Consider the following 72,089-nt stretch of genomic DNA (forward strand, 5'->3'; position numbering starts at 1 on the left):
TTTGTATGTGGACAATTGTTACAGCAGTTCCACACTCTTCCAGCATCTGCTCTCCAACATCACTGGGGCCTGTGGCACAGTCAGGTCGAACAGGAAGGGGATGCCAGCATTCGGATGCAGAGATGGGAGGTGGAGTTCAAGGAGAACAGTCAACAGCTGGCAGTAAAGTGGCATGACAAACGAGAAGTCTTTGTCCTCTCCATTGTCTATACAGCAACCATGTCGGCCACAGGGAAGGTGGACCACCTGACGGGAGAGAGAAAAATCAAACCAGACTATGTGCTTGACTATAACCTCAAAATGGGGGCAGTGGATAAGGCGGACATGATAAACAGCTTTGTGGAATGCAYTCGGAAAACGACCAAGTGGTATAAGAAGATATTTTTCCATCTGATCAACACTGCTGCCCTCAATGGCCACATAGTTCACTGCCAAATAACAGGTGAGATGATTACTGAACAAGGTATTTTTTATAACTGTGTCATGACGTTGGGTTGGGGGTAGGTTTACGACAGTCATAAATACCTCTTTCCCCCTTTTTCTCTCTCCCCACTATAACTGATGTGACATAAGGAAACCCATGGGTTAACATAGAGATTCTGGGTAACATCAGAAGTTGGGGGAAATGAACTATATTCTGGTAATCGCAACCACTTTGCGTATCAAATATGCGGTGGTACTTAAGTATGATATTTATGTCAGTTGGGTTGCCCTCTGACACATTCTCATCAATGATAGAATACATAAACGCTACTGTGAAAAGTCTAAACGTCAGAGGTATCGGATTCACATGGAATTGTTGTTTAATTCAAATGTTTGAATATAACATTGTTTGTGAAGAGGTGAAATGTAATTTTACCTTCCAAATGAGAGATCTGTGTTTTCATAAATTTGGCTTCTGCTCAACCAGGGGCCCGCCCTGTGAAGAGACCTGGGTAATAAACCTTTCAGACACACCCCTCTCCTCCACTATAAAAGCCATTTTCCCAGAAGGTAACATCCTGTTCCGGTACATTTTGGATGACGATCCGATGTCAAGATGGTTCAGACAATAACTACAGAACTAGGCCAACATCAGCATGGATTTTGATTGTGAATGGTATGAACTTTGACTCGTGTTCACTACAAGTAATATATCTCCTAGCCGTTGAGTTGGCAACAGCTGCTACAAACGCAGGTTAGGAAGGACAGTCCGAGTATCCCGTCTTCCACACACAACGGTACTACAAAGTATCCCGTGACTACCAGAGACCAGAGACATCTCCCAAAGGACAGAGGACTCGGGTTGGCGATACGGTCTCCATCTACCACCAACCTACTGAAGCGCAGCTCAGAGTAAATATGTATTGCTTTTCTTTCTTAAATGGGCGGTAATTTAGAATGCACCAAATCTGATTTACGAGAGCACAGCTCGCCTATGTTCCGAATCTCCCGCTCTTTCACTAAAATCCCGCCCTTCCCTTTGTGTAACAAGCTGTCAATCTATTCCGCCGCTAGGGACGTTTTCTGTATGACGTAATTTGTGATCAAGTTATGATTTAATTGTATATGTGTGATTCTGTGTGATTAGTTAGGTATTTAGTAAATAAATAATTAAACCCATTTTTGTATTGCTGATTCAACTTGTTAGCCAGGATTCTTGCAGACAATCAAGGACTTACAACTTTCAGATGAGACTGAATAAATGACGATTAATGTGACTGTTATTTAAGTAAAATATTACAAAATCTTTACAAAAGTTTATTCAAGATAACAGCTCTATTAAATACTTATGTCGTGGTGTCCCCTCTCTAAGTTTTATTAATATTTACATGGTTAGTTCAATCAGGTAATATTGATCCGGAGAAATTATTTTATAGAATAGCATGTCATAGCAATCAATCTGGCATAGTCAAAGACCGACAACTGGATGTACAGTTCACATACAGAAACTATTATAACGTAATAAGGACTACTTTTTGTAGAAGAATGCAGCCTGGAATTTGAACCAGGGGGTCTGAGGGACACCTCTAGCACTGAGATGCTGTGTCTTAGACCGCTGCGCCATTTGAAGAGTCGTGAATAGGCCCAGGGATTAGCTCTGCAAAAATACAACACCAAGCCTTAATGAACTCTGATCTGGCCGCAAGTAGCACTTGTTTGTAACAGAGCTAAAAGACAGAAATAATAGCCCTAGCTACATAAACACGATTAAATATAACACCATAAAGGTTTAGGAAATGACGTTACCTCACGTGTCCGCAGTTATAAGGAATATACACAAATATATTATGCTCCATACATACAGTGAGCTACAGTAGAAACAACATAACACGACATACAGAAACTATTTTAACGTAATAAGGCACTTACTTTGATAGAAACGTATACATTTCCAAAGTTATTATTGGTAATGTAACGGTTGTCGTCGGTGGAAGGAGAGGACCAAAGCGCAGCGTGGTTAGTGTTCATCTTATTTAATAATAATCCAAAACTGAACACTTCAAATTACAAAACAACAAAGTGAAAACCGAAACAGTTCTGTCTGGTGCAGACACACAAAGACTGAAAACAACCACCCACAAAACCCAACAGAAAACAGGCTACCTAAATATGGTTCCCAATCAGGGACAACGATTGACAGCTGCCTCTGTTTGAGAACCATATCAGGCCAAACACAGAAATAGAAATTCATAGAAAAACTAACATAGACAACGCACCCAACTCACGCCCTGACCATACTAAAACAAAAGACAAAACAAAGGAACTAAGGTCAGAACGTGACAGGTAATGAAAACAAAAATGACTGTGATGCGGGCAACAGACGGAAAATGTGAACACGTGTGTGCAGATACTGTTCTGACGGGAGATGCGAAAATGTCTGCAGACTTGAACTGCACAAACAATTGGGAAGTGCTTGGGGAAGTTTGTCTGGGTCAGAAATGTTTAAAAAATGAATTGTCCGCAAAAGTAAAATATAACTACTTTTATGTGAATGAGGAGGCSGAACACACCTCAATTCAAACTGTTCTTAGAAAATAAAAACTTGTTAGAAAATCATTTGAAATTGACAACTTGAAAACAGACTATAAATAAAAACAGGCTGCGTGCCTTGGTTTGAGGGCAGCRCGGATTAAATGTACTGTTGCGTAACAATCACATTCTGGAATGGAGAGAACATTATAACGTCACGTGCATAAAAAACTCATGCTGGGGACGACCGTTAGAGATACTTGGAACTCACATATGAAAAGGTTAAGGCACATGAAAGTTCACATGTTCCAGAAGGCATTTCTGCCCAAAAAACGCATTTTGATAAATAAAAAAACATTATGTTCAGATGACTCTCGTGTGAGGTAGTGACCCGCGACATAAGCCTAGTTTCCTGAAACGGGTCACCAAATAATTTATTCAAACACACTGTTTTGGAATGAAGGTCTACAGTAGCTTCAACAGCACTCTGCAGGGTAGCACCATGGTGTAGCCGGAGGACAGCTAGTTTCCGTTCTCCTCTGGGTACATTGACTTCAATACAAAACCTAGGAGGCTCGTGGTTCTCACCCCCTTCCATAGACTTACACAGTAATTATGACAACTTCCAGAGGCCTCCTCCAACCTAACTGAACTCTTGCAGCATGAACTGACATGTTGTCTACTCAATCAAAGGATCAGAGAATTAATCTAGTACTGAACTCATAAGCTACAGATAGCTAGCACTGCAGTGCATAAAATGTGGTGAGTAGTTGACWCAAAGAGAGAGAAAGACAATAGTTGAACATGTTTTAACTAAATTAATTTCTTCAAAAATGAAGGAGAAGCAAGTGAGAGAGAGAGCTATCTATATTTTTTTGTATTTGTGTTTCACTTTCACTTACTTAGCTAGCCAATGCAGCTAGCTAGTTTAGCCTACTCAATGACCTGGCTCAAACAGAGAGGGATGCTATGTTAGCTTGCTGGCTATGACTATCCAACACTGGAACTTTTCCTAGTCAAGGTAAGCTTTTGGTTTTATACATTTTTGCGACTGGAGCCCGCTGGTGTAACTGATAAACTGCTTGTTGACTGTACTCTGTACTGCATGATTGTAGCGGGTTTACTAACGCGTTAGTTATAGTAGCTATGTTAATTATGACTTTAGCTAATATGGTAACAATGATGTAGGCTGTGTGTAGCGGTTAGCGGTTATATGAAGTTTTGGCTTCAAAGGTTTTTTCGCCTGGTCACAGACAGCTGAAGTCCCCAAGTAAAGATAAAAGGTGAGAGGAGGAGAGCGGGTAGAGACGATAAGGAATTATACAACGATCAAAGGGACCATGCTGTTTGTATGTGGCTGCTATGAAAGTGAACTGTGCTTACACGTATGATCAGGGGCGTATTCATTCCGCCAATTCTGTTGAAAACAAAACGGGTATAAACAAACCTGAATGTGTCTAATAGAAACTCTCATTTGCAAAGCGGTATTGAATGTGTCAATGTTATTTCTTTACAAATAAAGTGTATTTATAATGTATTTCAAGTATACTTTTACAAATGAACTTGATTGACCAAGGCATCTTCTCAGACAATGTTAACATACTATTTACAAAGCAGTTGTTATCAAGGCACAAGGCGAGACCCAAATGCAGACACAGGAGGCAGATGGTTGGAGTCTTAAAATGTTTATTAATCCAAAGGGGTAGGCAARAGAATTGTCGTGGACAGCAAAAAGGTCAAAACCAGATCAGAGTCCAGGAGGTACAAAGTAGCAGACAGGCTCGTGGTCAAGGCAGGCAGAATGGTCAGTCAGGCGTGTACAAAGTCCAGAAACAGGCAAGGGTCAAAACCGGGAGGACTAGAAAAAGGAGAATACAAAAAGCAGGAGAACGGGAAAAACACTGGTTGACTTGGAAACATACAAGACGAACTGGCACAGAGAGAGAGGAAATACAGGGATAAATACACTGGGGAAAACAAGCGACACCTGGAGGGGGTGGAGACAATAACGAGGACAGATGAAACTGATCAGGGTGCGACAGTTGTGGCTGGGGAGCAATTTACAATGAATGTGTTTGGCAACTGTGCACCAGTKGCATTTCACACTTAAATTGTTCACATTACTATGATAAATTAACATTCAATAATATGTCATATTTAATAAGTACATTATTCGGATTAAAAATTAACATCAAAACATTTGAATAAGCTAAATATGAGGAACAATATATTAGAAATCAAACTTCAGCTGCAGAAAAGGATGCTGGGTAATATGGACACTTTTGGCACACATGTTTTTGAAAGTATACTTTAAATATAATTTCTGGACATTTAAGTTAAATATAGTTTTTGAAAGTATACTTAAGTATGTTTTCTTGAGATATGAAAAAGTATACTCTCAGGAAGCATGTTCCTCAGCTGTGCATGTTTCCTTATGTGGAATAAACAAACGTTATCATTGTCAACTGTCTCTGCACTCTTTTGAACAGGAACTCATTATTGGCACTGAAACTACGGTGCGTTGCAAAAGTATTCATACCCCTTGGATTTATTCACATTTTATTGTTACAAAGTGGGATTAAAATGAATTTAATTGCAATTTTTGATCAAGAATCTACACAAAATACTCTGTAATGTTAAAGTGTAACACTTTTTGGGGGGAGGATTGAGAGAACTTAAATAACTAAAACATAGTCGTTGCGTAATACATGTTGACTCAGGGAGGCACCGAGTACCACAGGGCCCTCAAAACTCATCACTAAGCTAAGTACCCTGGGACTGAACACTTCCCTCTGCAACTGGATCCTGGACTTCCTGATGGGCCGCCCCCAGGTGGTAAGGTTAGCAACACGTCTGCCACGCTGATCCTCAACACGTGGGCCCCTCAGGAGTGCGTGCTCAGTCGCCTCCTGTACTCCCTGTTCACCCATGACTGCATGGCCAAGCATGACTCCAACATCATCATTAAGTTTGCAGACGACACAACAGCGTAGGCCTGATCACAGACAACGATGAGACAGCCTATAGGGAGGAGGTCAGAGACCTGGCAGTGTGGTGCCAGGATAACAACCTCTCCCTCAACGTGATCAAGACAAAGGAGATTATTATTTGCATCACCGCCTGGTATGGCAACTACTCGGCCTCCGACCACAAGGCACTACAAATGAAATGTATTTATATAGCCCTTCTTACATCAGCTGATATCTCAAAGTGCTGTACAGAAACCCAGCCTAAAACCCCAAACAGCAAGCAATGCAGGTGTAGAAGCACGGTGGCTAGGAAAAACTCCCTAGAAAGGCCAAAATCTAGGAAGAAACATAGAGAAGAACCAGGCTATGAGGGGTGGCCAGTCCTCTTCTGGCTGTGTCGGGTGGAGATTATAACAGAACATGGCCAAAGATGTTCAATGTTCATAAATGACCAGGGCATGGTCAAATTATATAATCACAGGTAGTTGTCGAGGGGTGCAGACAAGTCAGCCACCTCAGGAGTAAATGATCAGTTGGCTTTTTCATAGCCGAGCAATCAGAGTATCGTCTAACCCGCTGGCTCTGCTGTCTCTAGAGAGGTTGAAAACAGCAGGTCTGGCACAGGTAGCACGTCCGGTGAACTGGTCCCAGGAGTGTCATAGCCAGCAGGCTTGAAGACGAGTTGAAACTGGAGCTAGTGCAGCACGGCCAGGTGGTCTGGGGACAGCAAGGAGGTTCGATCATGCCAGGTAGTACCTGAGGCATGGTCCTAGGGCTCAGGTCCTCCGAGAGAGAGAAGAAAGAGAGAAAGAGAGGAATTAGAGAGGCATACTTAAATTCACACAGGACACCGGATAAGACAAGAGAAGTACTACCAGATATAACAGACTGACCCTAGCCCCCGACACATAAAGCTACTGCAGGCATAAACACTGAGGCTGAGATAGGAGGGGTCAGGAGACACTGTGGCCCCATCCGATGATACCCCGGACAGGGCCAAACAGGGAGGATATAACCCACCCACTTTGCCAAAGCAACCCCCACACCACTAGAGGGATATTTCAGCCACACTTACCATACTGAGACAAGGCCGAGTATAGCCACAAAGATCTCCGCACGGCACAACAAGGGGGGCGCCAACCCAGACAGGAAGATCACGTCAGTGACTCAACCCACTCAAGTGACGCACCCTCCTAGGGACGGCATGGAAGAGCACCAGTAAGCAGTGACTCAGCCCCTGTAATAGGGTTAGAGGCAGAGAATCCAGTGGAGAGAGGGGAACCGGCAGCAGGACAGCAAGGGCGGTTCGTTGCTCCAGAGGCCTTTCGTTCACCTTCACATCCTGGGCAGACTACATCAATCATATGACCTACTGAAGAGATGAGTCTTCAGTAAAGACGTAAGGTTGAGACCGAGTCTGCGTCTCTCACATGGGGCAGGCAGACCATTCCATAAAAATGGAGCTCGGTAGGAAAAGCCTGCCTCCAGCTGTTTGCTTAGAAATTCTAGGGACAATTAGGAGGCCTGCGGTCTTGTGACCGTACGTACGTGGTAGGTATGTACGGCAGGACTAAATCAGAAAGATAGGTAAGAGCCACGTAATGCTTTGTAGGGTAGCAGTAAAACTTGAATCAGCCCTTGGCTTAACAGGAAGCCAGTTTAGGGAGGGTAGCACTGGAGTAATATGATAAAATGTTTTGGTTCTAGTCAGGATTCTAGCAGCCTATTTAGCACTAACTGAAGTTTATTTAGTGGTTTATCGGGTAGCTGGAAAGTAGAGCATTGCAGTAGTCTACCTTAAGTAACAACGTATGGATTCATTTTTCTGCATCATTTTTGGACAGAAAAGTTTCAGATTTTTGCAATGTTACGTAGATGGAAAAAGCTGTCCTTGAAACAGTCTTGATATGTTCGTCAAAGAGAGATCAGGGTCCAGAGTAACGCTGAGGTCCTTCACAGTTTATTTGCGACGACGGTACAACTCATCAAGATTAATTGTCAGATTCAACAGAAGATTCTTTGTTTCTTGGGACTTAGAACAAGCATCTCTGTTTTGTCTGAGTTTAAAAGTAGAAAGTTTGCAGCCATCCACTTCCTTATGTCTGAAACACAGGCTTCTAGCGGAGGGCAATTTTGGGGCTTCACATTGTTTCATTGAAATGTACAGCTGTGTGTCATCGCATAGCAGTGAAAGTTAACATTATGTTTTCGAATGACATCCCCAAGAGGTAAAATATATAGTGAAAACAATAGTGGTCCTAAACGGAACCTTGAGGAACACCAACATTTACATTGATTTGTCAGAGGCAAACAATTCACAGAACAAAACTGATATCTTCCGACAGATAAGATTAAACCATGCAGAACTTGTCTGTGTAGACCAATTTGGGTTTCCAATCTCTCCAAAAGAATGTGGTGATCGAGTGGTATCAAAAGCAGCACTAAGGTCTATGGAGCACGAGGCAGATGCAGAGCTCAGTCTGACGCATTAAAAGGTAATATATCACCTTCACAAGTGCAGTCTCAGTGCTATGATGGGGTTAAAACCAGACTGAAGCATTTCGTATACTTTGTTTGTCTTCAGGAAGGCAACAATGATAATCTTTTTTTGAGAGGAATGGAGATTCGATATAGGCCATAGTTTTTTATATTTCTATCAAGGTTTGGCTTTTTCAAGAGAGGCTTTATTATGCACTTTTAGTGAGTTTGGTACACATCGGGTGAGAGAGAGCCTTTTTTTATGTTCAACATAGGAGGGCCAAGCACAGGAAGCAGCTCTTTCAGTAGTTTAGTGGAATAGGTCCAGTATGCAGCTTGAAGGTTTAGAGGCATGATTATTTTCATCATTGTGTCAAGAGATAACTCTGGCAGAGTTGTGCAGACTCAGGCCAACTGAGCTTTGGAGGAATACGCAGATTTAAAGAGGAGTCCGTGATGTTGCTTTCTAATGATCATGATCTTTTCCTCAAAGAAGTTCATGAATTTATTACTGCTGTAGTGAAAGCCATCCTCTCTTGGGGAATGCTGCTTTTTAGTTCGCTTTTTTGCGACAGTATCAAAAATACATTTCGGATTGTTCTTATTTTCCTCAATTAAGTTGGAAAAATAGGATGATCGAGCAGCAGTGAGGGCTCTTCGATACTGCACGGTACTGTCTTTCCAAGCTAGTCGGAAGACTTCTAGTTTGGTGTGGCGCCATTTCCGTTCCAATTTTCTGGAAGCTTGCTTCAGAGCTCGGATATTTTCTGTATACCAGGGAGCTAGTTTCTTATGACAAATGTTTTTAGTTTTTAGGGGTGCAACTGCATCTAGGGTATTGTGCAAGGTTAAATTGAGTTCCTCAGTTAGGTGGTTAACACTTATTTTTCTTAAAACTGCGTTGTTGGTTAAAACTTCTTAGGGCTGAGATCCCGCTAATGGGATCGATATGACAACAGCCAGTGAAAGTGCAGGGCGCCAAATTCAAACAACAGAAATCTCATAATTAAAATTCCTCAAACATACAAGTATTTCACACCATTTTAAAGATACACTTCTTGTTAAGTCAGGTCAGAGCCAAGTCACAGTAAAACACAGCCATTTTTCCAGCCAAAGAGAGGAGTCACAAAAATCAGAAATAGAGACAGAAGGAATCACTAACCTATGATGATCTTCATCAGATGACACTCATAAGACTTCATGTTACACAATACATGTATGTTTTGTTCGATAAAGTTCATATTTTATCAAAAAATCTTAGTATACATTGGCGCGTTATGTTCAGTAGTTCCAAAAACATCCGGTGATTTTGCAGAGAGCCACATCAATTTACAGAAATACTCATCATAAATGTTGATGAAAATACAAGTGTTATACATGGAACTTTAGATACACTTCTCCTTAATGCAACCGCTGTGTCAGATTTCAAAAAAGCTTTACGGAAAAAGCAAACCATGCAATAATCTGAGTACGGCGCTCAGAGCCCAAACAAGCCAAAAAGATATTCGCCATATTGTGCAGTCAACAGAAGTCAGAAATAACATTATAAATATTTACTTACCTTTGATAATCTTCATCAGAATGCACTCCCAGGAATCCCAGTTCCACAATAAAYGTTTGTTTTGTTCGATAATGTCAATMATTTATGTCCAAATAGCTCCTTTTGTTAGCGCGTTTGGTAAACAAATCCAAACTCATGAAGAGTGTTCACTAGGAGCAGACGAAAAGTCAAAAAGTTCCGTTACAGTCCGTAGAAACATGTCAAACGAAGTATAGAATCAATCTTTAGGATGTTTTTAACATAAATCTTCAATAATGTTCAAACCGGAGAATTGCTTTGTCTTCAGAATTGCAATGGAACAGAGCTCGCTCTCACGTGAACGAGCGTGGCCAGCTCGTGGCTCTCTGGCAGACCTCTGACTCATTCCCCTCTCATTCGGCCCCCCTTCACAGTAGAAGCATCAAACAAGGTTCTAAAGACTGTTGACATCTAGTGAAAGCCTTAGGAAGTGCAACATGACCAATATCCCACTGTATCTTCACTAGGGAATGAGTTGAATAACGACCAACCTCAGATTTCCCACTTCCTGGTTGGATTTTTTCTCAGGTTTTTGCCTGCCATATGAGTTCTGTTATACTCACAGACATCATTCAAACAGTTTWAGAAACKTCARAGTGTTTTCTATCCAAATATACTAATRMTATGCATATATTAGCAACTGGGACTGAGTAGCAGGCAGTTTACTCTGGGCACCTCTGGGCACCTTATACATCCAAGCTACTCAATACTGCCCCCAGCCATAAGAAGTTAATATCAAATAATATCAAATATCCTCCCCAGACTCTAGTTGTGGTTGTTATTTCATTTTTGATAATGAGGAGGGTTTTTTTCATGCCCATGGATTTCCTTTGTTTATTTCATCTCCGGTAGTATTAACATATTGCAAGGGGCAGAACGGTTTTTCCAAAGCTGCAAGAATACAAGTCTTTCATGCCAAATGAGKCAATGTTTTCATTGCATTATAACTTTAAACCGTCCCCTCGCCCCGACACGGGCGCGAACCAGGGACCCTCTGCACACATCAACAACTGACACCCACAAAGCGTCGTTACCCATCGCTCCACAAAAGCCGCGGCCCTTGCAGAGCAAGGGGCAACCCTACTTCTAGGTTTCAGAGCAAGTGACGTAACTGATTGAAACGCTACTAGCGCGTACCCGCTAACTAGCTAGCCATTTCACATCCGTTACACTCACCCCCCTTTCAACCTCCTCCTTTTCCGCAGCAACCAGTGATCCGGGTCAACAGCATCAATGTAACAGTATAACTTTAAACCGTCCCCTCGCCCCGACACGGGCGCGAACCAGGGACCCTCTGCACACATCAACAACGGTCGCCCACGAAGCATCATTACCCATCGCTCCACAAAGGCCACGGCCCTTGCAGAGCAAGGGGAAACCCTACTTCAGGTCTCAGAGCAAGTGACGTAACCGATTGAAATGCTATTAGCGCGTACCCGCTAACTAGCTAGCCATTTCACATCCGTTACACATTGTGCCATGGCATGCATGATTCTGGACTGAGGTTAAGGCTCTCATCTTGACCTCTTAATTTGATAGTCTGTGGCAAGGTCTGTAGCTTTCCTCTTCTACAAATAACATTTAGTATAATTTAACTTGAAATGCAGACAATTAGATCTGTTCATGTTACCTGTTGAAATTGCTGTACAATATGATCTTGTTGCCATCTGATGCACATTCACATGTCATAAATCAGCACTGCAGAGCTCTCCCTGTACTATGCCGTGCCTTGATTGTATTATTGTCGATGATATCTGGAAATGTGCATGTACACCTTGGCCCATCTACTGTTGCTAGCCCCAATTCTGACTTATGCTATGATTTCTGCTTCACTGTTTTCTGCTCCTGTAAAAGCCTGGGTTTTCTGCACGTTAACACTAGAAGCTTATTACCTAAAATGGATAAATTGGAAGTGTGGGTTCAGAGCTCCAATCCAGATGTGTTTGTTATTACTGAGACGTGGTTAACGAAGAATGTTTTGAATACTGATGTTAAGCTTTCTGGTTATAACCTTTTTCGGCAAGACAGATYTTCCAAAGGTGGGGGAGTGGCAATCTTTACCAAGGATCACCTTCAGTGCTCGGTTGTCTCCATCAAGTCTGTCCCCAAACAATTTGATTTGCTGGTTTTAAGCATTAAACTTTCAAATAGCTCTTTGTTGACTATTGCTGGGTGCTATCGTCCTCCATCAGCACCGGCCTGTACCCTACCCGCCCTAAGCTCTCTCCTGGCCTCTTACACCAAGTCTGAATTTGTCCTGCTTTGTGACCTAAACTGGTACATGCTTAGACCACCTGACCAAGTCCTAACGCAATGGGACTTTGGGACTCCCTAAATCTTTCTCAGATTATTACCAATCCCACAAGGTAGGACTCCAAACACCCAGAAAAGGCTACTCTTCTTGATGTTATCCTCACAAACAATCCTGATAGGTATCAGTCTGGTGTTTTCTGTAATGACCTTAGTGATCACTGCTTTACAGCCTGTGTTCGTAATGGCTGGTCAGGGAAACAACCTGTCCTGATTTGTCATAGATGCTTGCTAAAAAACTTTAATGAGCAAGCCTTCCTTCATGAACTGGCCTCTGTAAAATGGTATAGAATCAGCTTCATCCCCTCTGTCAAAGACGCTTGGACCTTCTTTTTTTATATTTTCAGTGGTATTGTTAACAAACAGGCCCCCATAAAGAAAATGAGCATTAAAACAGGTTCAACCCCTGGTTCGAACGTGATCTTGCAGAGTTATTCCACCTCAAGAATTGCATTTGGCGAAAGGCTCGGCACACGCATACTCAGGCTGACTGGCTATCGTTCAGGAAAATGAGAAATAAGTGCACTCAGGCTATCCGGAAGGCTAAAGTTAGTTACTTTAAGGAGCAGTTCTGTCTCTCTCTCTGTGGGTCTAACCTCAAGAAGTTCTGGAAACCGGTTAAAGACCTGGAAAATAAACCCTCCTCCTCACAGCTGCCCATGTCCCTTAAAGTTGATGATGTGGTTGTTACTGACAAGAAGCACATGGCTGAGCTCTTTAATCACCACTTCATTAAGTCAGGATTCCTATTTGTCTCAGCCATGCCTCCTAGCCCGTCCAACATTTCCTCATCTCCCACCCCATCTAATGCGACTATCCCCCATGCTTCTCTTCTTTTTTCCCTGACCCGCTACAAAGTTTCTCCCTACAGACAGTCACTGACTCCAAGGTGATAGAGGAGCTCCTGAAACTTGACTCCAAAAAAACCTCTGCGTCAGATGGTTAGACCCTTTCTGGGGAGGTTCCCAGTGCTTGGAAGGTAGCCATGGTGTGTCCTTTATTTAAAGGGAGCAATCAAGCTAATCCTAACTGTTATAGGCCTATTTCTATTTTGCCCTGTTTATCAAAAGTGCTGGAAAAACTTGTCAATAATCAACTGACTGGCTTTCTTGATGTCTATAGTATTCTCTCTGGTGTGCAATCTGGTTTGCGCTCAGGTTATGGATGTGTCACTGCAACCTTAAAGGTCCTCAATGATGTCACCATTGCCCTAAATTCTAAGCAATGTTGTGCTGCTATTTTTATTGACTTGGCCAAAGCTTTTGACACGGTAGACCATTCCATTCTTGTGGTCCAGCTAAGGAATATTGGTGTCTCTGAGGGGTCATTGGCCTGGTTCGCTAACTACCTCTCTCAAAGAGTGCAGTGTATGAAGTCAGAAAATCTGCTGTCTCAGCCACTGCCTGTCACCTAGGCAGTACCCCAAGGCTCAATCCTAGGCCCCACGCTCTTCTCAATTTACATCAACAACATAGCTCAGGCAGTAGGAAGCTCTCTCATCCATTTATATGCAGATGATACAGTCTTATACTCAGCTGGCCCCTCCACGGAGTTTGTGTTAAATGCTCTGCAACAAAGCTTTCTTTGTGTCCAACAAGCTTTCCCCACCCTTAACCTTGTTCTGAACACCTCCAAAACAAAGGTCATGTGGTTTGGTAAGAAGAATTCCCCTCTCCCCACAGGTGTGATTACTACCTCTGAGGTAGTCACCTCATACAAGTACTTCGGAGTATTGCTAGACAGTACACGGTCCTTCTCTCAGCACATATCAAAGCTGCAGGCTAAAGTTAAATCTAGACGTGGTTTCCTCTATCGTAATCGCTCCTCTTTCACTCCAGCTGCCAAACTAACCCTGATTCAGATGACCATCCTACCCATGCTAGATTACGGAGACATCATTTATAGATCAGCAGGTAAGGGTGCTTTCGAGCAGCTAGATGTTCTTTACCATTTCAGCAATCAGATTTGCCACAATACTCCTTATAGGACACATCACTGCACTCTAAACTCCTCTGTAAACTGGTCATCTCTGTATACCCGTCGCAAGACGGGTTGATGCTTGTTTATAAAACCCTCTTAGGCCTCACTCCCCCCTATCTGAGATATCTACTGCAGCCCTCATCCCCCACATACAACACCCATTCTGCCAGTCACATTCTGTTAAAGGTCCCCAAAGCACACACATCCCTGGGTCTCTCGTCTTTTCAGTTCGCTGCAGCTAGTGACTGGAACGAGCTGCAACAAACACTCAAACTGCACAGTTTTGTCTCAATCTCTTCATTCAAAGACTCAATCATGGACACTCTTACTGACAGTTGTGGCTGCTTTGCATGATGTATTGTTGCCTCTACCTTCTTGCCCTTTGTGCTGTTGTCTGTGCCCAATAATGTTTGTGCCATGTTTTGTGCTGCTTCCATGTTGTGTTGCTACCATGTTGTTGTCATGTTGTGTTGCTACCATGCTGTGTTGTCATGTGTTGCTGCCTTGCTATGTTGTTGTCTTAGGTCTGTCTTTATGTAGTGTTGTGTTGTCTCTCGTGTCGTGATGTGTTTTTTGTCCTATTTTTATATGTTATTTATTTATGTTTTTTTTTTTATCCCAGCCCAGTCCCCGCAGGGGGTCTTTTGCCTTTTGATAGGCCGTAAATAAGAATTTGTTCTTAACTGACTTGCCTAGTTAAATGAAGGTTAAATACAATTTTAATAAATAAATTATACAGAAGTATTTGAAGATTCATGATGGTCATTGGCAACTGTTATGTAATTTCCTTCACTGCAATCACATTGAAGAGAGGTCTGAAAATCGACTCCTTAAAGAGATTGAACAGAATCTTAAGCACTTACACATTTGTAGGATATTGTATGACTGCTTTTTTCTTTTCTTAAATGTTTTTTTCAAAACAATTGTAGGATGTAACATATCATATAAAACTGATTTCTTTTTACAGAATTGTGCACAATTTTCGGGGACACGTTTTGGCTCATGAGCGCTACTTTCAAAAGTACTGGATGAAATTATACAAAATGTCTGTAACATCACTTTAAAGGATGTGTGTGCCATTGTACATGGGAGTTTTTCGAAGAGAAGAACATACAATGTTATATTTTTAAGCAGATTAAGTTTATTCAACAGTAAGAATGTTTAGAATATCATACACTCCACTTTGGCACCAATAGTTCAATAAATAAACATGTTCCTCTTTTTCGATGATGCTATCTAAATAAATAACCATAACTTAAGCTCCAATAAATATACATTATCTTTAATACAGATGCATTGCATCAACTTTACTGCAGTTGGTCAACATAGTCCAACAATGCCAGAGCTGTAGGTTGTTGTTTGTCATTTCCCAAACATTCTCTTCTTATTTTGAGAGAGCATTCTAGGTAGGCCAAGAGAGGAAACAAAGGAATCCTGAGGGAATTTCAACCCATAGATATATTTTAACGCTGCGTAGTCTTAGTAAATTGTGATGGCAAATATAGGGGTTATGAAAATATATAATGACAAATACATATCATCAACATTAAGACAGCAATTTGTTTTCTAGTTGCTCTTTTCTCTTAAATTGTCAACCATTTGAACAGGCAAAACTAAATTGCATATCTTATTAGTCCTTAAAAAAAAGCCTTATTTGATTGAGATGTCAACAACGTGGAGTATTTGTAACATGCCAGAGATATGTTCATTTCTATACATGCAAGGTGGCTTCAAAAGCCAGTTCATTTTAGTGCACAAACCTAGTAATGGTTCTGACTATATAGCATCATGTCACCTCAAGCTTGAAGAGCTCTAGGCATAATTATCCTCTCACTAGCAGCAGCTACAGCTAACCTGCATAGCGACTGTCTGTGTACTGATTGTTCAGAGAGTGTGGAATCCTTTGGTTTTTAAGCACATTTAGACATGAGGCTATTTTGGTCCCTGGCTGGACAGGCCTGTTTTCTTGGTTTAACGCCAGCATGGGCCTTTAATTACCTGTCTGCTCTAATTATTTGATTGATCGTAACTTAAAGAGCGATTGCCTTTCAAAAGCAACGAATCCCTTTGAAAATGGCCTATGTTGCATCGATATGAGTCAGAAACAGTTATTCTACTGTCGAAATTGACTACAAAGTGTAAATAGGGTAATTTTGGTCATGAAGTCAGTCTCGTCTAAAACGGGTAAATGAAGGTCGGATTTTGATTTGACGATGTCCATTTGCCCACTAACATGGGGTGAACAGCTGCGGGTGATTGCTCTCTATCCAATAGCATAGACAGTGAGACAGACCTGCCCAGCAGCTCCGACTTTGTTTGCATAAGACAACACGTCACACATTTCTTTTACTTGAGAAATACTGCACCAAACACACTTAGTTAAATTGCACAACTAAAATATCCTCGACAAAAACGTCAAAATTAAGTACAGATTTCTTGAGTTATCTTAGATACATCCTGGGGATTTTGAGGAAGTATAATAGGTGTTCCTGTCTACAGTCTCTCATGGGGGACAAACATCATTAAACAAATGCAGAATCCGTCAGAAAACACCAATTCACCACTGAACACCGAGAAAACACAGACTGAAATCTCGTTGAGCAACAGAAAAACACACTTGCCAATCAGCGTGTTCAGTGGCTCTTAAAGAGGTACTCCCACTGGCTTCAGACTATTCCATTTAAACCTAACTGTACCTCACACTACACTGTAGATGCTCAGGTAAAATCTATAATTTCGATATAGCACTCAGTCTATAATAATTTGTTTACAGTTTTCAAGATTGAGAGATTTTTTCTGAACTCATGTCATTCGAGTTCATTTTTTTGAATTGCTCTTGAACTTTTCTAAAGTGTGTTATTTTAATCTTATTATAAATATATTTGGCCACAATTAATCTAATGAATGATTTCTATTTTGTTTTCAGACAATAACTCTGTTTGATGAAACACATATCAACACGTATTGCTGCTCAAACCTGTTCTGGTAACATTTATATTACATGTGTGGTTAAAACCAATGGCTAGTCCTTTACATCTCCAGTGTTCTAGTGACAAAAACAATAGCAATGCTGCATGGTGGCTTGTATTTCTCTCTCTTTCTCAGTGCTTTTGGACAAGTCAGTTATAAAGGAGGTAAGTGGATTAAGCTAGTCTATTGCGGGATTTGCAGAGGCTATTTCATGGTAAAACTGAAGCACAATCCCTCGCAGTCACATCTACAATGCAGCAGTCACCCATTTAATGCACCACTCTGTCTAGATGATCAAACAAGACTGCATTGCTGTATTACCATTCAAGTTATATTTCATGCGCTCATAGTGATCTTGCTGTAGAAGGATAGGGATTTTTGATAGCACATTGTTTTTCTGCTGTATTGTTCTTTCTGGGAACTGGCTTATTTATACAGCTATAGCCATTCCATTTGATTAACAAGCTGCTGTCATTAAGCCTAAATCACCCATAAAGTCTCTATTTAGCATGCATGGAACAGGCATGTGGCTGTGGGCTAGTTCTTTTTGTTTTGTTTTACCCTACAGCTTCATATGCCAATATAGGCCATTATTTATTACGAAAATATCTCCTTTTAGTCTGGTCCTAGTGATGAATACAGAGGAAGCTGTTGAAGAACATGTATGTGTATTTTTATATCGGATGTTGTCCATTATCGTTCAACATAAATGAGGTAGATTTTCATAGTTACTGATGAAGGCTAGAAATGTCATGATTCAGTTCATTACCTGTGATATGAAGGAGTGCCTATACACATAATATAATGGGTGAATCCTGCTATACATGTTTCTCCAAGCCTCTAGTCTTTCCTAGTACTGCTGTTGCTGCTCCATTGGACTTGCCTTAGTGATACCTCATGCGTTATCAATGGTGCAGATCAAGAAGTTGTGGAGAAGCACACTGTGGTAGCTTCATGTTGGTTTCATCCTTTTGTATACTGTACATGTCGTCCTTGGCATTCCCTATATTATTCTACTATTTTCCATGTACACACTTCTACACACTAATTCCTGAAAAAATAAACCAGGCCTCTTACAASTGTAGTATAAGAACAGACTTGCAGTGTACAATGCACTAGTTATACCTTAGTTGGTCTTCTGTATTGGTAGTGGAGGCATTGCTACATAGTCCACAATCAAGCAACAAATCGTTGCTTTAACTGTGATTGCCCCATGATGACAAATGTATAATCCTAGGACATACAATGTATAAACCAACAGTGAAATATCCCATGAAAGGCAAAGAAAGCTAAACAAACAAAATTAATGAACAGATGGTAGAATAGATGGTAGTTTCAAATGTCCGTATTCCCTGGCGTCATACTGTAGGGATCAATTCTTGTGTACTCCTGTTTTTTTTTTTTTTGTAGCAGTAGTTGTTGCGTTTCCCATGTTCAATACAGTATCTGGAAAGTCAAAATGGCCACCATCGAGGTGTTATACACAACCGCACGCTAGAGCAGAAAACTCGTGGAGCGTCTGGTATCTGTTACTGTTGTCCAAGAAGGAAATGTCATCGTACTCCTTGGGCCGGCAACAGGGGCTCCTCTCCCTCTTTGAGATGCCTTTCCTCATCCATTTTTCCAGTATGAGGTCGTAGTTGCGGCGGCTAGCATTACAGTTCCCGCTGCAGTACCTGAAGAGCAGCGTTTCGTCGCTGTAGTAGCCCAGACCCAGCTCACTGACAGTCACTTCCACCTCCCGCAGGGAACATGGCTTTGATGCTTTCTTAGCCCGTTTAGTCCTTTTGCTCTGCCTAGCCTCCTGCCTGGCCTCCTGCTGTGCCTTCTTCTCCACCAGAGTCCCGATCACCTTCTTCAGCTCACCCTCTGTAAAGCTCTGGAACATGTGCATGACTGCAGAGAAGAGATGAAGAGATGGTGTTATGCCAAAGGAATATATAACCATAAGAACCGTACAATACATCTGTCGTAGCTAAAGCATGGCTTGTGGTACAATGAAGACCTTTGAATGTCTGTGAAACCACAGTCTCAACCATTATGTCAGTTTGGAAAACAAAAAGATAAAAGATCCATACGGTTGTTGGTACAAGTTTTCAAATGATAGGAATGTGACAAGCTAACAGCTACATCACCTATACCTGTGAAATTTACTGGARCATACAGTGTAATGCTAGCTTTAGACTTTCCTTGACCCATTTTGTAGAGATTCATTGCAAACAATTGAAACATTTGAATCCTTGATTAGACCTGCATGGATCATTGGCTTGGTAAAGAATAAGTTCTTGGTGGCTTGGTGAACAATAATCATCATCAACGACCGGTGCGTCTAAACTAACAGATTTTCTCTAAGTGATTTTTWAAAAAACTGATAGTTTTAGGACTTTTTCATAGTTGACAAAGTATCTCTCATACTCCTACATCGGCAGTGACATGAGCCTTTTCCAATGTTAACAGTCCGTTGTGCAAATATTGAGCTTGGGTTTATCGCCAGTCCAGCTGCTAGCTTTGTACTTGACAGAGAAAGTAGACAATATTTTCTGCTGAGTCTATAGAAACAGGATGTCTCCTTTCAAACCATGGCAACGAGGTAGAGCAACTTTCCAAATATTGTTCAACATGTTAAACATCAGCACATTTACACATTAAATCAAATCAAATGTTATTAGTCACATGCGCCGAATACAACACCTTACAATGAAATGCTTACTTATAAGCCCCAAACCAATAATGCAGTTTAAAAAATATGAATAAGAATAAGAAGTAAAAGTAACAAGTAGTTAAAGAGCAGCAGTAAAATAACAATAGCAAGACTATATACAGGGGGTACCGGTACAGAGTCAATGTGCGGGGACACCACCGKTTAGTCGAGGTAATTGAGGTAATATGTACATGTGGGTAGAGTTACTAAAGTGACTATGCATAGATAATAACAGAGAGTAGCAGCGGTGTAAAAGAGAGTAGTCTAGGTAGCCTTTTGATTAGATGTTCAGGAGTCTTATGGCTTGGGGGTAGAAGCTGTTTAGAAGCCTCTTGGACCTAGACTTGGCGCTACGGTACCGCTTGCCGTACAATAGCAGAGAGAACAGTCTATGACTTGGGTGGCTGGAGTCTTTGACAATTTTTAGGCCCTCCTCTGACACTGCCTGGTATAGAGGTCCTGGATGGCAGGAAGCTTAGCCCCAGTGATGTACTGGGCTGTACGCACTACCGTCTATAGTGCCTTGCGGTCGGAGGCCGAGCAGTTGCCATACCAGGCAACCAGTCAGGATGCTCTCGATGGTGCAGCTGTAGAACCTTTTGAGGATCTGGGGACCCATGCCAAATCGTTTTAGTCTCCTGAGGGGGAATAGGTTTTATCGTGCCCTCTTCACAACTGTTTTGGTCTGCTTGTTAGTTTGTTGGTGATGAGGACACCAAAGAACTTGAAGCTCTCAACCTGCTCCATTAGGAGTCAATGAACTTCTTTCCCATGCCCAATGCATTTGAACATCTGATCCAGAACCTCATGCCATAGGGATTACCAAATACCAAAACAATTCTGTCAAAACATGAGGTAAAACTTTATAGAACCCTGAGAATTGATTTACGTTTGTGTTCAATGGGCCGGTAGAGATCACATCATGTTTATGTGTTGACAGCATCAACGGTATAGACAAATAACACCTTTTTATTAATTGAAAGGGATTCCATACACATGGTCATACTCAAGGTTTATACAAAGAGGCATATGCATATCAATTAAAGGAGCGTCTACAGTTTAAACAAAAAACGGTCACCTCTCCTCTATTTTGGTTAAGAGCTGAGGGATGGGGCAGGAGAAATGTAACCATTCTCAAATTCATAGACATAACTATGGATGGAAGGACTGACCACCCATGAGATCAAGATTAGATTTAACCATGTTTTGAGGCTATAAAATTACATGATTTACAAACGATGGAGTAAAATATTTGTATATTTGGGGTTATGATGGGATACGACAGTTGAACTAAGATGATGAGGCATTTATAAGTTATATTCTGCAAGAATCAATGGGTATATATAATTAATTTAAAAGTTAAAAAATTGATGAAGCAATCGCAGGTTACCCCTTTAATTATGTTTTCAGGTATTTACTTCACAAGATAATCAAAAATKATGCTCATCTGTCTGACAATTCTGTTCTACCTTAGGGTCACTGTGCTGTTCTAAAGATAGATAGAGCTGTAATTAACAGTTAATTCTATCCCCTCCAGGACACAACCTTTACTTAAAAGGCTTTTGAAACACCAGGGAGCTTGTTAAACATTAAACCCTACAAACTCAGACACTGCTTTAGCTTGCCGCACTGACTGACACTGTAATCAATGGTGGTCTTGAAGCAACAACACTTTGTTGTTCTTTGCATTCACAAATTAAACWGAAAAAGCCTTTCCCAAAGTGATTTTTTCCCAAATGGTTTGCGATTCAGTCGTTTGTTTTGTGTGAAGATCTCCCCATGGCCTGGCAGTAGCATGAAAGATTATGTGATTAGGCTAGGTGATTAGGCTAGCTGATCTTACTCTTGACCTCGCCTAGAAAATCTCTACTGGATGATCTGAATAATGGTCTGAGAGTCATACTCTGAGTCCGGGCCGGAAAAAGGACACCGGATAGACATTTAGGTCTAGTAAAAATGACTTTGGAGAAATTCCCCTCAGTCACGCTCAGTTTTGCAACCTACTTTGTGGTAGTTTGAAAATAGAATGTCCATCAGCGGATGAGAGATAACAAGAACCCTCAGTAATGCCCAGTCCAAAGCCAAAGGGACAGTGTGTAAGGACAGTGTCTTAACACAAGGTCAGGTGGCTCGTTTTTATTTTTATTTATTTTATTTAACTAGGCATGTCAGTTAAGAACAAATTCTTATTTACAATGACAGCCTACCAAATGGTAAAAGGCCTGCAGGAACGGGGGATGGGATAAAWWWWWWTTWATATAGGACAAAACACATATCATGACAAGAGAGACAACACAACACTACATAAAGAGAGACCTAAGACAACATAGCATGGCAGCAACACATGACAACACAGCATGGTAGCAACTAGGGTTGCACATTTTTGGGAATATTCAAAGGTGGAAACTTTCCATGGGAATTAACGGGAATATATGTGAATTAACGGGAATATATGGGAATGAACGGAAATATATGCAAATTAATATAAATACCATTTAAATATAGATGTTTTTTTGCATTGAATATACAGTTGAAGTCGGAAGTTTACATACACCTTAGCCAAATAGATTTAAACTCAGTTTTTCCCTGTCTTAGGTCAGTTAGGATCACCACTTTATTTTAAGAATGTGAAATGTTAGAATAATAGTAGAGAGAATGATTTATTTCAGCTTTTATTTCTTTCATCACATTCCCAGTGGGTCAGAAGTTTACATACACTCAATTCGTATTTGGTCCCATGGTGTTTATACTTGCGTACTATTGTTTGTACAGATGAACATGGTACCTTCAGGTGTTTGGAAATTGCTCCTAAGGATGAACCAGACTTGTGGAGGTCTACAGTTTTTATCTGAGGTTTTGGATGATTTCATTTGATTTTCCCATGATGTCAAGCAAAGAGGCACTGAGTTTGAAGGTAGGCCTTGAAATACACCAGGTACACCTCCAATTGACTCAAATTATGTCAATTAGCCTATCAGAAGCKTATAAAGCCATGAAATCATTTTCTGGAATTTTCCAAGCTGTTTTAAGGCACAGTCAACTTAGTGTATGTAAACTTCTGACCCACTGGAATTGTGATGCAGTGAATTATAAGTGAAATAATCTGTCTGTAAACAACTGTTGGACAAATTACTTGTGTCATGCACAAAGTAGATGTCCTAACCGACTTGCCAAAACTATAGTTTGTTAACAAGAAATTTGTGGAGTGGTTGAAAAATTATTTTTAATGACTCCAACCTAAGTGTATGTAAACTTCCAACTTCAACTGTATTTACCATATCATAGAGACAGAAACATAAACCTTTAAACCTTATCATACGTAGATATAATTGCAAATGATTAAATCCTTCCAATATAAATAAAAATATATATTTAGTTACGAATTGAACTTTAATTAAATGAGTTGACTCTTCACATGGGATGATTTCATTGAACAACAAAAGAAAGGGAATATTGAGTGATCCCAATGACCCATCGCATCTCCCAAAACCGTTTTCAACATATATCTGTAAAATGATATTCCAGAAACTAAAGCTTTGGTTGTCTTCCTCTCAGGCTTCCATGTCTTCTCCCTGGACCTTCTCAATGTCCACCGCTTGAACATCAGACTCTGAAGCCTCATCTTCATTGTCACTTTCCAACCTTGTTGAGGATGGCTCGTTGTCAGGTTCAAAAAGCCTCAAATTTGCCCGGACGGCCACCAATTTTTCAACCCTTGTATTGGTCAGCATGTTGCGTGCTTTGGTGTATGTGTTCCCAAACAAGGACCAGTTGCGCTCTGAGGCGGTTTATGTTGGTGTGATTTGGAGGATGATGGAGGCAACAGGGGAAAGTGCCTCAGATCCACAAAGTCACTTCCACCAGGTGGCTGATGAGATATGTTGGCACGACTGCCATATCGCATCTCCATCCCAAAGCCCTTGCTTGGAAGTGTACTTCGCCAGACTTCCAAGAACCTTGCCCTCATCCAGGCCAAGGTGGCGAGACACGGTAGTGATGACACAATAGGCTTTGTTGATCTCTGCACCAGACAGGATGCTCTTGCCAGCATACTTGGGGTCCAACATGTACGCTGCGGCGTGTATGGGCTTCASGCAGAAGTCTTCACRCTTTTTGATGTATTTCAGAACTGCAGTTTCCTCTGCTTGGAGCAACAGTGAAGTGGGCAGGGCAGTACTGATTTCTTCTCTTACATCTGCAAGCAGAGACTGAACACCAGACAGGATGGCATTGACTCCCTCAATGCGTGCAATGGCTACTGCTATAGGTTTCAGGAGTTTCAGGCTGCTTACCACTCTCTCCCAAAATACATCATCCAGGAGGATCCTCTTGATGGGGGCTGTCCATATCGGCAGACTGTGATAWGGCCATTTCTTGGAGATTCCTTCCCCTCCAGGAGACTGTCAAACATGATGACAACACCACCCCAACGGGTGTTGCTGGGCAGCTTCAATGTGGTGCTCTTATTCTTCTCACTTTGCTTGGTGAGGTAGATTGCTGCTATAACTTGATGACCCTTCACATACTTTACCATTTCCTTGGCTCTCTTGTAGAGTGTATCCATTGTTTTCAGTGCCATGATGTCCTTGCGGAGCGAATGGGTTTGATGTGAGGGTAGGACTCCTCCACTTTAGACCAAGCAGCCTTCATGTTCGCAGCATTGTCTGTCACCAGTGCAAATACCTTCTGTGGTCCATGGTCATGGAGATGATGTCGTTAATTATTCCTTGCCCACGAACATTCGACCACCCATCAGAGATTATTGCAATAGTCTGCTTTCTCTATGATTTGCTTGACCTTCACTTAAATTCTGTTTATTTTCACCTTTATTTAACCAGGTAGGCCAGTTGAGAACAAGTTCTCATTTACAACTACGACCTGGCCAAGATAAAGCAAAGCAGTGCGACACAAACAACAACACAGAGTTACACACGGAATAAACAAACGTACAGTCAATAACACAATAGAAAAGAAACCTCTGTTGAACTCTGCATCCAGCAAATGAGTAGATAAAGCATGTCTGGCGAAGAACATTCAGAAATCGCTTCCAATACACATTGCCTGTGAGCATCAGAGGTGAACCAGTTTCATACACAGCTCGAGCAAGACATTCATCAGCATTTCTCTGACGACGTTCCTCCATTGAGTCAAAAAAAAAATTGATTCCAGGAAGACCATGAGCTGTTGCTATTGATAAGGTGTCTGATTCATCATTTTCACCTCGAATAGATGTAGAGGGACTTTTGTCAGAGGTTGCTTGTGCACTTGGCCAGATGATTCTGCATCTTTGTTGCATTCTTCACATATGATTTGGCACAGTATTTGCAAATGTACACAGCTTTTCCTTCTACATTAGCTGCAGTGAAATGTCTCCACACATCAGATAGTGCCCGTGGCATTTTCCTGTAAAGATGAGGAAAAAATGAGTAAAAAATACTCAAATACAATTCTATGTACAGATAAATAGTTAAGCAGTTAGATTAAACAACTCCTTTGTAAGATAAATGTTTTAAAATTAAACATGTATGGAAACAGGTGAATTAACACTCCTCAGGTAGCAGGCTCAAGCAAGCTAAAACCCACATGRTAGCAAAAACGAACTAGCAGAAATTGTTAACAAGTTAGAAATTATTTAAATACACTTTGCTGTAAGCTACTATTTATTAGTTAACAAAAAAAGAATGCCATGTAAAATATATTCACCCCACCCAGTATTGTAATCAAAACTTACCAGAAAGCATGCAGTCCTTGGCTCAGACAGTGTAGTAGTGTGGGCTCAGGAGCATTTCATTMGTGTGCAAGATCTTGAGAATCAGCTGTACATGTGATGGAAGAATGCACTGTGCATGCAGAGGTTTGCAATTCCATTGAATTGAGGATAGTTTAACCAAAATATGCCACAAGACCTAGAATTGCCTTATGTGTATCCCACAAAAAAAGGTTCACTGTTATAAGCTAAAGTTTTTGATGAATTTAAGCATTATTCCCAAAATTCCCAGGCTTAACTTCCTATGGACTATTTCCGGAACAATTCTGGAAATTTACGGGAAAGTTTCCAACCCTTTGCAACTCTAGTAGCAACACAACATGACAACAACATGGTAGCAACACAACATGGAAGCAGCACAAAACATGGTACAAACATTATTGGGCACAGACAACAGCACAAAGGGAAAAAAGGTAGAGACAACAATACATCACGCATAGCAGCCACAACTGTCAGTAAGAGTGTCAATGATTGAGTCTTTGAATGAAGAGTTTGAGATAAACTGTCCAGTTTGAGTAGCTCGTTCCAGTAGCTAGCAGCAGCGAACTGAAAAGATGAGCGACCAGGGATGTGTGTGCTTTGGGGACCTTTAACAGAATGTGACTGGCAGAATGGGTAAGTGGAGGATGAGGGCTGCAGTTGATATCTCAGATAGGTGGGAGTGAGGCCTAAGAGGGTTTTATAAATAAGCATCAAATCAGTGGGTCTTGCGACGGGTATACAGAAATGACCAGTTTACAGAGGAGTATAGAGTGCAGTGATGTGTCCTATAAGGAGCATTGGTGGCAAATCTGATTGCTGAAATGGTAAAGAACATCTAGCCGCTCGAGAGCACCCTTACCTGCTGATCTATAAATGATGTCTCCGTAATCTAGCATGGGTAGGATGGTCATCTGAATCAGGGTTAGTTTGGCAGCTGGGGTGAAAGAGGAGCGATTACGATAGAGGAAACCAAGTCTAGATTTAACTTTATCCTGCAGATTTGATATGTGCTGAGAGAAGGACACATGGCGAGGCATGTCACATTTCTAGCCTCCACTGACCCACTTAGTGGGACTCTCTCTGAAAATCTTCTTATTCCCATCCTAACGGACATACTCCGAGACCATCACTGACATTTTACATCTCTGAATCTTTTATGTCACATTTTCTTATGAATATTGCATAGCCTCTAAAACCATATCAGGAGGTTACAGGTGTTTTATCACACTCATAGTGCAAATTCTCCTGGGATGATGAGATGAAGCTCCAAACCTTAATGGAGTAATCTGCTCCCCGGATGTCACATCATTTGACTTGATTACCCTGCCTGGGTGTAAGCTGCAGTTGGCCGCTATGCTCCGTCCGGGAAGGTAGCTTTATCTGTACAGGTAAACTAATAATGGCCCTCAAACAAAGACTGGTTGATAATTATCCAATTTACTGTTGACACTTTTTAACACATGAAAAAGTGCACATGAAAAAGTGTACATTCCCTTGACTGCTCTCCACCACAACGTTTTCTTTAGTGACCATTGAAATATGCAATCACATCAGAGCTTTAGCAAGGGCCAATCAGAACATCTAAACCAATCAGAACATCGGGACCAGAATGGTTGGTGACTGAAGATTATGTTTTTTTTGCTTACATTCTGTCAAAATGTTGCTGATGCCGTCTGTCGACCGTGCTTTGCGATGAGGTCCGATCAGGGAGGAAGAAGAGTTGGAGGAGGAGGTGGAGGCGGAGGCGGAGTCTGATGTCCGCGGCGAAGACGAGTCCCAGGAGGGGAAGTGATGCGGCGGCGTGGGAACCATGATTCTAGTGAGGAAGAAGGACAGTGCTGTACCACAAAGAGTCAAGGCGATGGTGGCACACTTCCATAACTTCATCTTAGAATGAGCATTGACACTCTGAAAGACAAGGAAACACAAGGGAAGAGGTTATGGGGGAATGTTTTTACTGGAACACCCACAATGATGAAAGCACAGGAGTGACAGGACAAATACTTCATGCAATAAATGGCAAATACAGCTGGCTTAGTTCCATAGTATCACGCATGTACATTACAGTGGGAATGGCCTCTTGTTGGCACAGGGGCCTCCATTTCAACAGATCTCATTCTCAAAATGTTATCACAAGTGTTATTGCCATCAACAAAATACTTTGTCCCTCTGCTCAGGCCATTCTGCAATGGCTGTTTCACAGGTGTGGATTGTCAGATGTGCTAAGTGTGGCTTTGCCCAGATACTCCATGTCAACACACCTGTGTTAYTCAATTCCGGCAACCCATGCATGAAGTCCCTGAACGCATTTATTTATTGTTTTTATGTTTCAGTATATCAAAAGTGAGCAGAGAATAGCAGTCAGCGTACAGCTTGTGTAAACTCCCTTACAGAGCTTGCCCCTATTGTGAGCATAGATGGGATTCTCCTCTGGCATAGTGTCAAGCCCCAGATGAAAAGTCGATTACTAGCATGGTAGCCCTCAGAGGTCTCTCATTCCGCCACAAGATTGATCTCGTTCCAGTTGTAGTCTCCCATTCGCAGTACAGAGACTTGTCAGGTATGTCTGTGTTTGAAGAGACAGCTTTGAATTTACAGTGGTTCTCACGTAAGCCTGGCATGCTTTAGTTTACAGAAGATACTCATCGCGCAGCGTGGAGCGTCACAAGAACCTAAATCTGTCATCTTAAAACCACGGACAAAGAAAAATTACGCAATTGTTCCTTGAAAGATCTGAGCGATAATAATTTTCCACGATCTTCTAGTTTGCTTTGCTCGAGGGATTGGCTACATAGTAATGGTTTAAACTGAACTATGCAGCAAGAGATTCCGTTGTATTACTTATCTACCCAATAGTGTTTTATCGGCTTCACAGTTTGTTTTAGGCTCCCATTGTTGTGGGATCTCTCAGTGATGCCTCTGTGTGTAATCAATATTGTCTCACCCACAGGAGGTGGGTGCAACCTTAATTGTGGATAACAGGCTCGTAGTAATGACTGGAGTGGAATGATGTAAAAATACATGGTTTCCAGGAATTTGATGCCATTCCATTTGCTCCATTGTTATGAGCAGTTCTCCCCTCAGCAGCCTTCTGTGGACTCTCACCATATTACATATTATGTTCTGCGATATTGTTTCTGAAGTCTCTTTTAAAGGCCCAGTGCAGTCAAAAACATGATTTTCCTGTGTTTTATAAACACTACCGTTCAAAAGTTTGGGGTCACTTAGAAATGTTCTTGTTTCTGAAAGAAAATCAACATTTTTGTCTATTAAAATAACATCAAATTGATCCGAAATACAGTGTAGACATTGTTTATGTTGTAAATGACTATTGTAGCTGGAAATGGCTGATTTCTTATGGAATATCTACATAGGCGTACAGAGGCCCATTATCAGCAACCTTCACTCCTGTGTTCCAATGGCACGATGTGTTAGYTAATCCAAGTTGATCATTTTAACAGACTAATTGATCATGAGAAAACCATTTTGCAATGATGTTAGCACAGCTGAAAACAGTTGTGCTGATTAATGAAGCAATAAAACTGGCCTTTAGACTAGTTGAGTATCTGGAGAGTCAGCATTTGTGGGTTTGATTACAGGCTCAAAATGGCCAGAAACAAAGAACTTCCTTCTGAAACTCGTCAGTCTATTCTTGTTCTGAGAAATGACGGCTATTCCATGCGAGAAATTGCCAAGAAACGGAAAATCTTGTACAACACTGTGTACTACTCCCTTCACAGAACAGCGCAAACTGGCCCTAACCAGAGTAGAAAGAGGAGTGGGAGGTTCCAGTGCACAACTGAGCAAGAGGACAAGTACATTAGAGTGTCTAGTTTGAGAAACAGACGCCTCACAAGTCCTCAACTGACAGCTTCATGAAATAGTACCCGCAAAACACCAGTCTCAACGTCAACAGTGAAGAGTCGACTCAGTTTATGTGACAAAACAAGCAATGTATAGTGTACAGCAGTAGAGGATGCTGAGAGAAGGATGGCTCATAGTAATGACTGGAATGGAGTGGATGGAATGGTATCAAACATGTGGCTTTCATATGTTTGATACCATTCCATTCACTACATTCCAGCCATTACACTCCATTCCAGACATTATTATGATAATGCACCCTCCACTGGTGCAGAGCACATGTCAAACAGAAAGCATTTGAAAACACCACTACTGTTCAGCAAGGTAGATATTTCACCATAGGCCTACTGCTAATCACATGGCCATGAATCTCAGCACTAATTTTCATACCTGGACTTGGACTGTCTAATTGTCAGTGTGGACAGCAGAGGAGGCTGGTGGGAGGAGCCGTAAAAGGATGGGCTCATTGTAATGACTKGAATAGAATAAATGGAACTGAGTCAAACATGTGTTTTCCATATTTTTTATGTGTTTGGTACCGTTCCATTTATTCCATTCCAGCCATTACAATGAGCCCGTCTTCCTATAGCTCTTCCCACCAGCCTCTTCTTGTGGACAGTAAGTGTGAAGCTAAACAGAACAATCCTGTTACAGTGATGTTCTAGACACCAAAGACCCTTGACCTTTTCACTACTTTATGTTTGTCTGCTCACGCACCGGTGTTTGTAATTGTTTTCCCATGCAAATACATGTTATTGTACCACATTTTGCTTTCCACGTTCATTCCCACACTTTACCATTAACAGTATCAGTTGATTCAGATCCCTCCCATGTTTGAAATCTGTTTTTGTTTGTGCGGGGCAGGGAAGATGGTGGGGTGCAAAACATTTCTCCAGATCAGGAAATGGTAAACTGACAGTGGCTGAGGACATATCCAGATCAGCTCTGTCAAAGTGCTTTGCCAGACTGGGGGTGAGTGTGTTGGCCTCTGTAGGGCCTTCATCAGAGCCTGTGTTTCTGTCCCTCTCTGTAGAGTGGCCGACTAGGAGGGAAAATGTGGTTGGAAGTGAAAAGATCTGCGTTACAGTTTTCCTGGCAATACTCACCGGTTGTTTGCCTTTTACTCTGAGACACTACCCACTGGCACCGACAAACGTMTTTTAAAAGTCACTAATAGTCGCTAAAGTCACTATTAAAACATTCCCCAACCAGAAACCGTGGATTAATTTCAGCATTCGCGCAAAACTGAAAGAGCAAACCACTGCTTTTAATCAGGGCAAGGTGACCGGAAACATGACCGAATACAAACAGTGTAGCTATTCCCTTCGCAAGGCAATCTGTCACAACTACCACCGAAGTCAGGTCCTCTCCTTGTTCGGGCGGCACTCGGCGGTCGGCGTCGCCGGTCTTCTAGCCATCGTCGAGCCACTTTTCATTTTCCATTTGTTTTGTCTTGTTTTTCCACACACCTGGTTTCAATTCCCTAATTTACTTGTTGTGTATTTAACCCTCTGTTCCCCCATGTCTTTGTGTGGGATTGTTTATTGTAGTGCTTGTGCACGTTCCCCGTGAGCGCACGACGGGTTATTTTTGTCCCTATTTATGTTGTTGTTCTGGATGCCGTTGGTTTTACTTAATAAATCTCCGGTTATTACCTAGTTCTGCTCTCCTGCGTCTGACTTCTCTGTGTAGCGGGGTGAGTAATAGGCGGCAATCAAACAAGCTAAGCGTCAGTATAGAGACAAAGTAGAGTCGCAATTCAACGGCTCAGACACAAGAGGTATGTGGCAGGGTCTACAGTCAATCATGGACGACAAAAGAAAAACCAGCCCCGTCGCGGACAACGATGTCTTGCTCCCAGACAAACTAAATGACTTCTTTGCTTGCTTTGAGGACAATACAGTGCCACTGACACGGCCCGCTACCAAAACCTGCGGGCTCTCCTTCACTGCAGCCAATGTGAGTAAAACATTTAAACGTGTTAACCCTYGCAAGGCTGCAGGCCCAGACGGCATCCCCAGCCGCGTCCTCAGAGCATTGTCAGCCCTCTCCTGTACTCCCTGTTCACCCATGACTGCGTGGCCATGCACGCCTCCAACTCAATCATCAAGTTTGCAGACGACACTACAGTGGTAGGCTTGATTACCAACAACGACGAGACGGCCTACAGGGAGGAGGTGAGGGCACTCGGAGTGTGGTGTCAGGAAGCAGCGCCTCTTCAACCTCAGGAGGCTGAAGAAATTCGGCTTGTCACCAAAAACACTCACAAACTTTTACAGATGCACAATCGAGAGCATCCTGTCGGGCTGTATCACCGCCTGGTACGGCAACTGCTCCGCCCACAACCGTAAGGCTCTCCAGAGGGTAGTGAGGTCTGCACAACGCATCACCGGGGGCACTACCTGCCCTCCAGGACACCTACACCACCCGATGTCACAGGAAGGCCAAAAAGATCATCAAGGACAACAACCACCCGAACCACTGCCTGTTCACCCCGCGGGGACCTAGAGACTGAAAAACAGCTTCTATCTCAAGGCCATCAGACTGTTAAACAGCCATCACTAACATTGAGTGGCTGCTGACAAAATACTGACTCAACTCTAGCCACTTTAATAACGGAAAAATGTATGTAATAAATGTATCACTAGCCACTTTAAACAATGCCACTTTATATCATGTTTACATTCCCTACATTACTCATCTCATATGTATATATTGTACTCTATACCATCTTGCCTATGCCATTCAGCCATCACTCACTCATATATTTTTATGTACATATTCTTATTCATTCCTTTACACTTGTGTGTATAAGGTAGTTGTTGTGAAATTGTTAGGTTAGATTACTGGTTAGATATTACTGCATGGTCGGAACTAGAAGCACAAGCATTTCGCTACACTCACATTAACATCTGCTAACCATGTGTATGTGACAAATAAAATTTCATTTGATTTGATTTGATTTAATGGTTTACTGTCTTGTAAATAGAAGCATCCTGTTGTTGAGTGTTTTTTGGTAGAGTCAGATACTAACAGTCCCATAGATCATCTCCTGAGGACTTACACAGCACGCTCTAAAGGATTACTCACTAATATGTACAGCACTTGACAATGCTGCATGCATTGTAATTGGCACATAGGGAAAGGTGTGTGCTCATAGAAAACAGGCATTCAAACAATATAAAGTGTTCCTATTCATTTTCATCCATACCACACTACTATATTGTAGGCCTACTATGCTGATTCACAATGCCATGGTCTGACCTCCCTATTTGAGCGGTAGGCATGTCAATTTCTAGCGGAAACATGATTCATTGCGATGGTATTATTTTGTTATTACATTACATTATAGCCACAGCTTTCTTTTGAAGTTGCTCATGGTTTTGTGTCTCTGTACAGCACTGACACACAGGAAATGGTGTGGTAAAGCTAGCTAGACATCATAGCCAGAGTACCAGTCTCTTTAGCTAACATTCCACTTGCCACTCCTTGTCATTGACAAATGTCAATTTGCCATTGCCTTGACTTTGGCAATAACAAGGAGTGTTACCCGGGCTAAACTAGTCATATCCTCTGGTATAACGACACAATAGAGTCATTACCTCCATAGTGGGCATGACCTACAGGTCTCAGTGGGAGAAAGGGTATAAATCCAGATACTGAATCACAGCAGCTTTTGTGCAGCTTAAGTGTAGTGGTGTCGGGTATTCTGTGTGGTGCTAGTAGTTAGGAAGAGAGCTAATGGTGTACTTGCCTAAATCTAAGACACTGATTGTGTCTTCTTTATAAATAATAAGATCCCCCACCCTTGGCAGCCTAAGGGGAGGACGTATATACATACAGTACCAGTCAAATGTTTGGACACACCTACTCATTCAAGGGTTTTTCTTTATTTTTACTATTTTCTACATTGTGGAATAATAGTGAAGACATCAAAACTATGAAATAACACATTTGGAATCAAGTAGTAACCAAAAATTGTCAAACAAATCAAAATATATTTTAGATTTTACATTCTTCAAAGTATGTACATAAATGATAAGACTACATGTCAAAGTGACCTTAAGCCCAAATCACACAGGAAAAGACACCGTCAACCGCTCTTGTGCACGTGACGTTTCCACCATAATTTGCTAATAAATTCATAAAAAATCCTACAATGTGATCTTCTGGATTTTTGTTTCTCATTTYGTCTGTCATAGTTGAAGTGTACCTATGATGAAAATTACAGGCCTCTCTCATCTTCTTAAGTGGGAGAACTTGCACAATTGGTGGCTGACTAAATACTTTTTTGCCCCACTGCACATGTCACAATTCCAGATATAACAATGCACAAACAGTCTATTTTCTGGCAATTTATCCGTTCACTTTACCAGCATTGCTACGCATAGACGTGAGAAAAATTGACTGCTGAAAGTGCCTGATGCTTTTTACGGCATTGAAGCTTGCAGCCCGTCTGTTTTATGTCATTCACTACCATGCATTCTAAATCCAGCAGGTACACGGTCGTTCACGTGCGTTACACCCCATTTTGTTTGATTTGGGCTTTAGCCTAACATGCTGACCACACTGCTCACGTCGCGTGCGTGAGCGTTGGAAAATAAATGTACACATACATGTTATTCAATCATTGCACCCACACTGCTCGCGCGCGACAGCGAGGTTCTGCGTGTCCAGGCGCTAAAATAGAAGTTGGTTCTATTTGTGACACTCAACACACTGCAAGTCCTGCCTCTCCCATCTCCTCATTGGTTTTTAGGAGCATATACCCATGTGCCAACTCCTAATTTGTTTTTAGGAGCATATACCTACGTGGGTGATTGAAAAATTAACTGCGGTCCACACTCAGTTCATCTTTGTGGTTGCCAATCGCCATATAAAGTCCAAAGAAGAAAAAGAAGCTTGAAGGAAGGAGGAGAGATGATGAGAAAGGAATTCGGTTGGCCGTTTTATCTATGGATTAATTGTCGGAGTAGAGGACCTTGTGCATTTCAGGTAAAATAACAACCCAATGTTTATATACCAGAACAAATTAGCTAGCAACAGCAAGCTAGCTAGCTAATTGTCATAAATGTTTAATTATTTCTGACCTGTCCCCAAATTAATATAATTGGTTCAGAGTTTGTTTTGATATTTCAACCTGCATGTCGTGTCTCCTGATCGTGTCTGATGTATGTGAACAAAATCAACTTGCGCACGCATGCGGTTTGGTCAGCATGTGTGCGTCACAAAATAAATGTACACATACATGTTATTCAATCATTGCACCCACACTGCTCACGAGCATCTGCGTAGCCAGGCATTAAAATAGAACTTGGTTCTATTTCTGAAGCTCAACACGTTGCAAGTCCTGCCTCTCCGATCTCCTCATTGGTTTTTAGGAGCATATACCCACATCGATGATTGAAAGTTGAACTGAGGTCCACACTTCAGTACAGTCGGTAGTGGTAATGGACCGTAAAGTTGGTTGCCAACCGCCAAATAAAGTCCAAAGAGGAGGAAGAAGCCTGAAGGAGGAGACATTACTAGAAAACAAACATTTACCCTTTTATCTGTGGATTAATTGTCGGAGTAGAGAAACATGTGCATTTCAGGTAAAATAACAACCCAATGTTAATATCCCAGGACAAATTAGCTAGCAACAGCAAGCTAGCTAGCTAAATTGCCATAAAAGTGTAATGCTTTTTGACCTGTCCCCAAATGAATATAGTTGGTTCAGAGTTTGTTTTGATATTTCAACCTGCATGTTCTGATCACTTCTGGTGTGGGGGGACAAAATCAACGCACGCGCGGTCTGGTCAGCATGTAAGCATATTGGCTACTGTCTGTCATGTCCAGACCGATGCTGACAGAAGGGAGGCGCCAGAAAATGTAGCCAAACTTTAATGAGACTAAACTCCAGTCATGTTTGACACATAATGTAGGATAATTCATATTAATTTCTAAAGGCTTGATTCTGACATAGAAGAGAAAGGTCCGCAACATCACCCACCTTGCAATCTGAGCGGAGGCATTGAATGTTTTGAAACTATTTACCCATAAATGTAATGTCTTACCATGTTCTGACCATAAACATTTTAAGGGGATTATTTTATAAACACTTCCTCATATGCCATTGAAACCAGTAGGCTAATTCTCTCATGTTCTCAACTTTCTTTCATTGTTTAGCAGCCAAAGACACCATCCTAGTCATATTAACAACCCATGCAGTGAGCTTTGGAGAACAGTGTTTTCCTGCTAATTGCATTTTGGAACATTCGCGCTTATAGCCTATAGCATTGTTCCACTTGTGAATAAATAGCCTAATAGTTTATCAACATGTTAAGCTAAATGTTATCTGTTGCATCAGCCTCATTGCTTTAAAAAAAAATGTTGATGTAGAGTGGTTGTAATAATTTGTGATCTATCCTCCCACAACTGTCCCAGAGTCTGTTTGGAAAATGTATTTATTGCACAGAAAGACAAGCTGACAGTCACACCCTGATCTGGTTCACCTGTCCTTGTGATCGTCTCCACCCCCTTTAGGTGTCGCTTATTATCCCCGGTGTATATATTCCTGTGTTTCCTGTCTCTCTGTGCCAGTTCGACTTGTTTGCCAAGTCAACCAGCGGTTTTCCTTGCTCCTATATTTCCCAGTCTCTGTTTGTTTCTAGTCCTCCTGATTTCGACCTTTGCCTGTCCTGACTCCGAACCCGCCTGCCTGACCACTCTGCCTGTTCTGACTACAAACCTGCCTATCCCCTTGTAGTGTTTTGGACTCGGATCTGGTTTCTGACCCCTGCCTGGCCTGTCCTCGAGACTGCCTATCGTCTGGCACTGTTTGGACTCTGACCTGGTTTATGAACTCTCGCCTGTCCCCGACCTGCCTTTGCCTACTCCCTTTGTTATAATAAATATTGGAGCTCTACCATCTGCCTCCTGTGTCTGCATTTGGTTCTCGCCTTGTGCCCTTATACTGACCAATAGAATAGGTCAACTTTTGTAATATAGCTGATGAAAAGTAAATGTGGACAGTTCTAACATCTTCAATATGCGCCTCAATTCTATAAGAAAGACATGCGCCATTGCATCCCAGATGTGTCTGTCTGTCTACACTAGTAGCCTACTTCAGAGCTTGCATGCCTTTGAGAACCCGATCACGTGACGGGCATTGGCTAATAAGAATTTAGATATCTAAGAGAGCAATGTGAGTGAGGTGCTTCAGAGCAGGGCAAATTATTTGTATTTATTTTATTCMATTTTTTACAAAAGTAGTGCACTGGGCCTTTACAACTCCCGTATTAGCGGACCGATATAGCCGTCTGCAGATCAGGAAACTATTTTTTCTCACAAAAGTAGTGCACTGGGCCTTTACTACTCCTGGCCCCAATTTTTTTTATCCGAACCAAACATAGACACCTGTTATTGATTCAGATTTGGTCCGGACATGACCAAAAATCTATGTCCGTGGACGTTGAAATCAAGGCCGATCTGGACCGCACCAAATATGAACCAAACGTCTGTGTTTGGGCCAAATCAAGGATGGTCCACACCGGACCAAAAACCAAAGTCTGTGGACCAGGAAATCAAGGCCAGTCTGGACTGCACCCCAAAAAAAGACTAGTCCAGACAGGACCAAAATAACAACATATAAAAGACGTTGGCGTCCGTCAGTGCTTACTGGGGTGTAGCCTACCTTGTAGGCCTGCAATGGAACTTTATGAATGCCCATCCATATGTTAGGCTCAACATTTGTAAAACAGGCTGTTGCATTGGCTTTATTAGTCCTGATTCCTGTGACTAATCAATTTTAGGTATTTAAGCTCTGATTATCAGCTACCCAACTTTATCAGGAGTTATCCTGAGCCTATTTGCAATGTGTTTACACATCGGGAAATGCACAAGTATTTTATTTTTTCGCTATGATCAGCTCCTCAAAAATGTATGGATACAAACTTCAACCCACTGATCATGGTAAAAATAAGGGTTAAATAAAATAATATATATTTTTAGATTTAGCCCACGGGGTGAAACTACTGGACATCAGTTGTGAGTAGCCGGATCATCCATTCCATATTGTCCATTTTACTTTGACTTATCCTGTTTTAAGGATATGTTACTGTTAAGATGTCAGCACATTTTTCTTTTGATTGGGCACCATTTAGGTGAGGCTATTTGATCGGAGAAACCTGCATGATGTAAAAAAGTGTTTGTCTCATTACATTGTCATACATTTTATCTCCAGCCTGTAGGCTACAGAAAAAGGCCACATACATCTGCTACATGATTTATGTAAAAAAAWTTGACGGAAAGTTGGTGGAGTGTGGCAGCGATGGATCTCTCCAAAAGTACACTGGAGAGGTGCCCTGGGAATGGACAACCTAAATATTTTGCGCCCGCCTTTGAGAAAGTGGGCACTGCTTATCACAGGGCGGCATCAACACTCACCTAAAAAGCCCATTTGCCAACTGGTTGAGAGAAATTGTCATTGTTTTGGCACATAATTATGTGGATTTTTATGTTGTTGGAGGTAAGTCTTGGTCAGTTTCTCAGAAAATGCTACCCTCTTCAGTCTGTCGCTATAGGCGGTTGCCTAATCCTGCTTAATGAGCAGGCCGGCCTTGCCTGTATTAGCGGACCGATATAGCCGTCTGCAGTGCGGGGTACTTTTTTTTGTCACAAAAGTAGTGCAGCCTCAGCTCCAAGTGATTTTAATTTTGGAAAACTGTTCCAAAGTATTCCCACACATAGAGAGATATTTGTGATCTTATACAAATGTAAGCAAAGTTTGAAATTATTATGTTTTAGTCAAATATGATATGTTTAGTCTTCTTGAGGTAAATTTGCAGTCTAAAAATTATTTGTAGTTATGTTCTGGCCCCCTGACCATCCTCTCAAGAAAAAAAGTGTGTGTGTGTGAGAGAAACAGAGCTAGTCCAGCCACTCGTATTTCATTTTTTAAAGTTCATTCTTCTATAATGTATTTTTTAGCTGAGTTCTTCATCAACTACTCCACTGATATCAAGGAGAAGGCATTCTTTTCTCATGGCGACCTTTTGTATATCAAATGAGCAGACTACAGTGAGACAGGAAAACAACTAGGGTTATTATTCATAGACCCCATATCCAAGGACACTACACCCTGTCCACTCACAAGGAGACAATTCAATTCACAAAGGAAGTTTTGGAAAATAAGCTGTAACTTTATATGTCAGGCTTTATACATTTCTATTCCCAACCCAAAGGAAACAACATCAATCAACTTTATGAGTATTTATAGAATAATTCCAAACAAACTAAAATAAGCCAAATTGTTCTTACTCCTATAGTCAAGTAGGTGATTCACATTTGGTACAGATCCACAATGTTCCAAGGCCACTCTTCCTCTATAGACATTCACAGGCCTCAACAACAATAGAGACTAATTCAGCCCATCTGTCTGTCTCATATAGTGTCCGTTGGTGTAATTTACGTGCTGTAATCACTTGAGTAAAAATACATGGAGACGTGATGAAGTGGGCTCTTTCAGTAACTAATAAACAAGTGTACGAAGGGGAAGTAAATCACTATGGGAGTTGTCCATACATGCAACCTTACATCATCAACTCAACTCTACAATGATCTGCTCATGTGCAGTGCAAGTCCCTGACATACAGTACATTAAAGTATTGCAATTCAATGAAATTAAAGCAAAAGTAGGTCTCACAAAAAACTRTTCAGATAAAGATTACCCCATATTTGAATTCTAGGACATTGATGTGCACATGCCATGCTCTTGGTAGAGATAAAAACACACAAGCATTGAGCTTTTGTCACACAATCTGCTGTTTAGTGCTTTACAAATTGGGATTAATTATGTTGAGGTGGATCACTGTGAATGGTGCACAATGTTTGGGCTGACTACTAGGCTCTATTCCATGGATCAATTGCAATATCATAAGAAAACCTCTAAAAAGTAGGAAGATTCCAAGTGCAACAAGAGAATCAAGTGTACATGTACAGTGATGTCCACAAGCTTTGGTCCTTTCAGGGTTAAATGTTTGGAGGAGGTGGAGAAGCATGCATAAGGGGACCCCAGGTTCAGTCCATCACTTGATAGACAAAGTTCAATTACAGTAATGTCAATAGCCACGCCTCTACAGAAGCACGATCATTTAGATCAAAGGTGCGCAAGGTCACCTCTGTAACTCAGCGAAACTCAAGCCAAAAAGACTCAAACTCGACACACTACACCGAGAACATCACAGCAGGAAAAGTGATACGGTACCTACATTTTCTCTTCCCAAGAGGAGAAGGCTTGGGCTGAATTCCTAATAGTTCATGTTATTGTACGATCAGTTGTCTTCAAGGCCTAACGGCAGGGCAACAGGGGAGCAGCCTATAGAGCGGAGCATGGCTCCCAAGATCAGGCCTGGATTAGAACTGCTAATGCCTCCCAGTTTATTTCCATCACGTGGGCTGCAATTTACCCAGCGTGGCTGGAGGGAATCACCGCCTGGAGGTGTGGGGATGGAAGTGGGGGTGATCTGTTAACCACCACCATGAGCCATCCACAGGACTCAGAGAGCACTCCACTACACATGCTCAAGATGTCAGTAACTATAGAGTGGTCCTCCATTGGGATCATCAGACTCAGGATGACACACACACCAATCTCTAAACCCCCACATCATAGCTTTGATATAGGTAAGGATAACTGGCTTCCATTATGTAGCCTACTATTAATGCAATTCATTCACCACATGATGTCTCAGCCAGAGAGAGGGGTAAAGGTACTTTGTCAATATTAGAGCTTTGAGGCATGTTGAAAGAGGACTAGATGGAGGGCATTGACCACAGCTCCCATTATATGTGGTGCAGGTCAGGGGAAATACCAGTAGGCTCCCAAGGGTGGTATGCCTCATCCCAGAAGTCAACTCTGTCTTGTAGGGTGACATGTTCAAGTCTATTTTTCACATGCAAACGTACAGTGAAATGCTTAACTTGCAAGCCCTACCCAGCAGTGCAGTATTCAATATCAAAAAGTATAACTAATTACAAAATAAGAATACAATAAAAAAACACGACAAATAAGAAATAAGAGAGGAAGCTAGATACAGGGTCAGTGGCAGAACCAAATTTACAATGTGCAGGGATACTGGAGTATTGAGATATATATGTACATGTAGGCAGGGATTAGGAGAAAGTGACTGGTAGCAAGATAAATAATAATACATTTAAACTCTTCTCTGTCCTGGCACCCCAATGGTGGAACAAGCTTCCCCTTAAAGTCAGGACAGTGGAGTCCCGGCCCATCTTTCGAAAACGTCTGAAACCCTACTTCTTTTGAAGAGAATCTTAAATAACTCTCACGGCACACCCGACGCCCCCATGCAGTTGCCATACCAGACGGTCATACAAGTCAGGATGCGCTCGATGGTGCAGCTGTAAAAGTTCCTAAGGATCTTAGGGGCCATGCCAAATTGTTTCAGCTTCCTGAGGGAGAAGAGGCACTGCCATGCCTACTTCATGGCTGTGCTGGTGTGAGAGGAACATGATGATAAGTCCTCAATGATGTGGACACCGAAGCTCTCGAGCCCTCTCCACTGTGGCCCGTCGATGTGGATAGGGTATGCACACACCCCTGTTTCCTGTAGACCACAATCAGCTCCTTGGTCTTGCTGACATTAAGGGAGAGGTTGTTGTCCTGGCATCACACTGACAGGTCTTTTACATCCTCCCTATAGGCTTTCTCACCACCGTTGGTGATCAAGCCTACCACCGTCATGTCATCAGGAAACTTAATTATGGAGTTGGAGTTGCGCGTGGCCACACAGTTGTGGGTGAATAAGGAGTACATGAGGGGACTAAGCACACAGCCCTGAGGAGAACCCATTTTGAGGGTCAGCGTGGCGGATGTGTTGTTGCCTACTCTTACCACCTGGGGTCGGCCCGTGAGGAAGTCCAGGATCCCGTTGCAGAGGGAGGTGTTCAGTCAGAAGTTCCCGAGCTTGGTGACGTGCTTGGAGGGCACTATGGTGTTGAACGCTGAGCTGTAGTTGATGAACAGCATCCTCACATAGGTATTCCTCTTTTCTTGGTATTCCTCTTTTCTTGGTGGGAGCGGACAGTGTGGAGTGCAACTGAGATTAAGTTGTCTGTGGATCTGTTGGTGCTATATGCAAATTGGAGTGGGCCAAGGGTGTCTGGGATGATGAAGTTGATGTGTGCCTTGACCAGAGTTTCAAAACACTTAATTATTACAGATGTGAGTGCTACAGGGCGGTAGTCATTGTGGCAGGATGTCTTGGAGTTTTTGGGAACAGGAATGATGGTAGTCAGTTTGAAACATGTGGGGATTATAGGTTGTGGTTATGTGCATGGACACCAGCTAAATAAATGAGCCTCTGGGTGGTCTAGTATACATTAGATAACAACTTGAAGAAACCTCTGTTACTGCTGTATACCGTTGTTGGAAATTGTTATATCAATAACACTTTATCAGTTCAGTTCCTGTTAAGATAAAATGGCATCTAGCAGTTTTAGGATGTTGCAGGTGCTTATAGTGCATGTGGTAATATTTACAAAACTGGTACTGGTTGAGTCCAAAAATGACATTCAGAAGTTGCAGATAAAAATGACAAAAAATGTAAATAAAAAACAATAGCAATGAGGAGCAACCAAAAGGCTACAAAAGACAAAACACCTATAAAGCCCAGTGTTGTGAATCACTCTTCATGTTCAAACCATCCTAAAGTATCTCCAAATGGATTGTATAACTCAATTATTTTACTTGAGATGATTTGGATATGAATGCTAATATTGACTTGCATTGGATTTGTGAGACCAATGCTAAAAAGTTAGAATTTGAAAGTGGCCAGGTAAACTAAACCAAAGCATGGGTTGCTGTCATACCTTGTTCATAGACTGCTACAAGGTAAGGAAACCAATATATAATTTTGGAATTTGGTTGAACTATCCCTTTAACCTTGAGGGGGGGGGGATTACATTTTTTAACACCTAATAGCAAGAACAGCACCATCTAGTGGTCAGGACCTGGTAATATCAGAATGTAGGATGGGACATAAACCTAACAACTTCTATTATCCGTGGGTGGCTTTTGACAATTTCTTTGAAACCCTCATGTCTTACTCATGTAAGTGTTGGTCCAAATCGGATGTTATGTACTATATTTATTGAATATTATATGAATCCTATCATTTAAAATGTCCAATTTGGGTGCAATCAATTAGCTTAATTTCTCAGAGATCAAATTATATTTCAACAAAATAATGTTGCAGGAATGCTAATCTTACCTGTTTCTAACTACAGAAACAATTTCAGAGCAGTCGGAGATGGTGGGTGTCATGGCTTGCTGAAATAACATTGGACGACCCACTACACTCTTAGAAAAAAAGGTTCCAAAAGGGTTCTTTGTCTCTCCACATAGGAGAACCCTTTAGGTTTTAGATAGAACCCTTTTGGGGTCCATGTAGAACCTTCTATGGAAAGTGTTCTAGGATGTCCCTTGTGGGTATCTGTACCTATACAGTGCATTCGGAAAGCATACAGACCCCAATGCAGGAGTGGCTTCGGGACAGTCTCTGAATGTCATTGAGTGGCCCAGCCAGAGCTTGGACTTGAACCCAATTGAACATCTCTGGATAGACATGAAAATAGCTGTGCAGCGACGCTCCCCATCCAACCTGACAGAGCTTGAGAGGATCTGCAGAGAAGAATGGGAGAAACTCCCCAAAAACAGGTGTGCCAAGCTTGTAGCATGATACCCAAGAAGACTCAAGGCTGTAATCGCTGCCAAAGGTGTTTCAACAAAGTATTGAGTATGTAAATGTGATATTAATATTATGTAAATGTGATATTTTAGTTTTTGATTTGTAATACATTTGCTTTGTCATTATGGGATATTGTGTGTAGATTTGATGAGGGAAAAAACGATTGAATACATTTTAGAATAATGCTGTAACGTAACAATGTGGAAAAAATCAAGGGGTCTGTATACTTTCTGAATGCGCTGTGTATGACATGCGCAGACTAGGCTAGTAAACATCCTGACACTAGGGCCTTGTCGTGCCTCCTTATTTTAGATAATACTACATGGTGTCAGAGTGGTTTTAATAATGACAAAAACGTGAAGGACTTACCACGTAAATCATAAATCCATGCTGACAGACTGTTTCATAGCAAGGAGGGCACAGTTTTGGAGATAAACAGCGCAGATCATCATTAGTCTTAGCTAACGAGCGAGGATTAAGTTACTGCTAGCAACATCTTACTGTCGGGATTTCAGGGTTGTCAACTCCAAGTTCAATGGGCACTCTCGCGAACATGAACAGGCCAGTGGCTAGTGCTGACGGATTTCACATTAGCCCCACGAGAATTTTGATTGTATGGACATTCAAAACTGGCCAAAATGGATCAGGCGCTTTGAGTAGTTTCAGACTTAAACATGGCAAATCTGTAATTTCAAGTTAATACACTGATTTACTCTATAGGTGATGAAGCTGGGGATATATTAAATGTTTCATCGTTGACTGAGGAAGAGAAACTTAACTACAGTGCAATTAAAGACTGTTATGAAACGCATTTCGTAGGGAGACACAACATTATGTTTAAGAGAGCTAGGTTTAATATGTGCAGAAGCAGGGTGAAACCGCCGGCAGATTTATCACAGCTGTTCAGAAGCTAGAGGAACATAGTCAGTTTGGCGCACTCAGGGAAGAACTGATCCGAGATCGGATTGTTTATCAGAGAGACTTCAACTTACCAGCACAACTTATCAGCACAACCAGCACTACGACCAGGAATATGACTTTCCCAAAGCGGATCCTTTGTCTGCACCTCCGAAGGCATTTGAACTGATTCCAGAGGCCGACCCAAAACAACGCTGGAGGAGAGGGTGCCGGAGCGGTCTTCTAGTGAGGCTTCGGATGCGCGCACACCAYCCACCGCTTCTGAGTATATTACTCGCTAATGTCCAGTCCCTAGTAAACAAAGTCGACGAAATTAGGGAAAGAGTTGCTTTCCAAATAGATATCCGGGATTGTAACATATTCTGTTTCACAGAGACATGGCTAGCTGGGGACTTGCTGTCGGAGTCCGTACAGCCAACGGGATTTTCCGTGCATCGCGCTGACAGGAACAAACATCTCTCTGGTAAGAAGAAGGGCGGTGTGTACGTTTCAGGATTAACGACTCATAGTGTAATTGTAACAACATACAAGAACTCAAGTCCTTTTGTTCACCTGACCTAGAATTCCTCACAATCAAATGCCAACTGTATTATCTCCCAAGAGAACTCTCCTCGGTTAACATCATAGCCGTGTATATACCCCGCAAGCGGATACCAAGACAGCCATCAAGGAACTTCACTGGACTTTATGCAAACTGGAAACCATATATTCTGAGGCTGCATTTATTGTAGCTGGGGATTTTAACAAAGCTAATCCGAGAACAATGCTACCTAAATACTATCAGTATATCGATTGCAGTAAACGAGTGAGAAACACACTCGACCACTGCTACTCTAACTTCTGCAATGCATACAAGGCCCTCCCCCGCCCTCCTTTTGGCAAATCTGAACATGACTTCATCTTGTTGCTCCCCTCCTATAGGCAGAAACTAAAACAGGAAGCGCCCGTGCTTAGGTCTACCTAACCCTGGTCTGACCAATCGGATTTCATGCTTCAAGATTGCTTCGATCACGTGGACTGGGATATGTTCCGGGTAGCCTCAGACAACAACATTGACGTATACGCTGACTCGGTGAGCAAGTTTATAAGGAAGTGTATAGGAAATGTTGTACCCACTGTGACTATTAAAACCTTCCCTAACCAGAAACCGTGGATTGCTGGCAACATTCGCACAAAACTGAAAGTACGTACCACCACATTTAATCATGGCAAGGCAACTGGAAACATGGCCGAATACAAACAGTGTAGTTATTCCCTCCGTAAAGCAATCAAACAAGCAAAGCGTCAGTATAGAGACAAAGTGGAGTCGCACTTCAACGGCTGAAACACGAGATATATGTGGCAGGGTCTACAGAGAATCACGGATCACAAAAATAAAACCAGCCCCAAAGAAGTTGTTTAATTTGTCTGGGAGCAAGACGTCGATGTCCGCGAGGACATCGACGTCTTGCTCCCAGACAAATTAAACAACTTCTTTGTGCGCTTTGAAGACAATACAGTTCCACCGACATGGCCCGCTACTAAAGACTGTGGTCTCTCCTTCTCTGTGGCCGACATGAGTAAAACATTTAAMCCTCTTAACCCTCGCAAGGCTGCCGGCCCAGACGGCATCCCTAGCCTCAGAGCATGCGCAAACCAGCTGGCTGGTGTGTTTAAGGACATATTCAATCAAACCCTATCCCAACATGCTTCAAGATGGCAACCATTGTTCCTGTTCCCAAGAAAGCTAAGGTAACCGAACTAAATTACTATTGCTCCGTAGCACTCACTTCTGTCATCATGAAGTGCTTTGAGAGACTAGTCAAGGATCATATCACCTCCACTCTACCTGACACCCTAGACCCACTCCAATTTTCTTACCGCCCCAATAGGTCCACAGACGATGCAATCGCCATCAAACTGCACACTGCCCTATMCYATCWGGACAASAGGAATACCTATGTAAKAATGCTGTTCATTGACTACAGCTTGGCATTCAACACCATAGTACCCTCCAAACTCATCATTAAGCTCGAGACCCTGGGTCTCGACCCCGCCCTGTACAACTGGGTCCTGGACTTCTTGACGGTCCGCTCCCAGGTGGTGAAGGTAGGAAACAACATCTCCACTCCGCTGATCCTCAACACTGGGGCCCCACAAGGGTGCATTCTCAGCCCTCTCCTGTACTCCCTGCTCACCCACGACTGTGTGGCCATGCACGCCTCCAACTCAATCATCAAGTTTGCAGACGACACTACAGTTGTAGGCTTGATTACCAACAACGACGAGACAGCCTACAGGGAGGAGGTGAGGGCCCTCGAAGTCTGGAGTCAGGAAAATAACCTCTCACTCAATGTCAGCAAAACAAAAGAGATGATCGTGGACTACCTGTTCACCCCTATCCACATTGACGGGACAGCAATGGAGAAGGTGGAAAGTTTTAAGTTCCTTGGTGTACATATCACCTACAAACTAAAATGGTCCATGCACACAGACAGTGTGGTGAAGAAGGCACAACAGCGCCTCTTCAACCTCAGGAGGCTGAAAAAATGTGGCTTGTCACTGGAAACCCTCACTAACTTTTACAGGTGCACAATTGAGAGCATCCTGTCAGACTGTATCACCGCCTGGTATGGCAACTGCATTTCCCACAACCGCAGGTCCCTCCAGAGGGTGGTGTGGTCTGCACAACGCATCACCGGGGGCAAACTACCTGCCCTCCAGGACACCTACAACACCCGAAGTCACAGGAAGGCAAAAAGGATCATCAAGGACAATAACCGCCCGAGCCACTGCCTGTTCACCCCGATACCATCCAGAAGGCGAGGTCAGTATAGGTGCATCAAAGCTGGGACAGAGAGTTTGAAAAACAGCTTCTATCTCAAGGCCATCAGATTGTTAAACAGCCACCACTAGCATAGAGAGGCGGCTGCCTACYTACAGACTTGATTTCATTGGCCACTTTAATAAATGGAACACTAGTCACTTTAATAATGCCACTTTAAGAATGTTTACATATCTCGCATTACTCATCTCATATGTATATACTGTATACTTCACTATCTATTCTTTGCTATATATTGCATCTTCGCCGCTCTGTCACTGCTCATCCATATATTTTATACTTATATATTTTCATCCCATTTCTTTACTAGATTGTGTGTATTAGGTTTTGTTGTGGAATTGTTAGATATTACCTGTTAGATACTGCTGCACTGTTGGATCTAGAAGCATAAGCATTTCTCTACATTTGCAATAACATCTGCTAACCATGTGWATGTGACAAATAACATTTGATTTGATTTAGTGAGAATAGAAAAATCCCACTTTCTGAACAGTTACAGTTGGATTCACAGTTCACCTTGTCCAAAGCTGTAAACCAGGTTAGGCAGAGTGAGACAGTAAAAAAACAGCAGGCGATGCTGTGCAGTGGCAGCTCTATGTAGAGTGAAGAGAGGGAGGAAATACATGCGTTTTCATACCGTGCTAAAACAACTGAGGGGAACACAGACAGATGTGGAGAAAACAATCACAGACAGGCCCAGTAGCCAGTTCAAGCATTTGTCGCAAATGTGGGAGATCCCCTTTCCACAGCTGGAAAGATTGCCTAGCGAAGGATGAGGAATGCAGGAAATGTCACAAGAGAGGACACTTTTCATCGGTCTGTCAATCAAAGCAAATGCATGAGGTCTCAGAGGAGGAACAGCAGTCTTTCTGGGGGAAGTCGGGGGGGATGCTGGCTGGCACTCCGACATTAAACTCAATGGGGAGGTGTTGTCATTTAAACTAGACACAGGTGTAGCAGTGACATAAATCCCCACTAGGCTGTATAGCTACAGTATAGATGGCTCCCTACAAACAAAAAACTGTACAGTCCCAGTAATAAGATATTACCAGTGGTAGGGCABATTGTGTGTAAACTGGAGAGTAAAGAGAAGTGCCATCCAGCCTGTATTCGTCATTGACTCTCTAGCCAGACCGCTGCCGGGGCTGCCAGCAATTGAAGCATTGCAACTCATTGAGAGAGTGAGTGAACTGGAGGACCCAGGGGAGGTTTTCAAAAATAAATTCCCAAAAGTGATTTCTGGCCTAGGAAGGCTAGAAAGTGACTCCAAAATCCACCTGAAGGAGGATGCAGTCCCCTATGCCCTTATCACCCCCTGCCGTGTGCCTGTCCCTTTGGAAGGATGGAAGAAATTGGGTCTGTGTCTAAAATAGAGAGTCCCACTGATTGGTGTGCAGGGATGGTGGTGGTCCTAAAAGCCAATGGGGACATTACTAACTTGAATTAGGCACTGCAGAGAGAGACACATCTTACCATCAGTGGAGCAGTCACTGGCTTAGTTGGATGGTTCACAGGTCTTCACAAAGCTGGATGCCAGCTCAGGCTTCTGGCAGATACCCCTGTCACCAGAGAGTAGGGCGCTCACACCGTTTGGCCGGTACTGTTTCAACGTTTTGCCATTTGGAATCGCTTCCGGTCCTGAGCATTTCCAAAGACGCATGTCCCAGCTGTTGGATGGGCTGAGGGGCATCATAGTCCACGTGGACGACGTGCTCGTGTGCGGACGGGACAGAGCAGAACATGATGAAAGACTGGCCTGACACTCAATCAAAAATGCCCCTTTGCACAGTCAGACGTCTTGTTCTTGGAACACAAAATCAGTGCAGCTGGAATAGAGCCGGACCCGGAGAAGATCAGTGCTATCACAGACATGCCCACCCCCCAGAACGTGGCTGAAGTCAGGACCTTCTTAGGCATGGCCACATATGTGAGTAAGTTTCAGACACAACCAAACCCTTGAGAGACTGACTAGCCAAAGAGAATGACTGTTCATAGGGTCACATGCAACAGGCGGCATTTGAGAAAATCAGAGGACACATGGCCTCACAGAGAGTGCTGGCCCAGTACCGCCCCCATGCTAAGACAAATGTGTCAGCAGATGCATCATCCTTTGGGCTAGGGGCAGTCCTCACACAGATGCAGGACAACATGGAGTGGTGTCCAATAACGTACATCTCACAAAGCTTATCTGACACAGAGCAAAGGCATGCACAAGTGGAGAAGRAGGCGTTGGCTATCACATGGGCATGTGAAATGCTCAGTCAATAGTTAATTGGCCTTCAGCTTACAGCAGAGACTGACCACAAACCACTGTTGGCTCTGTTAGGGACTAAAGCACTGGACGACTTGCCTCCCAGAGTTCTGCGCTTCCGCCTCAGATTGCTGAGGTTCACCTACAAGATGGTGTATGTGCCAGGGAAGGCACTGATCACAGCAGATGCACTCTCCAGGGCCCCAATTAAAYACCCATTAACAGAGGAGGAGCAATGTCTGGAGGGTGAGGTACAGGTGTCTGTTAATGGAGTAAGAGACAGCGTACCTGTGTCTCAGACCAAACTGCAGCAGATTGCAGAGGAGCAACAGCGAGACCCCATCTGCCGACAGAGTACAGGAGTGCAAAAAAGAATGGCCTACGGCCTAGGCAGTAGGAACTGCCTCAGCTTCTGAAGCCCTATTGGGTGCACCAAAGTGACTTCCACCGTAATGGAGACCTTCTCATGAACAGACAACGGATAGTTATCCCAGAGACTCTACAACCGGAAATGCTAAACTGAGTTTATGAGGGTACATGGGGATATCCAAATGCAGACAGAGCTCTACAGTTGGTGTGGAGGCTTGGTCTGAGTACTCAAATTGCCACGCTGGTGGCCCAGTGTGAGGTGTGTGCAAAATGTCGACCTTATCATCCTGAACCAATGATGGCAACTGAGCTGCCAAAACAGCCATGGCAAAAGGTAGGGGCGGATATGTTCTCTTGGATTAGATTACTATTCAAGACACATTGAAACAGCAAAGACACCCATAACCACATCAGCTGGTGTTATCAATGGATTTAAATCGTTTTTCCAGGCAAGGTGTAGCTGAGGTCCTGGTTGCTTTTTCTGCATAATATGACTTCACACATGTGACCAGTAGCCCCTACCATGCACAGAGAAGCGTCAAGGCAGAGAGGGCTGTGAAAACAGTCAAGGGGCTGCTGAAAAAGAACAAGGATCTGCATAGGGCTCTGTTTGCTTACAGAGTCACACCACTGCATCATGGACAGAAGGCTACGCTCCCCAATGCCTGTCTCACCGGCTCAGGTTAACAAGCTCGCCCAAAAAGTGATGTGAAGCCACCAGAGTGGCTGAAAGACTGTGTTACGTGAATAGAATACATACTGTTGAGGGGAACATACCCAGCAAAAATAGTCAATACATGGTTCAGACTGTGTAATTTCATGCTTTCATGGTGTTTCAGAATGGGAAGTAGCATGTTAAAGAGAATAATACTTGTTTCAAAACTGCATTTCAGTTATACTTCAGTGATTATGCATGTTGAATTCTTGTTCATCGGAGAGGGGAAGATGTAGTAAGATGTCCCTTGTTCGTGTGCGTACCTATGTAAACATGCGCGGACTAGGCTAGTAAACATGCTGAAGCTAGAACCTTGTTGTCGTGCCTCCTTATTTTAGATAATAATACAGAAAGGGTTTTTCATAGAACGCAAAAGAGTTCCACCTGGAACCAAAATTGTTCTACCTGGAACCAAAAAGGTTTCTTCAAAGGGTTCTCCTATGAGTACAGCCGAATAAAGAGTTTAGGTTCTAGATAGCACCTTTTTTTCTAAGAGTGTAGAGTCATGTTTCAAAAAGGGTGATCACCTATTGCATGAGCTTCCACATTCGCTACAGTAGTGGAAAAGATGGAAAAGCGTTTATTTTCTCTGTAAATTATCACAGCTGGAAGATACATTTAAAGAGACGCAAGTGAACAAGCTCAAATCTGCTCCGTCTCCAACAAACAAATCAATAAATCTATAAGGACCACGGGTCTTAAACATGAATGACCCAAGATGCTACCMAACTTTAAGTAAAGTTGACTGCCGACAAACGTATGTAGAATATAATGTTGGCAATGTCTTTTATGTCTGGTAAGCATGAAGCATGAATATTCCCTGTCGGTTTGGCATGGGTGGATTTCAGATATGTTAGCGCACATCCTACACTCTTCCTCTTCTCTCAACATAGTGTTGCAACATGTGTTCGAGACAATGGGGGGCACTAGTGGATTCCCATTTACTTATTATTGGGTAATTCCAATATGACCAGATTTAAGTGGTTCTACCTAGACATTAACTAAAAACATGCTGTTACGTCACATGAAAATCAAAATGTGTCATAATACATTCAGCTTTAGAGTCATGTGTCAATCATAGATCCATCGTCATTGGTCCGACCATGTTGTCCACACAAAGTAGTCTGCTGTGACCCTTTCTAACGCCGGAGAGTGCAGTTAAGGTAAATGACTGGTTTTCCTGAAAGTTAGCAGCCTGCGCTATAAGCCGGATTGTTACAGGTTATGGCAGTTGAACAGCTCAGAGACAACTGGTTTAGCTTCCCATGCCTCAGACTCTCTCAATAGGGAGCTACTAATTTAAGTGAGATTTCAGTTCCTTGCATGTTGAATTTTACAATGCTGGCATAGCCCTTGCCTGTAGTCAATGACCAAAAGCATCCTCTTTGGCGTCATGGGTGGAAAGTTAAAAAAATAAATACAGTTTTTCTATGTCAAACAGTTTTGTTATATTTCAGTCTTCTGAGATGTATATAAAGTGTAATATTAGGATGTAATACATTCAAACTCTATATCTGATATGGTACAGGTTTCATCTTTTTTTAAGCCCATAGACGTGTGTGAGGTGTATACCTTTGTTTCAGAGTAGATTTGTATAAGATTACCAATAATCACTCTGTGTGACCCTGACCCAGTAAAAGGTTAAAGTATCTTTCTGGGGTTTAATTGAGTGTTTATAAGGTTTTCCCTTTCAAATTGTTCTCTGGGACAGAGAATACAGCCAGCAGTGTTGTTTGGGGATTTACCCTATAATAGTATATGATATAGTCAGACTTATACAGGTCTGCTAAGCATGACACTACCAAACCAMATTTTTAACTGTAGCGCAATAACCTCTGGGACAGTGATTTTGACATAGACACTTAGCACCTTACGTAGTGCTGTTGGTCCGCTCATGTTTCATTTAAGACACTAACAGTGATTACCATCCTCCCACATAAGCCCCCAGTTTACACTGACAAAAGAGGATACCACGTGTCCTTACCGTTTGCCCGGCTTATCCAGACTGGTGTCWGTCTGTGTGTCTAACTTTTAGCTTGACTTCCAGGTGAGAACTGCATGGATTCAATATGGCCAATGCTCCTCCGTCTTCCGCTCAAGCGAGGCAGAGTAGAGGAGAGAGGTGTATCAGCTCTCCCTTTAGTCCAGTAATAAAGCAGTCAGAAAGTAGCGGCGTTAGCCTTCAGGACTACCAGGCTGCTGCTGCTGCGTCTGTGCATCTGCTGAAGACCATTGTCACACGTCCAGAGGTTCCGCTGGTGGAGGAAGATGCCCAGAGTCCCCATAGCCTTAACTTCAGGAGTTCAGGGTGACTTATCAAAGCCTAGGTGTTAGGGCAGATACAGGGCTTTTTTAGTAAGGGTATGAAACACAATGTCTGTTACTAGTGTAGTGTTGTTTCCTCCAGATGATCCTATCTCCTTCACACACAGCCAGACTGCCAGGTATGCTGAAGGAGACCTGCCAGACTTTCAGAGAAAGAATCTGCCCTAGAAATCCAGCAACTCTTATGGCAATCAACAATCAGCCCACAGCTTAACAATTTGTAAAACAACATAAATTGTCTAGAAATCTCCTGCAGTGCGTTGTTGAGTAAATGGAATGTTATTTACGCAGTACTGAAATATTTTAAAATCTCATGAGAGTACTTTTTAAACTCCAAGATCCAGATGAGTTSGATCAGTCTGTCCATTTCCCTACGTTTAGAACACAACACTCTCTGAACAAGACGAGACGTTCCAAGACTGAGCTATTCACCTCACAGATTCCTTCAATGCCAGTTAATTACAGCTCTGTCCTCACAGAGTGAGAGAGAGAGAGTGACTCCAGCCTTATTCTAAGTTACACAATAATTTGCAAATCCTGGTGCTTCAGCGATGGAAGTTTCAGAGATACTGAGTGTCCCGGCTAAGTAGGCGCGCCGCTGATTGTAAGCACGGCAGCTGCTACCTGTCATCCACAGAGAAAGAGAAACAGGCAGACACTGAAACAATGTTCCTTCTGCAAATTCAAAGTATCCTCTTCTGTTGGTGTACAGTGTAGTGTAGTAGACTAGTCTGCTTTGCTTAAGCCTGCTTGTGTCAGAGAGCACAGCTTTACACTGCTAAGGTATGGAGGGATGGGAGCGCAGGATGGACAAAGGGGGGAGCTAAGTGGAAGAAGGGGGTGAGGGATTGAATAGCTTCATCACTCTTTCGCCCCCTTTCTCCGCCTCCTCGTTTCCTCCCCTTTAAGACATAAATACATTCAAATACACACACGCATGCACGCACACACACTCAGACACATTCACACACACCATTGGCAGAGTCAAGTCTAATCAAAGGAGGCTGGCTTAAAATATCTCGGGACTGCAGTTGATTCACGTGTGTGTGTGCGTATGCTAGTGTCACAGTCTGCACTGACCTCTGCACAAAGGATAAAGATGCATTATGTATGTACATTTACATTAGCAGAGCCAAAAGAGTAAGTGACATAATGCAATCCTTTATATCCTGTGTGCTTAGGGCTGGTCTGATGATTTATTCGTTAAAAAAACGATCCATCAGTCTTTTCATCTATAGGTTATACAATTTGCCTACGTTTTTCAGCCTAGTTACCGAAGGTCCAATCTGTTACTCAACATCAGGTGGGAAAAAGTGCATTATGCTGAACGTAAATATCCTGACAAGAACAGAGCAAAAGGAGTTGGTTTTGGGAGGCACATTTCTAATGCTTCCAGGGTGGGGTGCTTAACATACATAAACACATACATACACATAGCAAGACCTGACAAATACCTACAGATGTTTAGGGATCTGATTACCTTACCCCCGTTTACCTTCTACCTGCTTTTGACCAGCCCAAAAACTCCAGTACAAAACAAAGAGCCAATAAGCCTACGTATGCAGGCCCCACCTATAGGATAGGAGTGTTGTTTCAGTGATACTCTATTCATTTATATACATTTAATGGCCATTTTAAGCCCAACCCCTAACGACCCATAACTCTAGTTTAATCGCACATTAACACATCAATACCCAGTTGAGATCATGTTGATAAACATCATATTTGACCTTCAACAGTATTTACATAAACACATTCCTGCCGTGGAGCCACACGCGTCTCTAAGGAGAGACATTTTCTTAGTTTATGGACATGTGGATTTGAAAACAATCAATGATAGGGTTTTGTCGAAAGCTTCCCTCCAATGGGAGACATTTGGTAATTTTCCAGGTGCAGCTTTTGGCACGAGTTCAAGGACTTTCACAATACTTCTACTTGTTTGGGATTACAGCGCTTAAAAGGAAAAATCAAAGCACTGTTTTCCTTTTTGGTTTCCAATAGATACAACGATATGTTTAGGAAGGGTGGTGGGTGTGGTCTAAAAGAATGGACAGCAGTAGTGATCACTTTGTTTGCTAAAACAACTCTCCTCTTGGTAAATAATGTTTTCAGTGAGGGCARGAAGTGAAAAGTGAATGTGAGAGAAGGAGTGCTATTCATGTGGTTTCCTGTCCGGTGTGTACACCCATATAGCTGCTTCATGACAACTGCTTTTATATAATCAGTGCATATCTGGGGCAACTGTATGGATTCTAGGGTAGGTCATATTGTCCACTGAAAAGGCATTGAGGTATCAAAATATTCTGAATAGGTCTCAATTCAATGAACAGCAATGGCAATGTTGTATATTGTTATATGTACAATGTATCTAAAAATGCTCTCTCTGTAAGATTATTCTGAGAAGGACCTTTCAGTATTAAGGACACTTTGGCTCACATAAAGTTACATTTTAATTGTGTTAGCATACTAAGTAGTACACTGCATGATGGACACCTGTCTGGGAGGGATGTGGAAGTAAACGTGTTGAAAGAGCAAATGTCAAAAACAGCTCATCTAGCGTGGAAAACCAACAAAGATGATTATTCCAAGCTTTTCCTTATACCAAATGATTGATGACAAAAATATTAAAGTATACAATTGAAAAGGTATTTCTGCAAAGAGACCGACTAAGTCGATCATKTGTTTTGGTACTGTCCATATGTAGCTTGTTTGTGGTCGCTGGTCCAAGAATTTTTGGAGAAGTGCAGCATTTACCTGGAGCTAACTCTGCAGATAGCACTACTGCGGGATTTGAAAAGTCATAGTCAATCGATCAATAATATAATAATACTTTAAGCAAAAATGTTTATCTTTAATTTACAATCTGTAGAAACTATGAAAATAGAAAGGTTCAGAACTTCAGAACAGTTGAAAAATATATGGCAAATATGGCAGAAGCTTTTATTTCCTTTAACGAGTCCGACGAGCCCGACGTGAATGACATACTGCTTTCCCATGAACAGGCCCACATCCCCGTCCTTTGCGTGAAGAGAAGATGGCGAAAAAGAGGACAGAGGTTGGGCTGCCTTCTGAGATTTTGTAGGCGATCGAATAAACCCCCACTGCCTTCCGTTCTACTAGCTAACACGCAATCATTGGAAAATAAAATCGACAACCTACGAGGAAGATTAAACTACCAATTGGACATTAAAAACTGTAATACCTTATGCTTCACAGAGTCGTGGCTGAACGACGACATTGTCAACATACAGTTGGCTGGTTATATGCTGTATCGGCAGGATAGAACAGCGGCATATGGTAAGACAAGGGGGTGGGAGGGGGGCGGACTATGTATATTTGTAAACAACAGCTGGTGCACAATATCTAAGGAAGTCTCTAGGTTTTGCTAGCCTGATGTAGAGTATCTCATGATAAGCTGTAGACCACACTATCTACCTAGAGAGTTTTCATCTCTATTTTTCTTAGCTGTCTATATACCACCACAGACCGATGCTGGCACTAAGACCGCACTCAATGAGCTGTATTCCGCCATAAGCAAACAGGAAAACGCTTATCCAGAGGCGGCACTCCTAGTGGCCGGGGACTTTAATGCAGGGAAACTTAAATCTGTTTTACCAAATTTCTATCAGCAAGATAAATGTGCAACCAGAGGGGGAAAAAAACTCTAGACCACCTTTACTCCACMCACAGAGACGCGTACAAAGCTCTCCCTCGCTCTCCATTTGGCAAATCTGACCATAATTCTATCCTCCTGATTCCCGCTTACAAGAAAAAAACGAAAGCAGGAAGCACAAGTGACTCGGTCAATAAAAAAATTGGTCAAGAGAAAGCAGATGCTAAGCTACAGGACTGTTTTGCTAGCACAGACTGGAATRTGTTCCGGGATTCTTCCGATGGCATTGAGGAGTACACCACATCAGTCATTGGCTTCATCAATAAGTGCATCGATGACGTTGTCCCCACAGTGACCGTACGTACATACCCCAACCAGAAGCCATGGATTACAGGCAACATCTGCACTGAGCTAAAGGCTAGAGTTGCCCCTTTCAAGGAGCGGGACTCTAACCCGGAAGCTTATTAGGAATCCCGCTACGCCTTCCAATGAACGATCAAACAGGCAAAGCGCCAATACAGGACTAAGATCGAATCGTACTACGCCAGCTCCGATGCTCGTCGAATGCATTTGTACTTGAATTTGTATTTATCATGGATCCCCATTTGCTTTGGCAGCATGGATCCCCATTTGCTTTGCTGCTTTGGCAGCAGCTACTCTTCCTGGGGTCCAGCAAAATTAAGGCAGTTTATACAATTTTAAAACACTACAATACATCCACAACACACTGTGTGACATCAGGCCCCTACTCCACCACTACCACATATCTACATTACTAAATCCATGTGTATGTATAGTGCGTATGTTATCTTCTTATGGCTGCAGGGGCAGTATTGAGTAGCGTGGATGAAAGGTGCCCAGAGTAAACGGCCTGCTCCTCAGTCCCAGTTACTAATATATGCATATTATTATTAGTATTGGATATAAAACACTCTAAAGTTTCTAAAACTGTTTGAATTATGTCTGTGAGATTAACAGAACTCATATGGCAGGCAAAAACCTGAGAAGTTCCACTTCCTGTTTGGATTTTTTCTGGGGGTGCCATCTTTTCAACCAAGCTCTCATTGAAAATACAGAGAGATATGGATGGGTTTTCACTTCCTACGGCTTCCACTAGATGTCAACAGTCAATAGAACTAAGTCTGATGACTCTAATGTGAAGGGGGGTCGAAGGAGACAGAAATTAGTAATCACTGCCATGAGGTGACCATGCATTCAACACGCGTGAGAGGCAGCTCCGTTCCATCGTGACATTTTGTCACGTTATAGTGGTCGCGCTTTGAGACTTTGGTTAGGGTGTTTGGTAAACAATTCGAAWGTAGCTAATTTGACATAAATAACGGACATTAACGAACAAATCAAGCATTTATTGTGGACCTGGGATTCCTAGGACTGCATTCTGATGAATTCATCAAAGGTAAGGAAACATTTATCATGTATTTTCTGGTTTCTGTTGAGTCCAACATGGTGGCTAATTTGGCTAATCATCTGAGCTCCGTCTCAGATTATTGCATGGTTTATATTTCCGTAAAGTTTTTTTGAAATCTGACACAGCGGTTGCATTAAGGAGAGGTATATCTATAATTCTATGTGTATTACTTGTATTATCATTTATATTTCTGTTGAGTATTTCTGTTGAAACGATGTGGCTATGCAAAGTCACTTGATGTTTTTGCAACTAGTGAATCTAACGCCTCAATGTAAACTCAGATTTTTTAATATAAATATGAACTTAATCAAACAAAACATGCATGTATTGTGTAACATGAAGTCCTATGAGTGTCATCTGATGAAAATAATCGAAGGTTAGTGATTAATTTGATCTCTTTTCTGGTTTTTGTGAAAGCTATCTTTAGCTGGAAAAATGGCTGTGGTTATTGTGGTTTTGTGGTGACCTAACATAATCGTTTGTAGTGCTTTCGCTGAAAAGCCTATTTGAAATCGGACACTTTGGTGGGATTAACAACAGGATTACCTTTAAAATGATATAAAACACATGAATGTCTGAGGAATTTTAATTATGAGAYTTCTGTTTTTTGAATTTGGCGCCCTGCACTTCGACTGGCTGTTGTCATATCGATCCCGTTAACGGGACTGCAGCCATAAAAGGTTATCATAAGTGTGTGTGTGTGTATTCATGTGTCTGTGCCAATGTTTGTGTTGCTTCACAGTCCCTGCTATTCCATAAGGTGTTTTTTATTCCATCTAATTTTACTGCTTGCGTCAGTTACTTGATGTGGAATAGAGTCCATGTTGTCATGGATCTATGTAGTACTGTGTGCCTCCAATAGTCTGTTCTGGACTTGGGGACTGTGAAGAGACCTCGTGTGGCATGTCTTGTGGGGTATGCATGGATGTCTGAGCTGTGTGCCAGTTATTTAGACAGACAGCTCGGTGCATTCAACCTCTCATAAATAAAAGTAGTGATGAAGTCAATCTCTCCTCCACTTTCAGCCAGGAGAGATTGACATGCATATTATTAATATTAGCTCTCTGTGTAAATCCAAGGGCCAGCCGTGCTGCCCTGTTCTGAGCCAATTGCAATTTTCCTAAGTCCTTTTTTTGTGGCACCTCATCACACGACTGAACAATAGTCAAGGTGCGACAAAACTAGGGCCTGCAGGACCTGCCTTGTTGATAGAGTTGTTAAGAAGGCAGAGCGTCGCTTTATTGTAGACAGACTTCTCCCCATCTTAGCTGCTACTGCATCAATATGTTTTGATCATGATAGTTTACAAATTATTATTATTATATTTTTTATTATTATAATTATTAACATTTATTTAACCAGGTAGGCCAGTTGAGAACAAGTTCTAACTTACAACTGCGACCTGGCCAAGATTAAGCAAAGCAGTGCAACAAAAACAACAACACAGAGTTACACAAGGGATAAACAAACGTACAGTCAATAACACAATAGAAAAATCTGTATACAATGTGTGCAAATGAAGTAAGGGGGTAAGGCAATAAATAGGCCAGAGTGGCAAGTAATTACACTTTAGCAATTAACACTGGAGTGATAGATGTGCAGATGAGGATGTGCAAGTAGAAATACTGGTGTGCAAAAGAGCAGAAAAACAAAAACAAATATGGGATGAGGTTGGTTGGATGGGCTATTTACAGATGGGCTGTGTACAGCTGCAGCGATCGGTAAGCTGCTCTGACAGCTGATGCATAAAGTAAGTGGGGGAGATATAAGTCTCCAACTTCAGTGATTTTTGCAGTTTGTTCCAGTCATTGGCAGCAGATAACTGGAAGGAAAGGGGGCCAAAGCRGGTGTTGGCTTTGGGGATGACCAGTGAAATATACAGTTGAAGTCGGAAGTTAACATACACTTAGGTTGGAGTCATTAAAACTCGTTTTTCAACCACTCCACAAATTTCTTGTAAACAAACTATAGTTTTGGCAAGTCGGTTAGGACATCTACTTTGTGCATGACACAAGTAATTTTTCCAACAATTGTTTACAGACAGATTATTTCACTTATAATTCACTGTATCACAATTCCAGTGGGTCAGAAGTTTACATACACTAAGTTGACTGTGCCTTTAAACAGCTTGGAAAATTCCAGAAAATTATGTCATGGCTTTAGAAGCTTCTGATTTGAGTCAATTGGAGGAGTGCCTGTGGATGTATTTCAAGGCCTACCTTCAAACTCAGTGCCTCTTTGCTTGACATCATGGGAAAATCAAAAGAAATCARCCAAGACCTCCGAAAAAAACTGTAGACCTCCACAAGTCTGGTTCATCATTGGGAGCAATTTCCAAACGCCTGAAGGTACCACGTTCATCTGTACACAAGTATAAACACAATGGGACCATGCCGCTGTCATACTGCTCAGGAAGGAGACGCGTTCTGTCTCCTAGAGATGAACATACTGTGGTGCGAAAAGTGCAAATCAATCCCAGAACAACAGTGAAGGACCTTGTGAAGATGCTGGAGGAAACAGGTACAAAAGTATCTATATCCACAGTAAAACAAGTCCTATATCGACTTATAACCTGAAAGGCCACTCAGCAAGGAAGAAGCCACTGAACCAAAACCGCAATAAAAAAGCCAGACTACGGTTTGCAACTGCACAAGGGGACAAAGATCGTACTTTTTGGGGAAATGTCCTCTGGTCTGATGAAACAAAAATAGAACTGTTTGGCCATAATGACCATCGTTATGTTTGGAGGAAAAAGGGGGAGGCTTGCAAGCCGAAGAACACCATCCCAACCGTGAAGCATGGGGGTGGCAGCATCATGTTGTGGAGGTGCTTTGCTGCAGGAGGGACTGGTGAACTTCACAAAATAGATGGCATCATGAGGTGGGAAAATTATGTGGATATATTGAAGCAACATCTCAAGACATCAGTCAGGAATTTAAAGCTTGGTCGCAAATGGCTCTTCCAAATGGACAATGACCCCAAGCATACTTCCAAAGTTGTGGCAAAATGGCTTAGGGACAACAAAGTCAAGGTATTGGAGTGGCCATCACAAAGCCCTGACCTCAATCCTATAGAAAATTTGTGGGCAGAACTGAAAAAGCGTGTGCGAGCAAGGAGGCCTACAAACCTGACTCAGTTACACCAGCTCTGTCAGGAGGAATGGGCCGAACTTCACCCAACTTATTGTGGGAAGCTTGTGGAAGGCTACCCGAAACATTTGACCCAAGTTAAACAAGTTAAAGGCAATGCTACCAAATACTAATTGAGTGTATGTAAACTTCTGACCCACTGGGAACGTGATGAAAGCTGAAATAAATCATTCTCTCTACTATTATTCTGACATTTCACATTCTTCAAATAAAGTGGTGATCCTAACTGACCTAAGACAGGGAATTTTTACTAGGATTAAATGTCAGGAATTGTGAAAAACKGAGTTTAAATGTGTTTGGTAAAGGTAAACTTCTGTAAACTTCTGACTTCAACGGTACCTGCTGGAGCGCATGCTACAGGTGGGTGTTGCTATGGTGACCACAATCTAGTGTTACTCCATGCAGTTTAGTCATCTCAGGTGTTTTCAGCAAAGCCCATTGGTCACAGGTGTTTAAAATCGAGCACACAGCCATGCAATCTCAATAAACGAACATTGGCAGTAGAATGGCTGTACTTAAGAGCTCAGTGACTTTCAACGTGGCACCATCATAGGATGCCACCTTTCCAACAAGTCAGTTCGTCAAAGTTCTGCCATTCTAGAGCTGCCCCAGTCAACTGTGAGTGGTGTTATTGTGAAGTGTCTAGGAGCAACAATGGCTCAGCCGCAAAGTGGTAGGCCACACAAGCTCACACAAAGGGAACACAAAGTACTGAAGCGCGTAGCGCATAAAAATCGTCTGTCCTCAGTTGCAACACTCACCTCCGAGTTCCAAACTGCCTCTGGAAGCAACATCAGCACAATAACTGTTTGTTGGGAGCTTCATGAAATGGGTTTCCGTGGCCGAGCAGCCGCACACATGCCTAAGATCACCATGCGCAATGGCAAGCGTCGGCTGGAGTGGTATAATGCTCAACATCATCGGACTCTGGAGCAGTGGAAACACGTTCTCTGGAGTGATGAATCTCACTCCCCCATCTGGCAGTCTGACGACAAATCTGTGTTTGGCGGATGCCAGGAGAACGCTACCTGCCCCAATGTATAGTGCCAACTGTAAAGTTTGGTGGAGGAGGAATAATGGTCTGGGGCTGTTTTTCATGGTTCGGTCTAGGCCCTTTAGTTCCAGTGAAGGGAAATCTTAATGCTACAGCATACAATGACATTCTAGACGATTCTGTGCTTCCAACATTGTGGCAACAGTTTGGGGAAGTTCCTTTCCTGTTTCAGCATGACAATGCCCCTGTGCACAAAGCAAGGTCCAGAAATGGTTTGTTGAGATTGGTGTGGAAGAACTTGACTGGCCTGCACAGAGCCCTAACCTCAACCCCATCGAACACCTTTGGGATGAATTGGAACGCCGACTGCGAGCCTGGCTTAATCGCCAAACATCAGTTACTGACCTCACTAATGCTTTTGTGGCTAAATGGAAGCAAATCCCCACAGCAATGTTCCAGCATCTAGTGGAAAGCCTTCCCAGAAGAGTGGAGGCTGTTGTATTTTGGAATGAGATGTTCGACGAGCATGTGTCCACATACTTTTGTCCATGTAGTGTATGTTGGACATGTACGTGTAAATTTCCCCTAAAATGCCGCAGGAGATGGAAAATAGAAAGGATTCCACCTCAGTGAATCCTTAGCTACTGCATTTCAGTTTTAATAATTTATTTCACAGCCAAGGTTTATAACTCTACTCTGTATTGTATTTGGCAGTGTCAGACAAGCCGCCAGGTAAGCTCCCTCTTCCCTCTGATCTTAGCTAAAATAAACACTTGAGCAAAGTAGGTAGGGCGCTATGCACTAAAAATAAAAAGTCCCTATGCCTGCACTTGTTCCCTTGGTGCAGAGGTAGGACAATGTGTCCAGATAGAAGAATACTCAAGCTGAGTGGGTACAGTGGATGTGCATACTGTTGAACCAATAAGGTGGGGTGTGATCAGAAGAGGGTCTGTTGGTGGACAATAATTGGCTGATGGTTGTGGATGACTGGCTCTGTATATGATATGATTGGCTGCTGGATGGGGATGACTCTGTTGAAGGTGTTGGTTTTTTGACACCCTCTCATCAATTGTCACCTCAACCAGCACTTGAAACTGTTCAGCAGGAGCAGGCAGAGTGCACTGATTGGAGATAAAATGAGGACATGCTCTGTGTGCTTTTAGCCCTGCTTTTACCCTTGTGAAACATAATCTTCAGTGCTGTCTGTTTGAAATGCAGTTGGTCTGTCTTTTTATTATAGAAGCTGTTTCTGTAGTAGTACAGGGATTGGTGTAACAGTAGTGATAAAAGTACTGGTAGTATCTATCCATCATATTTCTTCAATGGTACAAATCAATCATATTCTGTTCCAGTAACTGACTGGGAAATCTTTGTTGAAACAAGCTGGCACTTATAGAAGCAGCCATAACCTAATTGGATCCAGCAGCTGTGGGAATTAGAAAACATGGGATGTGTTACATAAAGAGAGAAAACTGCCGATATTAAAGCTACTGTGGTTGGCACCTCATCAGTAGACCAAAGAAAATAAGATTCAAGAAAACACTTTTCCATTGAAACTACTTATTTGAGGAAAAAAGAGAATTATATTATTTTATTTTGCCACATTTCACATGGATCTGCTGTCCATAAAGGAGAAGTCTGGTTATTTTGCAATCAAAGTGTTGGCTTGAATGTCAGACATCTCTTAATTGTTTAAAGCACACTGTTTTAGCCCAGTCATTATAGTAAAGGAAAACATATATATCTGGTTGGCAACTATTAACATGTCCAAACGGTGGCACCACATGTGACACCAAAAACAAATAACTTGTATGAGATGTCCTGATTTTGTTTTCATAACTTGAGTTTTCCAAACCCTTACCCAGAGTTTTCCAACACTGACACCAATTTCCAGTCCAATTGGGCATGTGTGGTTAATGTGGTAGACTAATGAGGGAACATAACTTCTCGTTAACTCTGTGGCATCACAGTCTGGTTACAGAAGATTAAGCTTTCAACATTCGTTGACGTTTTCACACAAATTCACCAACAGTATCTTGAACCAGAAATAGTTTCATTAGAAACAATCACCTTAAGGGAAACTGGTAAAAATGTATCCCCTGGACCACCATTCAACATTCAGTACATCCTTTCTATCACAAAATCAATAAAGTACACCACATAAAACATCTAATTATTTAAAGAATGCAGATGTTTTCAGATACACATATGGCTCAAATAAATTCAAACAGAGTCAGCCAGTGGTTTTTGGATGGTATGTCATTGCGCAACCTGCACATTGATTGAATCCATCTGCCATTGAACTTACAGATGGTGTACACTTGTAGCTGTTGAGGACCATTGGACAGACTGACATGTGTGGTGATGGTGACCACAGTTATTGGAGACTCCTGTGTGGCTGATCTCATGTGGTTCTCTACACTTGGAGTGCAGTAACACTGTATACTACAGTACACTTACCTTAGTTCTAGTAAGACCTGAACATTGTAATACCAGATGCAATGTTTCAGATTGTTCCTCTGGGCAGAGTTACTGATCTGCTGTGACAAATCCTGACAGGCAGAGAAAATACAGGTCATCCTCTTGTTCTTTGGTTGGTCTTTGATGACTTACAGTTCATAATCTATGTATAGTCACTTAATCCCTACCTACATGTACAAATTACCTTGACTAACCTGTACCCCGGCACATTGACTTGGTACCGGTAACCCCTGTATATAGCCTTGTTATTGTTATGTAATCTTATTGTATTACATTTTTTACTTTAGTTTATTTGACAAAAAGTGTCTTAACTCTATGTCTTGAACTTCATTGCTGGTTAAGGGCTTGTAAGGAAGCATTTCACAGTAAAATTAGATTTGTTGTTCTGGGATTGATTTGCACTTTTCGCACCAAAGTACGTTCATCTCTAGGAGACAGAATGAATCTCCTCCCTGAGCGGTATAATGGCTGCGTGGTCCCATGGTGTTAATACTTGCGTACTATTGTTTGTACTGATGAACGTGGTACCTTCAGATGTTTGGAAATTGCTCCCAAGGATGAACCAGACTTGTGGAGGTCTACAATTTATTTTCTGAGGTCTTGGCTGATTTATTTTGATTTTCCCATGATGTCAAGCAAAGAGGCACTGAGTTTGAAGGTAGGCCTTGAAATACATCCACTAATTGACATCAAACGATGTCAATTAGCCTATCAGAAGCTTCTAAAGCCATCACATAATTTTCTGGGATTTTCCAAGCTGTTTAAAGGCACAGTAAACTTAGTGTATGTTAGCTTCTAACCCACTGGAATTGTGATACAGTGAGTTATAAGTGAAATAATCTGTCTGTAAACAATTGTTGGAATAATTACTTGTGTCATGCACAAAGTAGATGTCCTAACCGACTTGACAAAACTATAGTACGTTAACAAGAAATTTGTGGAGTGGCTGAAAAACAAGTTTTAATGACTCCAACCTAAGCATATGTAAACTTCCTACTTCAACTGTATGTGTTGTAACAACACCTTGGTGAATTTTTCTTGCTGGTTCCCTTTTTCTCTGCTTTTATCCAACTCAAACTGGGCTTTGAAAGGCTGCTCTTTGTTCATTAAATTAATTTGGAAGTGTTGTTATATGCCAAATACAGTACACACATGTGAGAACTGGGAAATGTCACTGAAGTGGAAAAGAATCTCAACAGTTGAAGTCTAGCGATGGTAGGATATCATTTAGACATGTCTAGATTAACATGACAATGTTTCCATTAGGGTTTATCAAACAGAGAAAATCATAGCATTTCAACCTCTCAACCATGCAGCAGATGCAATCTTTGTCACAGCTCATTTAGTGGAAAACAAATCATAAAGGTACTATATCTAGATACAATGAAGGCTTATCTCAATGTTGATCGAAACTGAGAAACTGCAACAGATTGTATTCATGTGAAGTTCCCAGTACTACAACTCAATTAAAAGGACACCCATGATGATGAATGTGCATCTTCTCACACTTGTTAAGAGTTAGCCTTGTCTCTTTGCTATAAAATATAATAATTACGCCATTTAGCAGATGCTTTTATCCAAAGCGACTTCATGCGTGCATACATTTTTTGTATCGGTGGTCCTGGGAATCGAACCCACGATCCTGGCGTTCTTGTAGCCAGGACCACCGATACAAAAAATGTATGCACGCATGAAGTCGCTTTGGATAAAAGCATCTGCTAAATGGCGTAATTATTATATTTTATAGCAAAGAGACAAGGCTAACTCTTAACAAGTGTGAGAAGATGCACATTCATCATCATGGGTGTCCTTTTAATTGAGTTGTAGTACTGGGAACTTCACATGAATACAATCTGTTGCAGTTTCTCAGTTTCGATCAACATTGAGATAAGCCTTCATTGTATCTAGATATAGTACCTTTATGATTTGTTTTCCACTAAATGAGCTGTGACAAAAGATTGCATCTGCTGCATGGTTGAGAGGTTGAAATGCTATGATTTTCTCTGTTTGATAAACCCTAAAGGAAACGTTGTCATGTTAATCTAGACATGTCTAAATGTTATCCTACCATCGCTAGAGTTCAACTGTTGAGATTCTTTTCCACTTCAGTGACATTTCCCAGTTCTCACATGTGTATACTGTATTTGGCATATAACAATGCCACTTAACTCATCAAATATGCTCAATCACCCTCCAGTTGTCCATGTTTCATAAACCAATCATGTATAGATTATCCTTCTTTGGAAGAAGAACACAACAATAGCATCTCACCCTTCCATCTTTGAATTATGGATGATGTGAAAGAAAACAGCAAGCTGATTGGCTGGAGCTAGCACAACCAACAGCAATCCTGATAGAAAAAGCGGGGGAATTTCACTTTTCAAATTACAAGGTGAGATCCGAGAGTAATATGTAATCGGTCATGCTGTAATTCCCAATATTTTTGCATGTTTGTAGTTGCCGATTTAACTAAAGCATAGCCATTGTCATCGACAATTTACTAGCAAGATACATTTAGATAGATAGCCAAGATTTGTGGTGGTAGCTAGCTACAGTAGCTACCTAGGTACCAATCGAATTGAATTCTGAATATGGATTTCATGACAAGATAAAATATTAATCAAGCTAAGGTTGTTTTTTCACTTTGTGAAGTTGCTATATCTTGCTAATGAGTTCGCAAGTTAGACAGTTTCACCTAAGTTAGCTAGCTAGTTGATTTGACATGACACAAGTTTAATTAAGCTAGCAATTGTTTGTTGGTGACACAGACAGCTGTCAGATTTACTCAGAATCTAAATTTGCATACATTTTGACATGACAAGTTAAATATTAAGCCAGTTAAAACTGTAGTTGAAAGCTATAAATATAGCTGTATTAGCTGGCTACTGTGGCAATCGTTTGCTTTGATATCCAAGGGACGAACTCATATTTTGTTATAAACATGTCTAGCCATAGCTACCAATAATGTATTTGTATATTCATTAAAATCAGCCCATGATATAGCCTCACATAGCTAGCAGTGTCACGATCGTCTTCTTGAGATAGATTGGACCAAGGCGCAGCGTGTGCAAAATACATCTTCTTTATTTAAAAAAGAGAGAAAAACCAAGAAACGAACAACTATACACAAACTAACAAAATAACAAACTGACGACCGTGAAGCTATACATATAAATAGTGCTGACACAAACACTACACATAGACAATTACCCACAAACACATGATGCCCATGGCTGCCTTAAATATGGCTCCCAATTAGAGACAATAAACCACAGCTGTCTCTAATTGAGAACCAATCTAGGCAGCCATCGACATACAAACACCTAGACAAGACRTTTCCCCATTAAACCTACAAACCCCTAGACAACCCAAAACACATACTTCCCCATGTCACACCCTGACCTAACTAAAATAATAATGAAAACAAAGATAACTAAGGCCAGGGTGTGACAAGCAGATATAGCCTAAATTGACTAATTTGCAATGATGCTTTATTAGCCTAATTGCTTGAATACTGACTAATTTCCCAATAACCATGTATTTTTGTAGGCTGACTGTATTAGCCTAGTTTACATTAGGTTTGTTATGTACTGCTTATTGTTCTTCACTTTGCCGTTGATGGGAAAGATCAGTATGTCAGGTGTGACTCCAGTCCCTCTCACAGGTGTGTTGTAAGGCAGAAGTAGAAAGTGCATTGTCTTGGATTCTCTCTCTTACCTGTCCTTACCTTCTACCTCTGTAGTACCAGCTAGTCCAAAACAAACATTACCTGCAAAGTGTACACTAAGTCATGATGGCACAGGTAAAACACAAGGAGTCAAACACACTTTTATTAATGTGTCTAAATTTCTCTGACTCTTTACTCCTATAACTTTCCTCATGTCTGTCTTTCCCATCAGTCTGTCTGTTCATAGCTCTGACGGTACAGATTACCACAGGAGATACAATGGCCATCGCAACAACGCTACAGGTACTGGGACAAAAGGGGGAAGGAATGTTTACGAACTAGTCGATTATAAGAAACATGAGCATTAGTGTATTACCATGTCATAACTTAGAATTCCAGTGTAATACGCTCCCTCTCTCTCCGTTTCTGTGTTTTCTTCCAATTTCTCCCTCTCTATTGATCCCTCTCTATTTCTCTATCTCACAGTGAAAGGGGTGAATTTCTGTATTTGTGGTCAGTGGCAGCGACTGTAGATAAATCTACCTGTGGGACAAGGTCTCAGCTCGCATTATCCAGTTCATGGAGGGAGACGAAGGAGGAGTGGTGAAGGAAAGGGAGGGATGGTGGGTGGTAAGATCTATGATGATAAAAAGGGCCTTGCTGTTGAGGAAATGGGTGGGCAAAAGTAATACCCTCAAACAAAACTGTATAGTATCAGTTTCACAGTTTTATTCTCACTCACTAATCTCAACCTTTCACTTCTCTCTTTACCTCAACCTCTGTTCCCAGGTCAACTGCCTGGAGCCCCAGCTTCACCTCAAAATTCTGTCCACCAGAGGTCTGGATCATAACGTTTAACTGTGGGTCCCCAATGCTGAGAACCCCACAGGCCTCAAGGGCCTGAAAGACGTACGGTACTTATCGTTCTCCTCATACAAACCTCAACATATCACTAATATACCAAACATTCCACTGCATATAGATACTGCCCCAGAGGGTAAGTGGAACACACCATAACCCACCCTCATCTCTATTGCAGTAACCAACCAGTACATCTCTCTCTCTCCAGTAGTAGCTACAGTGACATTTGTGTTGAGATTGAGCATTCTCTTTCTCGCTGTCTTTCTCTTTCTTCTCCTTTCTCCATCTCAGACACGTCGTGAGAGAGAAGAGGGAGACACGGATGAATATGGAGCTCTCCAGCTTCCTCTGATTAAAAGAAAGGAGGGCCAGAACACATCCAGTGCATGTCCTCCTGAGCCAAAGTCTACTGCCACCAGTACCTGTCTACTGCCACCAGTACCTGTCTACTGCCACCAGTACCTGTCTACTGCCACCAGTACCTGTCTACTGCCACCAGTACCTGTCTACTGCCACCAGTACCTGTCTACTGCCACCAGTACCTGTCTACTGCCAGCTAACTCCACCCCATGCAAAATACTTAATTGGTTTGATAAGTGTAACGGCAGCCTTCCTCCTCTTCGTCTGAAGAGTGTAGCAGGGATCGGACCAAGACGCAGCGTAGCTCGTGTTCAACATGTTTTTAATAAACAAGACGAAACTGTGAACACTTACAAAATAACAAAATAACAAACGTGGCAAACCGAAACAGCCCTATCTGGTGCAGAGACAACACAGAGACAGGAAACAACCACCCACAAAATCCCAACACAAAACAAGCCACCTATATATGATTCCCAATCAGAGACAACACAAAACATCTGCCTCTGATTGAGAACCATATTAGGCCAAACATAGAAACAGACAAACTAGACACACAACATAGAATGCCCACCCAGCTCACGTCCTGACCAACACTAAAACAAGCACAACACACAAGAACTATGGTCAGAACGTGACAATAAGTGGCAACTCGTCACTAGTTTCCATATAGCAGTACTCCACCCCTTTTCATCTTCTTCCTGAAACTATAACTTTTAGAAGTAGTTTTTTCCTCTGTTTAGGTGGATCCTGTCCTATGTTTGGATACTGTTGTGTCATTCACTCAGAATAACTCAGTTGCAATGCCCACTCATTACCTTGGGCCCTTAGGGGCTGTGTCAGTTTTTTCCCTTTTCTTCCTCTTTTCCTTAATTTGCGCCAAAGCTGGGGAACAATAGTATGTTAAGGGGGGGAAGAGGAGAGAAAGAAGGGAATAATACTTTTTTTGAAAAATAATAAAAATAAAGAAAAGGGAAAATAAAGAAAAGGGAAAAATGGAGGGTTCCTCTTCATAATATAAGTGTTTATACATAATTATTTATTATTATGAGCAGCTGCAAAACAATTAAAACATATTTTTTTCCTGTGTTTGAGGAAGGGGTAGAGTGGACCCAGGGGTCCCAAGATCGAATCCCGCCTCAGTCAGAAATAAAATCTTTAGTCTCCAAAAGTGATGTTATTTTTCACATTGGTGAATTTAAGGTTACTTGAGTTAATACGTTGATTGTGGTAGCATAATTAGAACATATAGAAGTGTTGTTCTGATTACCTTGCTCATATAATTATCTTGAATCAGTTATTGTTTCTTGTGGACTGCATATTACCTGATATAAGTACAAATATGTCACATATTTGACTATTTACTATATGATAGACACGTATTTTTGATATTGAAAGTGAAGAATGATTGACTTACAAAATAAATAGTGAAATGACCTGTCCGGATTTGTCATAGACACTTGCTAAAAAACTTTAATGAGCAAGCCTTCCTTCATGAACTGGCCTCTGTAAAATGGTATAGAATCAGCTTCATCCCCTCTGTCGAAGACGCTTGGACCTTCTTTTTTTATATTTTCAGTGGTATTGTTAACAAACACACCCCCATAAATAAAACAAGAATGAAAACAGGTTCAGCCCCTGGGTCGACCATGATCTTGCAGAGTTACTCCACCTCAAGAATATCTCCGACCTTTTTAACCTGTCTCTCCTTTCTGGAGAGGTTCCCATTGCTTGGAAGGCAGCCACGGTTCGTCATTTATTTAAGGTTGTAGTGAAACATCCATAACCTGAGCGGAAACCAAATGACATACCAGAGAGAATACTATAGACATCAAGAAAGTCAGTCAGTTGATTCTTGACAAGTTTTTCCAAAACTTTTGATTAACAGGGCAAAATAGAACTAGGCCTATAACAGTTAGGATCAGCTTGATCTCCCCCTTTAAAGGTCCTCAATGATGTCACCATTGCCCTTGATTCTAAGCAATGTTGTGCTGCTATTTTTATTGACTTGGCCAAAGCTTTTGATAWGGTGGACCATTCCATTCTTGTGGGCCGGCTAAAGAGTATTGGTGTCTCTGAGGGGTCTTTGGCCTGGTTTGCTAACTACCTCTCTCAAAGAGTGCAGCGTATAAAGTCAGAACATCTGCTGTCTCAGCCACTGCCTGTCACCAAGGGAGTACCCCAAGGCTCGACCATAGGCCCCACGCTCTTCTCAATTTACATCAACAACGTAACTCAGGCAGTAGGAAGYTCTCTCATCCATTTATATGGAGATGATACAATCTTATACTCAGCTGGCCCTCTCCGGATTTTGAGTTAAATGCTCTACAACAAAGCTTTCTCAGTGTCCAACAAGCTTTCTCTACCCTTATGCTTGTTCTGAACACCGCCAAAACAAAGGTCATGTGGTTTGGTAAGAAGAATGCCCCTCTCCCCACAGGTGTGATTACTACCTCTGAGGGTTTAGAGCTTGACGTTTGCCGTGGATGGGAGAGATCAGTATGTCAGGTGAGTATGTCACCTGACATACTGATCTCTCCCATCCACGGCAAACCTCATACAAGTACATGGGAGTATGGCTAGACGGTACACTGTCCTTCTCTCAGCACATATCAAATCTGCAGGCTAAAGTTAAATCCTCTAACGTAATCGCTCCTCGTTCACCCCAGCTGCCAAACTAACTCTGATTCAGATGACCATCCTACCCATGCTAGATTACGAAGACATAATTTATAGATCGGCAGGTAAGGGTGCTCTCGAGCGGCTAGATGTTCTTTACCATTTGGCCATCAGATTTGCCACCAATGCTCCATATAGGACACATCACTGC

The 72,089-nt window shown here is 42.0% G+C and overlaps 1 protein-coding gene across 1 annotated transcript; it reads right to left on the minus strand.

The window, feature by feature from the left end:
* Window positions 1-16,682: 16,682 nt before the first annotated feature.
* LOC111952183 (neurturin-like) lies at window positions 16,683-53,458 on the minus strand. Its single transcript, XM_023970739.1, has 3 exons — window positions 52,365-53,458; window positions 27,335-27,596; window positions 16,683-19,134 (listed from the first exon to the last, which is right to left on the minus strand). Exons 2-3 carry the CDS (start codon window positions 27,573-27,575, stop codon window positions 18,716-18,718), a joined length of 660 nt encoding a protein of 219 aa, XP_023826507.1. The 5' UTR covers window positions 27,576-27,596; window positions 52,365-53,458; the 3' UTR covers window positions 16,683-18,715.
* Window positions 53,459-72,089: the final 18,631 nt, after the last annotated feature.

Source organism: Salvelinus sp. IW2-2015, linkage group LG26 (genome assembly GCF_002910315.2).
Source record: "Salvelinus sp. IW2-2015 linkage group LG26, ASM291031v2, whole genome shotgun sequence".
Classification (NCBI taxonomy): Eukaryota; Metazoa; Chordata; class Actinopteri; order Salmoniformes; family Salmonidae; genus Salvelinus; species Salvelinus sp. IW2-2015.

Excerpts from the sequence above, each read along its gene's own strand:
- LOC111952183 (XM_023970739.1), bottom strand. The coding sequence starts at position 27,575 with ATGAAGTTATGGAAGTGTGCCACCATCGCCTTGACTCTTTGTGGTACA. Across the intron at positions 19,135-27,334 it reads CAGCAACATTTTGACAGAAT|TCATGCACATGTTCCAGAGC; the intron begins GTAAGCAAAAAA and ends TCTTCTCTGCAG.